The sequence below is a fragment of the Camponotus floridanus genome, unplaced genomic scaffold (genome assembly GCF_003227725.1).
Source record: "Camponotus floridanus strain SB8 unplaced genomic scaffold, Cflo_v7.5 scaffold170, whole genome shotgun sequence".
NCBI lineage: Eukaryota > Metazoa > Arthropoda > Insecta > Hymenoptera > Formicidae > Camponotus > Camponotus floridanus.
This window is the reverse complement of record NW_020229293.1, coordinates 254,234-326,322: the sequence shown is the minus strand read 5'-3', so window position 1 is coordinate 326,322 and position 72,089 is coordinate 254,234. Positions and strand designations below refer to the sequence as shown.

The window sequence follows — 72,089 nt, the reverse complement described above, 5'->3', positions numbered from 1 at the left end:
GCAGAAATTAATTGTTATCGTCCAAATACAACGTACGATTAATTAAAATTAAACGTTTTAAAAATGGCTGGCGACTTGTCGGAACGTGAAAGAATCACTATCCTCATGATGCGTGGATGGGGTGATAACGAAAGATCGTTCTCTGATGTCGTTCGATTATTTAATGACACGTATCCGAACCGTCGAATTAATAAGTCCACTGTGTTAAAAACAATAGAACGTTTTAGACAAACTGGTAGCGTAAGAAATCGCTCTAAGTCAGGAAGACCATTGTCTGCAACCAACGAAGAAAAACAACTTGATGTTCTGCAGACATTTATTGAAGATCCCAATTCTAGTGTTCAGAGAGTCGCTCAAACTCACGATATTGCTCCCATGTCGGTTTGGAGAATTTTAAAGAAGAACAAGTTCCATCCATATAAATTGCAATACGTTCAAGAATTGCAAAACGGAGATGAGGAGCGTCGTATACATTTCTGTGAAAGAATGATGGCACTAATAGATGTCCGGCCCATCTTCCCTTATCAAATTGTTTTCACAGACGAGGCAACTTTTACCTTAACGGGAGAAGTTAATAATCAAAATTTTCGTTTCTGGTCAGATGAGAATCCGAATTGGGTGCGGGAAACTCACACACAACATCCACAAAAAATAAATGTATGGTGCGGAATAATAGATGGCTATTTAATAGGGCCGTTTTTTTTTGAAGAATATTTGAACGCTCAAAGGTATGAGAGATTACTTGTTGATCAAATAATTCCAGCCATACAGAATACTTTTCCAAATAATTTCCAAGAAATATGGTTTCAGCATGATGGAGCTCCTGCTCATTTTGGTGCAGGACCACGTCGTATTTTAAATGAGACTTTTCCGCTACGGTGGATAGGAAGAAGGAACGGAAATGAGGGAGGAGAGGATTGGCCACCTCGGTCACCAGATCTAACTCCTCTTGATTATTATCTATGGGGATATCTGAAGAGTAAGGTTTACAGAACAAAACCTAAAACCATTCACGAATTGATACAGCGAATAAGGGATGAAATGGCTTTGATACCTTTTGAAACGAATCGTAAAGTCATTTCTACATTCTACCAAAGATTAGCATATTGTCAGGAAGTAAATGGCAGCCACTTTCAGCATTTACTTTAACACATTGAAACACATTTGCAATCGTTTGGTGCAACCTAACCTGATCTCTGTATACACGCACCGCACGCACGCACACGCACACATTTCGAACAATTATTATGATAAATGAGCATCCACAAATTTATTTACTGTTTACTATGTCGATTGCTTTCCAGGTCTTTAAATGCTTGATTGTAATTTGGTTGGGTCTTTGCTTTTGCTGACTGGATCCACGACCGATCTTGCCTTAGTTAGCTGGATCACACACACAACAGATGCAAATCCGAGCGAGTAACCTCCATGTAGTACACCTTGGATAATGTTAATACCGGCGCTACTCTATCATTCAACCCTCATAACTCGCAAAGTACTTAATAAAAATGAACATTATTATAGTGTTTTGGAAAGCTCTTGAATTAAGCTATAAGAATATGCAATCAAATGTAGGGGGTGTCATTTAAAAAAGTCAATGTGACCTTGACCTGACCTTGACGACGCCATCCAAGGTCAAACTGATAGAATCAGTATATAGATCTTCTTAAACCCTACAACTTTTGTTGGAAACACTTTTCTGTAAAACGTATATTTTCCGAGATATTTAGGGGTTTCCACACTTTTGGTAGACCCTGTATATATATATATATATATATATATATATATATATATTCTCTTTCTTCTAGCGCAAGATGCCTCTCTTATAAAAGAAAAATATTATAATCTATAATGAAAAGATAAATTTAAATTTACGTACTTTTCGTACACATTTGAGTATTTATTATATAGCGACAGTTTGTTCACTTGATTATTTTATCGCGTTACTTACAATAATAAATGAAGACTAAATCAAATGTAAATTTGAATGATAAAATGTAGTTTTTGAAAACTTTATTATATTAATAAAGATAATTTAATTAAATAAATAAGAATTTAATAAAATATAATAAAAATAAATTAAATATGGAGAAATTTTAAATTAAAAACATATCAAATTTAATTAATTTTTTATTAAATTTTATTTTAATTAAATTGCACGCAAAAGAAAATTTATCTTTTCATTAGATTGTAATATTTATCTTTTATAAGATAAGTATTTTACGTTAGAAGAAAGAGAAGAGAGAGAGAGAGAGAGAGAGAGAGAGAGAGAGAGAGAGAGAGAGAACGAATTATTATTTTTATTATTTGCAACGAGGCTACACCAATATGGCGATTATTATCGCCGAACACATGCAATCGCGTCTCTCATTGCGACTCGCGATTTAAAACAATCGAAAAGGCTCATCAGGAGGGGCGCACGTGTAAGGAACGTGTCGCATGAGCCTGCTTCTTTGTGTTGAGTGTCCAATACAGAAGCTGCGTTTTTATACATTCACGCTCTGAAAGGATAATTCTATCTTTCTTACTCATTGCAAGTTAAAAAAAGATAGAATGCTTATTTCGGCTCGTGAGCGCCTAAACCGAACAGAAGCATCGGCGCGAACACGACACGAATATTGCCGAATTTGGCCGATCCGTTCGCCGAGCCGGCTGATCTTCTTTTATTCCGTGGCACGTGGCATGTGAGAGTGTGCAGTTCTCCTGATCGTTCAAGAAAAGCTGCATTATCCTCTTGATTGAGTGCATAATAATTGCAATAACAATAGTTGCAATAACAGTAGTTACTGGAATCGTACATAGGTGTTCTCCTATCCTTTGGATCGTGACAGATCGTTGATAGATAGTGAATAGATCGCAGCAGCAAATTTATAGCAGCGCAAGTATGGCAAGACGTAAGTATATACATCACAGTTCGATTAAATAAATATAATTACATCTCTCTCTCTCTCTCTCTTGCTTTCTCTCTCTCCTCCCCTTCTCTTTCCGCACATATACATATACATAGAAAAAAATTAATATAAAAAAGAATAAAAGAGAATTCTCTCTCTCTCTATATGTATATATATATATATATATATATATATATAGAGAGAGAGAGAGAGAGAGAGAGAGAGAAATAATTAATATAAAAGAGAATAAATTAAATAAACAAAAAAGTAAATGGGAATAAATTACAACACATAACTTACGTTGAGTATTTCACATTAGAACTTCTACGCAGTGCCATCCTTGGTAATTTCTACAGCCTCAAGTTTTGTTATTATTTTTTATGTGGAAGGGCATGGAGGACAGGGCAAAGCCCTATGAACTTCCACCTATGCGTTCTATCTCTGCATAAAAAAAAGATTATGCATTTCAATTTATATATATATATATATATATATATATATATATATATTATATATATATATATATGAATAGAAATAAATTGAGATGCACAACCTTTTTTTTTATGCTGAGATAGAATGCATAGGTGAGAGTTCATAGGGCTTTGCCCTGTCCCCCATGCCCTTCGCCATAAAAAAGTTATAAAATTCTCTGTGAAATCTCCAACGTAAGTTATGTATTGCAATTTATTTCCATTAATTTTTTTATTTATTTAATTTATTCTTTTTTATATTAATATTTTTTCTATTTTCCTAAAAAGTATTTAAGCAAATGTAACTTCTCTAGGAAAATAGGCTAGTTTCATAAAATAATCATTTGCCTACACACACACACACACACACACACACACACACACACACACACACACACACACGCACGCACGCACGCACGCACGCGCGCACGCACGCACACATATAATTAAGTATATATATATATATATATTAAATTAAATATATATATGTATATATATATATATATTGTGACGTTGCCGTCACGACGGACGTCCACCCCCTAAAAAGGCTGCGTGACGCGAGCCGAGCGGCCGCGCCGGTCGAGAAATCGAGAGCCCCGCCGGGGATTTTCAGAGAGGCGAGCGCGTTGTTTATAAGCAAAAACCTTGTTACTAATCCTATTTGTCGAAATTATATTGTTCATGAGATTATAAATCTTCAACGAAGATCTACCTGGAAGTCTACAAGAAAAGCGGCCTTGCCGAATCATCACCGATCAAAACAATGGCCGTGAAAAACAAGGGTCGGCAATAATCGAGCAGCCTCGCACATTTTCGGTCCATCGGCCCAGCATCCCAGGGCCGGCCAGCAATGAAGGGCGCCGAAAGCACCCCGCGAAGAAGCTAAATCTCTTCGGCCAAGTCAGGAAGAGGCGCTATCCTCCGCTGGAGAGAGACGAAGGCCGCAAAGGACGGCCCGGACAGGAGAATTTACGAGCACCAGGCGGTGAAAAGCGCGCCGGAACGGCGGACCAGCGGAGGCGCATGATGCGCCCTTGCGCCGCGCTCGAAAATTCGAGCGCGCGGGAACGGGCCTATCACCCCTCTCGATGGGGTGCGGGGCGATTCCTTAAGAATAAATAGAGCGGTTCCGAGAGAAGAAGAGACTTGTTCTGCGAGAGTTTTCGAGGAAAGTAAGGAGAGAGTTTCGCGAACGCTCGGCACGAGAAAAGACGACGTGGCAGAAGCAACGAGAGACGGGTTCTACGGTGAGGTCACCCGGCTATCTAGAGTTATTTCAAAGATTTGTACGGCGTCCACCGGTACGGTTCGCGAGTCGACCCCTCTGGCCGGTCGCGATTAGAGTTTCGTTTGCGTAGATTTCGCGATAGTGAAAATAAGTCGAGTGCGACCGTAGTCAAGGGGCGACAGTGATCCGTCAATCGGTCTCACCCGATATACTCGTTCGCCTCTCCGTTATCCGTGCGACGCGTGCTACGTGCAGAAATTTGATCTCGAGGCTATCGCCGGTCGGAGTGGAGCGACTCCGACCGATTGTGAGTGCTGTCGACCGCCACTCCAGGGGAGACGTTTCGCGTCAGTTTGAGCGGCGAATGGGTGAGTACTTTAGAAATTGTGACAGCGGACCGGAAGTTGCGCGACCAAAACGGGCCTCGATTCTCGACCATTTCTCTCTACGTGCGTTTTCTTTGTTGGCGACCCGCAGTCCGCTCACCGCGGACGTGCGAATAATCGGCTGTCGGAGGCTTAAGCTGTCGACACCCGCCGGGCCGTGCGTGCATCGGCGGGAACGCCTTAGTGTTGCGAGACGCGAATTCCGCGTTCCGATCGATTAAAGATTGCCGTTCGTGCAGTAGCTTACATCGGCTTGGAGTTATCTCGGCGACTGCGATTAAATAAAAAAAAAAATTAAAGTATCGAAGGTTCATGTATGTTTTCGGTAATTCTGAGATCTCGTATTTCTTTCTGTTTTTCGCACGCGTAATCGCGCGCCTCGTTCGGTTCTCCGAAATCGTAAGCGCTCGCGCGCTTCTTTTCGTTCTTCGTAATTGCAAGCGCTCGCGCCTTTCTTTCAGTTCTCAGTACTTGTCATATTCAGGGCGCTTCTCTCTATTCTCCGTAATAATAGAGTTCGCGCATCCGAGCCTGTTTACCGTAATCATAAAGCCTTGCGCATTTGGCTCGGTTTACCACTGTTATACCGTCTTGGATTTCTTTTCGATTAATTATCTCGAGCGGAATTACCGTTGCGGTGAAGCACGGCCCATTATTCCGGTTATTTTCGATTATATTTTATACTCCATTTGGTCACCGTTAATCGCAGTATTGTGAGTCTTGACTCCATCGGACACGTCATTCGATTGGATTTTGTTCGTATATTTTTCTCTCATTTGTTATTCTTTTTTATTATCAATAAATCTGTTATATTGTCTAATTAAGTTCGCGTAATTTATTTGAATGTTCGTCCCCTGCGGTCCTAGATATCCGTTGGTGTGTCTCTCGCGCCTCGAATTAATTAATTGCCTCGCTCGAAGAACCCCCCCCCTCTGCCGTTAGGCGAGCCAGCCAGCCCGTGGCGAAGGAGGCGATCATCTGTCGCGCTGTTTAAAAAGTCCGGAGAAAAACTGATACGTGAAAGATCGTATCTGGCGCCCAACCGATCGAGCTATCGAACGGCCTCCGCTCCGCCGCGGTCCGCGCGAGCACCCTTCATCCCTGTTCCTCCGAGCGCGGAAATCGTATATTCCTTCTGTGTTTGACGGCGTTCTATCCGACCAAAAATTAGAACCAAGAGAGGAGAAAAAAACGTCGCAATATATATATGTATATGAAAGGGCAGTTTTCAGGACCACAAACAACCCCATAATTTTATTGTATAGATGTTGAATAACCATTAAATAGAAATGCATGCCGTTTGAAAATTTCAAAAATAATAAATATTTTTCGAAATATAAAGAATCATATATTGTAAGGCAGTTTCGAGGACTAATATATTTTTTCATAAATATAACAAAATAAATTATTTTTGGCAGTTATTTCTTTTAGATATGACATATATGGGTAATAAAACAACATATTTATGTTCTTCCAAAATAATATTTGTAAGAATTAAATCAATTTAGTACATGTCCAGAAAAACACCTTTTAGTAAATTTATATATTTGTAGAAAAGCATTTTTCAAGTCTCTTATAATTTTCCGTTTAAAACATTAATTATAACATATTTTACAGTTTCTCAGATTTAAATGGAGAGAAACGAAATTTGTGACATATTTGTTATCGTTATGCATTAATAAATAAATTAAAAACAGAATTAAACATAAAAATATCGTGACTTGAAAACTGCCATTCTTATAAATATATGTCACCACAAATAGGCAGTTTTCAGATCACAATATTTCTATAATTCTGTTCCTAATTTAGTTATCAACGAGTAATAACATAAATACACATATTGTATAAAATTTCATTTCTTCTTATTTAAATCTGAGTAACTATAAATATTTTATAATTTAATATTTTAAACGTATAATTATAAGTGACCTGATAAATGCCTTTTTACATATATATTAATTTACTAAATGGTTTGTTTCAGGACTCGCAAATTAATCTAATTTTTCACATTTCAATTTGAAAAGATATAAATATAATGCTTTATTACTTATACAGTTGTTTTTTTTAGAAATAAAAAAATAATTTATTTTATTACATATATAAAAATATATATTGATTCTTGAAACTACTTAACGAAATACTTTACTTTATTAGATGTCATTCTTTACATCTAAGAAAAGTACTTATTATATTTTTAAAACTTTTAAATGACGTTTCTTAAAGCATTTCTTAAAGCTTATTCGACATCTATATAATTTTGAGGAATAATTTTGTTTCTGGTCTTCTACTTTTGGTCATTTTTTAGATAAATAATAGATTTGATTATCAGTAACTATGTTTACACGGCATCCTGAATCGAGTTTAATAATATCCGTTCTAGACTGGACTAATCACAGTCATTCCATTCTTCAGAGAAATAGCCGAGTTTTAGAAGAAATAAATATTATTAAATCTAATTAAGAGTAATGTGTAGTGAAATGTAGTCATTGTTTAGTAACTTTTAATACGAAATGACAGATCTTTTATGGAAACGTGAATGTATGTACCATATGGGATATTGGAATAGCAGCGAGATGTATGACAAGAATAACGCAAGATGCAAGAATAGTGCAAATTGGAAAAAGAAAATAGCATTTGTAAGACTTCGAAAAAAAATAACGTGAGATATAACATAAGACGGCAAATATTCAACAAGGAAAGCACGGAAAGAAGAGGAAAGAAAAGAAGAGAATTGTATATAACAAAAAATAAAATATAAATATTTTCTTATTAATAAATTTTTATTTGATGTGTTTTTATACAAATGTGTGTGTGTGTGTGTGTGTGTGTGTGAGTGTGTGTGTGTGTGTGAGTGTGTGTGTGTGTGTGTGTGTGTGTGTGTGTGTGAGTGTGTGTGTGTGTGAGTGTGTGTGTGTGTGTGTGTGTGTATGTGTGTGAGTGTGTGTGTGTGTGAGTGTGTGTGTGTGTGTGAGTGTGTGTGTGTGTGTGAGTGTGTGTGAGTGTGTGTGTGTGAGTGTGTGTGTGTGTGTGTGTGTGTGTGTGTGTGTGTATGGTGTGCGCACGTGTGTGAAAAAATTTAATATTATAAGATGTAATATAATGTAAAATATTTATGTAAATAGAACAGTTTTCAAGTTACAATCTTCAAACTTTTGACAAAATTAATCTTAACATTAATCTTAAAATTAATCTTAATCTTAATTTAAAATTTTCTTATTAACCATAATAATTCTTAACATATTTTGAACAAAATATTTCATACAAAATGGTTAATATAAAAATTATTTAATACAAAATACTATATAAAATAGATTAGTAAATTTTATAAGTACTTTACATAAACTAATTATTTATAATTTTAATTCTTAAAAAGAATTTCAAGAAATAAAAAAAATCATAAAAATTATAGAGATGAAACATAATTGAAATTTCTTTATTATTCACTAAACAAATCATTGTACTGTTTATTATAACAAAAATTGAAATAATTATATATAAAGATAAAAACATTTATATCTCTAAAAAATAAATTATATTACGAAACTCTTATTATATAACAATAAAAAAAAATATATAATTTTGTTATTATTATAAATCACAGTAATAAACTATTTTTTTTAGTTAAAGAAGTCTTTCTTCTTCTTGTTTCAAATATTAAACGTTTACGTACAAAAATCTTTATAATTCATGGAAAATTATAATATAAAACTGTTGTATAAAACTAAATTTTTCTTTCATTTATTACATATTAAAAATTATTTATTACATAAAAATTATTTATTACATATTAAAAAAAAAATTTTATTACTAATGTTTCAACTGTGTAATTTATAAAAAAGTTAAAGGAAAAAGGTTTATTTTTTCCTAAAAAGAATATTTTGTCTCTTTTTTTTCCTTCTTTCTCTTTTTTTTTATATTTTTGTTTATTTTCTTTTTTTTTCTCTCTATTTCTCACTCTTAAACATTAATTCTACTATAATTTGTGTACTGTAAATTATAAAAAAATATTTAAAAAATAAAAGTTATTTTTCTCCATACATTACATTTTCTCTATGTTTCTTAAATTAAAATAATTTATTTCTCTTTCCTTTTTTTAAAAACTAATAAATTTTTCTGATATTATTGATTTTTTAAAACAGAACATTATATATTATAATTTATAATCAAATATAATAGAAACAAATAAAAGAAAACAAAATCTTCTTTTTGTAAGTATACTTACAATATCACATGTGTTTATATCATAACTTAATACAAAATAATTTAAATATATAGAATGTTTATCATTCAGACAAATATACATTAATTTGTTTTTTTTTTGCATATTTACGAATTCATATAACTAAATTTTATATACTGTTTGTTACGAAAGTATTTTAGACAATTAGACTTTGTACTTTCCAAATTAAATTTTTAGAGATAAATATTATTTACTTCCACTATCAAGATCTGAAACATAAAATGATTATCTTTAATGTTTGATCTATTATAAGAAAACGTAGTTATATTTGTAATTAATTGATTATTAATACTTTTAAGTATTATTAATATAATTACTTGATCAAAATTAAATATTAATTAAAAGTAACGTAAGAACGACAGAATTAAAAATAAAATTTTATTTAAAGATGCAATAAAAATTTTTTAATATTTAAATTGATCACATTTTGTATATGTATATTTTAAATTAAATTTTTGTTTTTATAAAACTATTATAATAAAGTAGATTTAAAAAAATATTAAATATAACTACGTTACATATAATAAAAAACTTCTTTTCAAAAAATATTACCGTTAATGTGATTTAGATTTTTTGGAAATTTGATTATGAATCTAGCTTCTAATTTTTGGGATAGAGCGACGGCTTAAACATTGGTTTTTCATTTTAATTTCTACCATTTGTTTTCCTGAAGGTAATCGTTGTTCTGTTATTTCTTGTTTAAATGCTGTAATTATTATATTACATTCCTCTTGTGTCCATCTTACGCGTTTTGTAGAACCATATGGTGATGCTGCATAAAATTAAAATATATAATAATGTATTAAATTAGAACTTTTGCGTATAAAAAGTATTAAAAAATTAAAGTTTTATTTTCTTAAACTTACTACTACATCTTTTTTTTGTATTTCTCATATCACAAACTGAATTTGTATCTGAATTGTCACTATTTATATCACTGTTTTTATTATTGTCTACTTGAGATGTTTCATTTATTGTAAAATTTTCATTTGTGTTAATTTGTGAATTATCTTGAATATTACTTTGCTCAATATCTTCACCTTGTGCTATTTTAAGTAACCGAGACATTTTAATTATTTCAAATTGTGGAATAGATTGACGATAATGTTGCATGTGAATATTTTTGTTATGACCTAGATGATTGGCTAATTCTGTTACATCGGGATCTGACAGGTTTAATGTAATGCATCTTGTTGCAATATGCTTGCGAAGTTTTGTACCTCGTAATCTAAGAGGCATGCTTGCTCCACATTCTAAAGAATATGTACGTAATAAATCACATGCTTTTATATATTTAAATCGTTTTTTATCATAACCTGGTAAAGCAAAAATATATGGATTTCCGTCAGGTATTTTTGCTTCCTTACGATGATGTAAAAGTAAATCTATACAACTTTTCATTTCACAATCTAAAAGAACAGGTACAGATCTTCCTAGTTTACCTCTAATGAGAAATCTTACGTATTTATTAGTTATCTGAAATATTAATTTTGTAATATTAGTAAATAGTAATTTTGAAATAAATCATTATTTTTTATTTTTATATAAGTATGTAAAAATTATTTATAATAGCTACAAATATTAAATTAAGATATTAAGTTAAAATATTAAATTAACAGTTTATTAATTTAAACCTTTTTTGTATTAATTAATATTATTGAAAAGTTTTATATTTAACTTTTTCTAGAATTATATTTAACTTATTCTTATTATTTTTTTATTTATAATCTTCATATCTTTGTAATTTATATATCTATATATGTATATATAAATGTATATAATATAATTTATATAATATAGTTTATATAATTATACACAAACATAATTGCATATATACCTTTTGCGCTTCAGGCGATAAAGATTCATATAAATCTGGATTCGTTCGCTCATTTATACCTTCTTGATGTTTGTAATCATCAATAAACATACGTTCTATTTCTCCGGCTCTTCGCCTATTAAATACTTGAACAGAAATCAGAGTAAATTGCGCTAGCTGTCGCCAATTATCATATGTAAATAAGTCATTGAATCGATGAAATGCCAAGCGTCTATTAATTTGTAGAAAATTGTGCAATAATTTTATATCTTCTAATGAAGGTAAATCTTGTAATTGATAGCGTTTAGCTTGTAATATAGATTCTTCAACAGTTTTATTAACAGACACGCTAAAATCTTCTTGTAGTAACTTTAAAAAATTTTCTATGTTTATTTTCTCTTGTAATTTATTTCGTTTTATGCATTCAGCAATACCTAGATTTCCTATTTGTTTTATGAGTGTGCCAATTCTTGATGCAACTGAAGGAGCTGCATAAACTTTCGTGCTTGTATTAAAACCCGCTACTTGATTTACAGCTGTAATACAATCATCATATATTGATGGATGATAAATACTATAGAAATCTGTTATATTTTTATTAATCTTTTTGATGGCTTGTAAAAATCTTCCTAATAATCTTAAACGGGATCTTATCATATCTTGCTGATGCTGATGTTTATATTTTAAACACAACTTATTGCCATAAATAATCAATAATTCATCATATCTAATTAATCTAATAATATCATCTTCTCTTAATACTGGAAATACAATATTTCTCAAAATAGAATTCGCACATTCATGAATTCGACCTTCAACTTTTCTTCCAAGTATTTTAATAGATCTGCCAACAGTTTTCTGCGTGCATTCTTTAAAATGATGACGTATATTATTTTTGGTAAAAAAGCCCTTACATCCAGCACAACATATAAAATCACGAGCAGTTTTCTTTCTTGATTCTGTCGGTCTTCTACAAACTATAATCTCTCCCTTATTATATGTAGGATCTGTATTGAATATATAATTGCCTTTTCGTCTTAAAAGTGCAATAATCTTTTGTCTTTCTTTATTACCTAATATAAAACATAAAATTTATATAGAAAAATATAAACACAATATGGTGAAATTAATAATATAATAAATGTATCAAATTTTTTATATAAATATAATTAACAGTTTTATATAGCATATCTAATAATAATACATATAATAGCATATATTTTTCAATTACTTTTTGTTTTATTTTAATATTTTAAATAAAAATACAAAGTGAATGCAAAATTTTCTATATGTTAAACTAATATTTTTAATTGTGTCTATATAGAGATATATGTATATGTATATATAAAATAATACCATAAATGTAATTAAAGTTAATAACTGATAGCAAAGATACTGATAGAATCATATATGAAAAAATTAATGAGTCACAATGAAACAAAAATATATATTTAAGAATAACTTATATTTAATATTTCACTTTCATATTTAATAATATTAATATTTATATACCTTTCGGTAATGCAGTAAATTTTGGCCTCTGTGAAGTTGGCACGGCTTTTTTCGATTTTCGAAAAAAAAGTACGAGTTCTAGTAGCACTTTTCCGAGTTCTAGAGTTCCTGATAGGTTTCGGAAATAGTTCTGTCAATTTGAAGTCAAAAAACGCATTTTTTAAATATGTTGTGCTAATTTCCCGTAGCACGATATTTTCGCAAAAAAATTTTTCTTTCGTGTATATCGATAGATTTCGACGAGATCTAGAGTTCCCTATAGATTTTAACAATAGTTCTGGCGAACTATGCATTCTACTAACTATAAAAGAAGCATAAAATTTAAATGATATTTTTAAAAAGTTTGTCTTGTGCTAATAGAAATATTCATTTCTAACAGCGCAATTGGCGAGTTCTAGCATAGTTCTGACCTCTAAAATAGTTTTTGACAATAGTTCTGTCGATTAAAAATAATTAAGTTAATTAATAAAATAATTGTAGCACGACATCGCGGGAAAGTGTCGTGCTGGTAGAAATATATACTTCTCAGGGCGCAATTTCCGAGTTCTAGGATAGTTCTGACCTCTAAAATACTTTTTGACAATAGTTCTGTCGATTTAAAATAATTAAGTTAATTAATAAAATAATTGTAGCACGACATCGCGGGAAAGTGTCGTGCTGGTAGAAATATATACTTCTCAGGGCGCAATTTCCGAGTTCTAGGATAGTTCTGACCTCTAAAATACTTTTTGACAATGGTTCTGCCGATTAAGGGTAATTGATTAATGAAATAATTATAGCACGACTCCGCGTAAAAGTATGTATTCATATATCCCTCTTTGTTGATTAATTTTATTATTATAATTTCTGAAAATTAATATAAGCCTTCTCACCCGGTACGAAACTATTTTAGTTATTTAATTTGTAATTTATTTTTTAATTGTACCTTCGTCACGATGGGGATATTTCGAGGTTTTTTTGTTTTTTTTTGTTTTTTTGTTTTTCTTTGTTTTTTTTGTTTTTTTTTTGTTTTTTTTTGTTTTTTTTTGTTTTTTTGTTTTTTTTTTTTCAATTTTTTTCAATGCTTTTTTGCGATTATATGTCTATATTTTATTATCACTAATTACTAAGAGAACGACTTTTTATTTACGGAAAACATTTATAATCTATTTATTGAACATTTATTATTTATGTGTTTAAAACGTAGGAAAGTATGTGCGGAGTAATTTCTGTTTGTGAAGTTACAGTCTGCCGCTTTTTCTTTAAATCGTCGTACAAGTACCAGTGTATTCCGGTTCGCGCGTATGCAGTATAATGCCCATCATCAAGACGGTTGCTGATCGGCTTGGCATAGTTAACGATGCCCGTCAGAGTGTACGTATTTGATTGCAATTGAATGGATGTTGCAATATTATGTAATTCGTGTTTTATTGCAGGTTTTGTCGCAATGTAAGTATCGTCTGTGAATATAGTGGTATCAATGAAGATGTGGAAACCATATTCTACTTTTATTGCAACATTCGACTTACATTTTCTGCACGTAGTGCCGATGTTTGACGCATCATCAATTGCCTCTTGCACGTATTGCAGTCCTTTGCAAAGAAGAATATCGATATTTACGTTAACCTCGGTTATTTGTTGGACTTTCTCGTTTCCGCAAATGCAACTTATTGTTTTTGTACAGCTTGGCATGTTGTTAAATAATTTGGAAAGCAGGTCTGCAGCATTACAGTTCGCGTTCAATTTTTTTATGCTGCGAGTGTACGTTATTGCATCATTAAATAATGGAAGATTAATGAGAATAATAGCGCGTTCGATGCAATGTCTTGCGTACATTTTTCCATCATGCAATACTGTTGCCGCTAGTTTCATAGCCATGTCATACGTCCGCTCGGCGCACGAACTCGAAATCGGCAACGCTAAGCTTGAGACTATCACTCCCTCCACACGTTCTATCCCTTCCACACGTTCTAGCAGCGCTCACTTGATGCGCGCGTCGTTGCTTCGTGCATTTGTTTCGTCTCGCGATTCTTTAATCTGCTGCATCTTCTCTGCAGATTTTCGGAAGCCAAACGCAACATTTTTTTCATCTTTTCTCTCATCTTTGCATTAATTTTCTGATTTTTATTGTCGTTTACGTTTAAACTTTCTGTCAGTTTTATATTTTATACTTTTATTTTAAATTTATGTTTTTTAAACGATTTTATTTTAAAATACAACATTAACTCTTGCCGCTTATTTGTGTATCTTTTTTTTTCTTTTCCAAAAACAATTTTCCGTTTTTCATCATGTATGATAAACAGAAATTACTGGAGATTTTATTACACGCCGACTTTCGTACTTTGGATGATAATGGAAAACCGTTTCCACCATCCGCCTGTGTATATACTTCCGTCTCCCAAAATATGAAGAAATTCGGATCCTCTATAGAACCAAAACACGTATATACCATTGTGAATCAAAATCGCAATGGTTATAAAGATGAGATCCTAAAAGCTTTTAAAATTCAAAATAATGAGGAACAAGAACAGGATATCTCGAATTATTCCATGAACACCACTTCGAGCACTAATCACGAAAATTCAAAAGAAGCTGAATCGAAAAATTTTCATATAATTTTATCACCTGAACAATGGGCCGTAATAAAGCCTCTTCGAAAATTATACGGACGTAGATTTAAATACACTATGCAATCGGGATGGACAGATATTATTGCCGAAAAATTATGGACTCAACACAAACTAAGCTGCGTAATATCGTTCAAGAAACACGACGTTTCTTGTTCTTCCTCAGCCCGTAATTTTATTTCAATTATAGGTCATTGTAAAGAGTGCGATGCTCTATTACACGGCACCATACAAAAAGAACCCCCGAACAACGTGGATGTAATCATTTATATTTCTATTAAACATATTCGGCAAGAGGAGCACTCAAATCGGAAGGCTAGACATTTGAGAGGAAAGCGTCGCGAAATGATTGCAGATGCTTTAATTAGAGAACGTAAAGATGCCATTACATACCGTCGAGAGGAGGCTAAAAGGCTCAAAGAATTCGGTGAACCAAATCCGCCTATTTTGCCAAGTTCTGCAATACTACGTAAAGCCAAAGAGCAGCGATTGCTACAGCAGCACAATCTAGTGTTTGCAAATCCTGCTTTAAATTTGTTAAATAATGCAAAATACGGAAAATATGCAGGATCTATTCACAACATAGCTCTGAATTTTCACAATAGCTCGGAATTTTCAGTTATTTATTGGAGCCCTGAGCAAGAGCTTTTATATAAAATGAAACATAAAAGTAGTCCAGGAGGATTTATGACAATCGATGCTTCAGGTGGATTTGTGAAAAAATCTTCGCCTCAAGAACCACCAATTTTTCTTTATCAATGCATGTTTGTTGATGATGACAACATTAGCATACCTGTTTTTCAAATGATCTCCGCAGATCACAAGGCAATGCATATTGCATATTTCCTAAGGAAAATCATTTCGAGAGGAATGGCCATCCCACATACTGTGGTAAGCGATTTCGGATGGGCAATTTTGATCGCGATGGCCGAAGTATTCGCGAAATGTTCTGACCTACGCGATTATTTGCAAATATGCTACGGAATTCTAGTGGGTAGAATGCACACACTGCCGTATTGTTATATAAGATTAGACGTCAGCCATATAATTGCGATGGTTGCAAAATGGTCTTGCTTAAAAGGGAAAGACAAAATATTGGTACGAAGGTACATCATGCGATGTGTAGGTCAAGTGTATCAAATGTCGTCCTTCAAACATTTAGAGTACACATTGGAATCTATTCTTATCCTTACACTTAGTGAATACGTCGGATCTGCTGAGAATGGCGAACCTCTTCCGTCAGAGATTCGTAGGCGCCAACTGGACGAGATTATAAAAGGTACTTCTCTTCCCAGTGAACTTGATTCTGGTGAAATTGATGATGCTGCAGATGAACAAACCGATAACGCAAATGACGTAGACGACTACCTTAACAGCAGCGACTCAGATTGGTCTAGCTGGAGCACAACGTTGTTACATACCGCTACTCAATTGGCTTCAGAATCTAGAAACGGATGTACTATAAATGCATGTTATAATCCGGAATTTGCGAAATTATTTAAAACGCGTTTGATTCCGTATGTTCCATTGTGGACTGGCGTGATGCGCGGGCACTTTCAGAGAGGCCAAGTAATCGCAACATCTTCTTCGGTTGAATCTAATTTCGCAGATCTGAAACAACGAGCATTTAAAGGTCAACTTCCGATGAGAGTTGATAAATTTGTTCAAAAGCACTTAGATTATCTCGATAGGTGCATAAAATTAACATCATCAAAAAAAGATACTGTAAAAACACCTGAGAACGTAGCCAACATTTCATCGGATATTGAGACAAGTTCAAGTACCTCGTCGGAGGAAATACGCAAAGAATCGCAAGAAAAATCCGATACACAAATTTCAGGAGACAAGATACTTCCGCATAATTATTCGAGAGAAGCCACAGAACCTCTAGAAGAACAATCGACGAACTCCGACAAAACTATTTGGAATAGTTACGAAAATTGGCGAGGTTTGGTAAAGCCAGAACCGGAAGAAAATGCAACGTCTTCAAGGAAAAGAAAAAAACCATCCTATTTAGATGAATGTGCAGAATGGGATTATCTTAAAACAGCACGATATCAGAATATTCCACTAATGCGGAATGGCAGTAAGTGTACAGCCGTTAAAATAAATAACAGTGAATTCACTGTTCAGCAGACTTGCGCGTTTGATGCAATATTTCATGTAATTGCAGTTGGTATTGCAACTATTAAAAATTACAAAGAAGTCGCGAATTCATCCGAAAATGCAACTATGAAACTAGCGGCAACAGTATTGCATGATGGAAAAATGTACGCAAGACATTACATCGAACGCGCTATTATTCTCATTAATCTTCCATTATTTAATGATGCAATAACGACGTACACTCGCAGCATAAAAAAATTGAACGCGAACTGTAATGCTGCAGACCTGCTTTCCAAATTATTTAACAACATGCCAAGCTGTACAAAAACAATAAGTTGCATTTGCGGAAACGAGAAAGTCCAACAAATAACCGAGGTTAACGTAAATATCGATATTCTTCTTTGCAAAGGACTGCAATACGTGCAAGAGGCAATTGATGATGCGTCAAACATCGGCACTACGTGCAGAAAATGTAAGTCGAATGTTGCAATAAAAGTAGAATATGGTTCCCACATCTTCATTGATACCACTATATTCACAGACGATACTTACATCGCGACAAAACCTGCAATAAAACACGAATTACATAATATTGCAACATCCATTCAATTGCAATTAAATACGTACACTCTGACGGGCATCGTTAACTATGCCAAGCCGATCAGCAACCGTCTTGATGATGGGCATTATACTGCATACGCGCGAACCGGAATACACTGGTACTTGTACGACGATTTAAAGAAAAAGCGGCAGACTGTAACTTCACAAACAGAAATTACTCCGCACATACTTTCCTACGTTTTAAACACATAAATAATAAATGTTCAATAAATAGATAAATGTTTTCCGTAAATAAAAAGTCGTTCTCTTAGTAATTAGTGATAATAAAATATAGACATATAATCGCAAAAAAGCATTGAAAAAAATTGAAAAAAAAAACAAAAAACAAAAAAAAACAAAAAAACCTCGAAATATCCCCATCGTGACGAAGGTACAATTAAAAAATAAATTACAAATTAAATAACTAAAATAGTTTCGTACCGGGTGAGAAGGCTTATATTAATTTTCAGAAATTATAATAATAAAATTAATCAACAAAGAGGGATATATGAATACATACTTTTACGCGGAGTCGTGCTATAATTATTTCATTAATCAATTACCCTTAATCGGCAGAACCATTGTCAAAAAGTATTTTAGAGGTCAGAACTATCCTAGAACTCGGAAATTGCGCCCTGAGAAGTATATATTTCTACCAGCACGACACTTTCCCGCGATGTCGTGCTACAATTATTTTATTAATTAACTTAATTATTTTAAATCGACAGAACTATTGTCAAAAAGTATTTTAGAGGTCAGAACTATCCTAGAACTCGGAAATTGCGCCCTGAGAAGTATATATTTCTACCAGCACGACACTTTCCCGCGATGTCGTGCTACAATTATTAATTAACTTAATTATTTTTAATCGACAGAACTATTGTCAAAAACTATTTTAGAGGTCAGAACTATGCTAGAACTCGCCAATTGCGCTGTTAGAAATGAATATTTCTATTAGCACAAGACAAACTTTTTAAAAATATCATTTAAATTTTATGCTTCTTTTATAGTTAGTAGAATGCATAGTTCGCCAGAACTATTGTTAAAATCTATAGGGAACTCTAGATCTCGTCGAAATCTATCGATATACACGAAAGAAAAATTTTTTTGCGAAAATGTCATGCTACGGGAAATTAGCACGACATATTTAAAAAATGCGTTTTTTGACCTCAAATTGACAGAACTATTTCCGAAACCTATCAGGAACTCTAGAACTCGGAAAAGTGCTACTAGAACTCGTACTTTTTTTTCGAAAATCGAAAAAAGCCGTGCCAACTTCACAGAGGCAAACTTTTGTACATCTTTTTCATTTTTATGCACTCGTTCTAAATGCCTACTTATTTTGGATTGCATTTTCTTGCAATAATAACAGAAATTTTGTTTATTTATACTTCTAGGTTTTGAATATTCAACATGTAACTTAGTGTTATCACAAACTTTCTGTCCAGAAATGTTTAATGATGTTTCCAAACTAGTGTCTCTATTACTGCTATTTCTTGATTCTGTTGGAGGTGTTAGTTTTGTATAATTTTCTATGTCTGAAGTTTCTGAATCTGCATTATAACAATAATCAGGGTCTTTGTTTGTATCATCACTGTTGTAATCACTATTATAAGCAGAATTATCTACATTCGGTATTTGATGATTGTTTTTGATTTGATCTTGTATTAATTCTACTGTATCAATACCATTATTATTTGTGTTATTTCCATCATCATCTTTATTAGCATTATTTGTATTAATATCCATATCATTATTGTTATTACTGTCAATAACATTATTATTTGTTTTATTTCTATTATTATTTGTATTAGCATCATCTCTGTTAGCATCCACATCATTATTGTAGCATTCAAAATAATTAACTACATTATTTTCGTCTTCATTATAATTTAAAATATTATTTGGAGATATGTCTAAATTATTTAATTCTTCAAATGAAAACGTAATTGTGTCATCGAAGTTAGAATCTAATGTAACATTATTGTCAATATTCGTTTCTGATTGATTCAATATATTTTTATATAAATTGCACTCTGACATGACGTTAGAAACAAATTTATTTTGTAGCTCTTTTGTATCGATGCTAACATTTCTATCTAATTTATCATTTTGTGTTCTCAACTTCTCTACAGTTACATTATTTGTATTAGTGGAAAATGTTTGTTGTAAACTATTTGTTGTATCAATAAAGTACTCAGACTCATTAATTGTATTATGAGAAACAATGTGTATATCAACGTTGCCACTAACTATAAAAAAGTAAAATAATTATGTACAATGTTTTATATCATAATATAATTAAAAATTAGATAATTAAATTCTTACTAGTATCTTTATTTAATTGTACAACTGGTACATATGAATTGCATTCTGGAAGTATGATATTAGAAGTAGATTTATTTTGCTGCGCAATAGTGACATTTTTATCTGCTCCATCATTTTGTGTCGTCAACTCTTTATTATTTATATCTTTTATATATTTAATAGGAAGTGTGCGAAAACTATTTGTCATTTCACTAACACATTCAGATTTATCACCTGTATCACAGGCAAAAATATGCATGTTTATATCATTATCTATAAAGTAATTTATAATTCTAATATAATCGTTGTAAAGTTTATATATTTTATATGTTCTTTATGTATTTTTAACAAGTAAAAATTCTTACCAGTGTCCTTATTTAACGTGTCCTTATTTAGTTGCACGATTGGTATTTTTAAATTTAGATTTTTAGCTATTATATTAAGCATTTCACGATTATCTAAAAATATTTTTATATTAATTAATAAATACAATTTGAAATAAAATTTTAATTGGAAAAGTTAGTAAATAAAATTAGTAAGTAAAAAAATTAGTAAATAAAATTTAAATTAGAAAAGACGTTTATCAGTTTTAATGTTGATTCAACAGAGAATCCTATTTACAAAATCTGTTTTACAAAATCAGACTTTATTTAACGTGTTATAAGAAATGTTTATACATTAGAATATTATAACATTAGGATTATAATATAGAATTTTTATATGTAATAATTATGAAAAAGTAAAATAATTTAAAATTATTTAATGAAATTATCAAACAAGGTTTTAAAAAGTTGAATATATATAATTGAATATATATAAAGTAGACAATATATAATTGAATATAAAGTAGACAATATTAGGTAAATTAAATATAAGTAAAAATTTCTTGATCAAGGATAAAAAATTAATTTTATCAAAGATAAAAAACTGATTTTCACAATAAATGTGACTTGTTTGCATTTTTTAAAAGATTAATATATTAAATTTTTTAAAAATTATCTTATAAATCCATTTTTCCAATCTTTATAAATATAAAATAAAAGTAATAAAATAACTAATAACATATATATAAAATAATATATAACATACATAATAAATTAAAACATTTTATAAAAAATATTTTATATTTAAGACATTTTTTTATATATATTCTCTCTCTTTCTTTCGAATGTTTTAGTGAAATACGAAGTATTTTATAAAATATTTATTTCCTGATCATATTTTAATGATATTCTTTTATGCAGAGAGCTACTTTAATGCAGAAGGAGAATAACAAATTAAATAAGCAAAATTAAATTATTATAAAAATATATATTTTTATGTAAAATACTAGGAAATCGTTATTATAAAAATATATATTTTTATGTAAAATACTAGGAAATCGAAATTATTATTTATGAATCAGTAAAAATTAGAACTTCTCTATAATTATTATAAAAAGAAATGATTTTAAGATACTACTTCATAACATTACTTAATATTAGAATAAAATACTTACCATTTAATACAATTAATTGTTTTCTTTTTCTTGTATTTTGAAATTGAACAAAATAATTTTTTCGATACTTATATATGCCATACATGTTGAAATTGAGTCTTATTACAGTATTGTCACTTGTATAAAATCTATATGAATGTTTCTAACACTGCATTATGTGCATAATATGCATTTGAGTCGAAAAATCCATCTACGTTATCTGAAATTTGAATATATATACAGGGTGATTCAAAATAACCCCTGTGTCCGTGAAATGACACATTGTTGAGTCAATTCTAAGACGATTTTTCCTTTTGCAAAATTTTGTCCGAAGCTTAGTTTTCGAATTATTAAAGAAAGTAGTTAACGCATGACGAGTCGGATACAAGAGGCAGGCAAGGGTGACGCGAGGCCCGTCAGACGCGGGCGCTTACGCGGGACGCCTGCTGCGATCAGCTGGTCGCTATACACATAAACATACATGCCAACACATACATTCTCTCTCTGTCTGCTGTCTGTCTGTCTGTCTGTCTGTCTCTCTCTCTCTCTCTCTTTCATTCGCTCACTCACCTGTATTTTTTTTTTTTTTTTTTTACGAGAGAGGGGAAAATGCATTTTATGCATATCCACCGGTCAATCCAGTGAGTTATGTCGGACTCGAGTACCAAGTCGAATTACCAACTCGGTATTCCCTACTCACTAAAAACCCCTCCCTTTTCACGAATTTTCTTTGATACACTGTCCCTTTATCCTTCTCGAGATCCGTTTTCGCATAATGTCAAAAAATAGTTATTATTACCTTATTCAATGACTTCTGATGTATTGCTGTAATTGCTTGAAGAAGAAATGAATTTTCCGATAGATCGTACGTTCTCAGATTTAACGTAGATATCACGTTGCACAAGAAATCCACACTAAATTATTAACTGAAAGTATTTCTTCTTTCATGAACTGCATTCTTTTATAAACTTTAACATAATCACATTTATTTACTCACTCGACGAGACGAGAAATTTAATAATGACTCTATCACTAATCATTATTAATCACTGTCGAATAATAACTGTTGACGATTAAAAATCACTCGATAAAAGAAACACGCACTTCTTCAATCGAACACATGATCGCGTTCGATAGCGCCAGTAGTACCTTAACCTACCGCAACCTACTATGACAAAAAACTGCTTGCAGTCGCCGAGTAATTATCGTCGCATTGTCGCGTCGTCGCGTCGTGTAGTAACGTGTCCGTGCGTGTTTCTTTTATCGAGTAATTTTTAATCGCCAACAGTTATTATTCGACAGTGATTAATAGTGATTAGTGATAGAGTCATTAGTAAATTTCTCGTCTCGTCGAGTGAGTAAATAAATGTGATTATGTTAAAGTTTATAAAAGAATGCAGTTCATGAAAGAAGAAAAACTTTCAGTTAATAATTTAGTGTGGATTTCTTGTGCAACGTGATATCTACGTTAAATCTGAGAACGTACGATCTATCGAAAAATTCATTTCTTCTTCAAGCAATTACAGCAATACATCAGAAGTCATTGAATAAGGTAATAATAACTATTTTTTGACATTATGCGAAAACGGATCTCGAGAAGGATAAAGGGACAGTGTATCAAAGAAAATTCGTGAAAAGGGAGGGGTTTTTAGTGAGTAGGGAATACCGAGTTGGTAATTCGACTTGGTACTCGAGTCCCACATAACTCACTGGATTGACCGGTAGGTATGCATAAAATGCATTTTCCCCTCTCTCGTAAAAAAAAAAAAAAAAAAATACAGGTGAGTGAGCGAATGAAAGAGAGAGAGAGAGAGACAGACAGACAGACAGACAGCAGACAGAGAAAGAATGTATGTGTTTGCATGTGTGTCTGTATGTGTATAGCGACCAGCTGATCGCAGCAGGCGCCCCGCGTAAGCGCCCGCGTCTGACGGGCCTCGCGTCACCCTTGCCTGCCTCTTGTATCCGACCCGTCATGCGTTAACTACTTTCTTTAATAATTCGAAAACTAAGCTTCGGACGAAATTTTGCAAAAGGAAAAATCGTCTTAGAATTGACTCAACAATGTGTCATTTCGCGGACACAGGGGTTATTTTGAATCACCCTGTATATGTACATAAAACATTATACATTGATTATATTTAATGCATTGATTATAGTAAAAAACCATTGAAAAAACACAATAAAGTATATACATAGGATTATTGAACAAATCTTGATACGCGCATGGCAAACTGTTTACCGCAAACGTTTCTTACTTTTCTTATTTTGCTTTATTGAATAATGTAAGAACTTGATTAGTCGTGCCTGATTATAGCAAGAAATTGATCCGCGATAATCAGAATGAATGCGAAAATAAGAAAGAAAAATGGAAGGAAAAAACAGAAAAAAACATTACAACATAAGCTGCATTCCAAAATTCACTGCTAATATTAAAAATATATAATTCACGTAACGTGAACTATAAATTTCCAATGTTAATAATGAATTTTAGAATGCAATAGAAGAATAATTAACTTACCTAACCTAACCTAACTTACATTTAGTGAAGTCTGGATAATAGACACATTATATCATCTTATGGATTATAATAATCGCGTACACATGATGTGAGCGACAATTCATAATAATCCGTAAACTGATATGACCATGTATGGCAACAAAGACGAATGCATTAATACTCGAAATATTACTTGAGTTGAACAACAGTTACATTGGCAGAGAACTAATACTCGCGATTATACGGGAATCGAATAAGGCACATTAGGGAGAGAAAACAACAGAAAGCGAAAACGACACAAAGCAAAAATACTACAAAAACGACATAAGCAAAACTACAAACGACATTTCGGCTAAAACATTTCTGGCGAACGTGATCTCGACCGTTTCGAGACCCGATCCCGGTATCACAAGTTGCGCAATATTCTGCGGCTAATAGCAGCATGCCAGGTCATTGCAACGTCACAGAAAGCCCTTGCACGTACAACAATTTTAGTCGTAATCGTAAGATCATAAAGAAACTCATTAATCATAATCGAGTATTCATCCTGCGATAAAAAAATAATCAACTGTGATTGATTTTCTTACGATCTTACGGTTGCGACTAAAATTTTTGTACATGCAAAGGCCTTTATTTATGGACTATGTTCTAAAATTTCTTGTCTAAATAAATCTATAATTCATGTTACATATATTATAGATTTACGTACTAGTAGAATTTCGGAAACACAATCTACCTTACACCAGCGTTTTATTATAATTTTGTCAAAGTTCAGTCCTTACAATAGAAAACAATTAAAAAAGCAGACTTTAATAGCGTAAACTTGGTCATCTATATGGCGCTAATTCATTCTAAAGGATGAAGGCATATATATACATAATTATCTAAATGCAATGACATTATATAATATGATAATATAAAATAATATAAATATTTTAACAATGAAATAATTTCCCCTCCCTCCTCACTCTTTTCTCTTTCTCTTTCACAGTACAAATTTTATATATTTTCGTAAAATACATATATGATCTCATATAGTAAATTGTACAATATATAGATTATAGATAATGTCCAAGAGATAGTAAAAAACACTAATAACATAATAAAGCTAACAGGATTGAACAAGTCCTGACACTTATGGCAAACCGTTTGCTACGTTTCTTATTTTCCGTTGTTTATTAAATAATGTAAGAGCTTGATGACTTTATTAAATAATGTAAGAGCATGAAAACCATTCATGCAAAATATATAATTCTTTTCAAAATAAATATAACATTGAATATATAGAAGACTCGAGTTCTAAACTAAAATTTTTATATTTCTTAATTTATCTTATTGAACGTAATTTTAGAGTTAAGGAAATTTTTGTTAAATTTTGATTAAAATCACATTAAACTCTACATTTTATTCGAATAATTTTCAATTAAATAATTTTCTTAGTTATCTAATAATAAATAAAAATTATCCAAATTATATCGTATTTGATGTCCCTTTAATCGCAAAAATCTCATTAATTTATTGAGATTACTTTTTCAAACCGATTAAATGCCAAATAAAAGTTTGAGTTTTTATTTAATATATATAAGATATTTATATTCTCTTAAATATTCTCTATATTATAGATAAGAAAAAGTTTGTTGTCGAAATAAAAGTCGTCGAAAACGAGAATGAGAACGAGAACGAGAATGAAAGCGAGAATTAATAAGGAATAAGCGAGAAGCTGTATGATCGTAGAGTTTCTTACGAGAGATTTTATTTTTCTATAGTAGTTCACGAATATCATCTTATTTTATTATAGAAAATAAAACTTTTATCCATTTAAAAATAATTACAATTTTACACACAACATATGTATGCTCGCGTATGCGCGCGCATAAATTAATTTATGATCGGAAATCAAAAATAAAATTCATATAAAGGACACGTGGGAGAACGCATCTGAATGCACGCGGCTGCTTCTAGACGCACGTCTGGACATGTCTGCTCCATGCATAACGATGGATTAGTATATTGTACGTAAAAAATATAAACATACAAATTAATAGAGAATTTTTCTACATTGTGTAAGCGCCTAAAAGTATAATATATATATATATATATATATATATATACAGGGTCTACCAAAAGTGTGGAAACCCCTAAATATCTCGGAAAATATACGTTTTACAGAAAAGTGTTTCCAACAAAAGTTGTAGGGTTTAAGAAGATCTATATACTGATTCTATCAGTTTGACCTTGGATGGCGTCGTCAAGGTCAGGTCAAGGTCACATTGACTTTTTTAAATGACACCCCCTACATTTGATTGCATATTCTTATAGCTTAATTCAAGAGCTTTCCAAAACACTATAATAATGTTCATTTTTATTAAGTACTTTGCGAGTTATGAGGGTTGAAATAATTTCTTAATTTTACATAAACCATAAAATATCTAGTAAACCATTCATTTTTCGATTATCTTACCTTCATACTTTTATGTACAAATTAATGAGAGGAATCAATTGGTATAAAGAAAACACATAGTTGTTTCTAAGAAAAAATATGTAATTTGCAATTAACAATTCCATATTTTTTCTTAAAAACAACTGTATGTTTTCTTTACACCAATTGATTCCTTTCATTATTTTGTACATAAAAGTATGAAGGTAAGATAATCGAAAAATGAATGGTTTACTAGATATTTTATGGTTTATGTAAAATTAAGAAATTATTTCAACCCTCATAACTCGCAAAGTACTTAATAAAAATGAACATTATTATAGTGTTTTGGAAAGCTCTTGAATTAAGCTATAAGAATATGCAATCAAATGTAGGGGGTGTCATTTAAAAAAGTCAATGTGACCTTGACCTGACCTTGACGACGCCATCCAAGGTCAAACTGATAGAATCAGTATATAGATCTTCTTAAACCCTACAACTTTTGTTGGAAACACTTTTCTGTAAAACGTATATTTTCCGAGATATTTAGGGGTTTCCACACTTTTGGTAGACCCTGTATATATATATATATATATATACATAGTTTAAGGAATGTGTGCCTTACGCTATCCCTATGATAGCTCAGCACCATCTGTTGCGATAAGCGAAAAGACTTGATTTTGGAAGTTGGAGCAAGCAGTTAGCGAAGTATTGTCGAGGACTGTGCATACGTTTTGGCGAAGGAATGCCAGAGAACGTTCGCGAAGGTAGAATGTATCGAGTATTTGAGTATTATTTGTACTGTGTTAAAGAGAAGTCAATGTTGTCGTTCAAATAAATGTTAAGTTAGTGCAAAAAATTGCCGGTGAACATTTATTAAAAAAATAAAAAATAAACCTTACAGTTAAGACTCTTTTTCTCTCAGAAGCGGGATTCACCTATGTTAAACGTTGCTAAGAAGTAACTCCAGACTGAGGTTTTTTTTTCTTTGTGAATAGTTTGCGTGTAATAACCGCATCAAATTGCCTTTACGGTACATATTAATTGGTCATATCGAGAACATCGAAAAGAAAAGTAAAGTGAGCACGTGTCATCAGAGAAAGTTCTCGAACCGGAAGTGCGTCTTATAGAACATTCTAGATCTTGCTCCGAAATAGCTGACTCAGCCATCTTACCGGTAGGCGAAAATTTTGGAGAGCCATCTCTATTTCGAGAGTGATATTGATTCCATATCACTATCCTTTTCGGGTATTGACGTCTTGTCAAGTTCTGAAGATAACAAGGGATTACCATAATTATCGATACTTTCACTCGCGAAACTTATTTATTGGTGCCATCTGTGAACGTTCAACATGAATCGAGAAAAATTGGAATCATTATCGATAAACGATTTGAGAGCTCTTGCAGCACGTTTAAAAATTGATACAAAAGGAACACGTTCTAATATTTTTGAATCTCTCATAAATTATTATGAACGAGAAGGATGGTCGGAACAATCGCATGGACAGTCATCTACAGAAAGCACTCATGAACCTAACAGGGATCCATCTACTATATCATCAGGCAGTGAACCACACGTAGAAAAACCGGAGATGTCAATACTCCAGCCACCCTGTATGTTACATACAGCGGGTTTGTCATCAGGTGTGAGAACACAAAATCCGACAAATATCAGCTCTTTACCTGATATTCAATTTATTGTGGAGTCGGTTGTACAAGCGTTGCAACAAGCCTTTTCCTCTTCATCTGCTAATGTGCCTCATCAAAATACGTGTGATACGCGTGAAGCAAATGGAAATTCGTCTAACATTTGGCAGCGTGTAAAGTGTGCTGAAAAACTGATCCCTACTTTTTCGGGAAAAGAAGATGAAAATGTTATTCGATGGCTTGAAAGAATTGCAAATATCGCACAGACATATCATTTCGGTAGTGATGTTTTGCTTTTGGCTGCTATAAGTCAACTAAAAGAGCGTGCTCTAAATTGGTATAATCGTCAACCACTCGAATCTGTATCTACTTGGGAGGAATTTAAATTCCAGGTGAGACGATATTTTGAAAGGAAAGAATCTTACACCGCAACTTTGGCACGAATTAGCACTCGCTTTTGGAAATCCCACACAGAAAAATTTATTGATTACGCGGAAGCAAAATTAAATTTAATGCAGTCCCTAAAGCTCTCTGAAAAGGAAAAAATAGAACTCTTAGCGGACGGAGTGAAAGATTTTAATCTTCGAAGAATGGTGCTGAATACTTGGATTGACGTGCCTGACTTTATTGAACACGTGCGCAAAATTACAGAAGATAGCATAATTGTACGAAAGGGAGAATCTAAACACCCAATGAAAAAAACGGGAGAGACTACATCATCAACCGAGAAGACTTGTTTTACGTGCAAGAAACCCGGACACTTATCCAAGGACTGCCGAATCGCAAAAGCAACGTGTTTTAAGTGCGGTCAAACGGGTCATCTAAGCAACACCTGTCCTAAGAAGGAAGCCAATCGCAGCACGTCTTTGAATCATGTGGAGAAGGATGCGTCGCCGCCGTCAACTTCGTCCACGGAAATCACATCTCTATCGGACAGCGTATTGCAGATCGGTACAAACAGCGAAACAAGGCTATGTACTATGATTCGTAGATTACATAATAAAAATGTAGCAATCCCTGCCTTGGTAGATACTGGTAGTCCAGTCAATTTAATTAAAAAGTCGATACATGAAAAATTCTTTGATAATAGAGACTTATTTAACGTTAGAAAAGGAAATAGTTACAAAGGAATTAATGAATCTCCGTTATTAGTGTATGGAAAGATATATGATCAAATTATTTTAGAAAATTTAAATGATTCATGGTTCGATATTACTTTCCTGGTTGTGAATGATAAAACAATGCGTTATGATATTATTATCGGTCGTGAATTTATTAATAATGCAAATTTAAGATTTATATTTTTTCAAGATGAATATACTTTTGAAAAAGTTGCTGATTGTGAAGAAATAGCTCATGATCTTTTAACTATAAATGTAGTCGAAACAAATGAGATATATGATCCAATAATTGAAAGTTTAGATAAAGATTTAAACTTTCAGAATCGGTGTGACTTATTAAATACATTTGCTGATGTAGAAAATTTAGAGATTGAAAAAGTAAATGATAATTATTGCGTCCAAGTATATTTAAAAGATAAGTCTTTGTTCAGATATGCTCCGAGGCGAATGTCTATTGTAGAGAAAAATGAGCTTCAAAAAATTACAGACGATTTATTGGATCGAAATATTATTCGACCTAGTATTTCACCGTATTGTGCTCGAGTTATTTTGGTAACGCGCAGAAACGGAAAAAAAAGAATGTGTGTAGATTTGAGACCGCTTAATCAAAGGATTTATCCACAAAAATATCCTTTTCCTATAATAGAAGATCATTTAAATAAATTAAGAGATACACGGATTTTTACTAAATTAGATTTAAAAGATGGTTTCCATCAAATTGCAATTCATCCGGAACATACTAAATATTTTGCTTTTGCAACTCCTTCTGGGCAATATAAATTTCTTAAAACGCCATTCGGTTATTCTGAGGCTCCGGCCGAATTTCAAAAGAGAATCTTGCAAGTTTTTGATCCGCTATTGCGCGCAAATAAAATCTTGATATATATAGACGATATATTAATACCTACGATTACTATTGACGAAAATTTAAAAATCTTAAAAGAAGTGCTAATCTATTTAAAGAAATATGGCTTAGAACTGAATTTATCAAAGTGTACATTTTTAAAAAAGGAAATTGAATATCTAGGTTATCTAATTACGGCAAACGGCATTACCATGTGTAAACGCCATATACAAGCTATCATCGACTTTCCACAACCACGAAATGTAAGAGAATTACAAAGTTTTCTAGGCTTAACAAATTATTTTCGAAGATTCATTAAAGATTACGCTTTTAAAATTAGTTGTCTACAAGCTTTAGTTAAAAAGAATACTAAATTTACATTTGATGATCAATGCGTACAAACATTTGAACATTTGAAAGCCGAATTGACTACACCATCAGTGTTATGTATATATAATCCATCAGCCGAAACAGAATTACACACGGATGCGAGTAGTCACGGTTTTGGCGCAATATTGTTACAAAAACAAATCAAATAATTGTATGGCGCCCATAGCTTATTTTAGCCGCGCGACTAGTAACGCCGAAAAAAATTACCATAGTTACGAATTAGAAACGTTAGCTATTGTTAAAGCAGTCGAACGTTTTCACGTTTATTTACAAGATATAAACTTTAAAATTATCACGGATTGTAATTCATTGGTATTAGCAATGAAAAAAATTAATATTAATTAAGAATAGCGCGATGGAGTTTAATTCTCCAAAATTATAAATTTAAGTTAATACACAGAGCATCAGGTAAAATGGCTCACGTAGATTGTCTTAGTCGTTGCGTTATGAATGTAAATTTAATTACAGTAGAAGATGAATTAATGTATAAGCAATTAGCTGATCCAAAAATTAAAGAATTAGCAGAAGACTTGGAAACCAGAGATCATAAATACTTTGTACTTATAGAAGGTCTCGTCTTTCGTAAATACGCGGATAAAAACTTATTTGTTGTTCCTGAGAATATGATTAATAGTATAATACGGATTTATCACGACGAAACGGGACATGTTGGCATAGATAAAACTGTACACGGTCTTCTGAGTCACTACTGGTTCCCATGTCTTAAATTACGCGTAAAACAATATATAGAAAACTGTGTAAAATGCTTAAGTTTTTCTTTAATTGGGGGAAAACCCGAAGGCGAATTAGAAATTTTTGAAAAAATAGCTTTACCCCTTCACACGCTACATATTGACCATTTTGGACCATTAGAAATTACAACAGACGGCTATAAATATATTTTAGTTATCGTGGATGCTTTTACAAAATTTACTTGGCTTTTTTCCACTAAATCTACTACAACTGATGAAGTCATAAAATATTTAAATATTCTTTTTGATTTATTTGGACTTCCTGAACGAATAATTAGTGATCGTGGAACAGCTTTTTCTTCAAGAAATTTTGCTCAATTTTTAAAGGAAAGAAAAATAAAGCATGTAATGACTGCAGTCGCTTCACCTTGGGCTAATGGTCAAGTTGAAAGAGTAAATCGTTTCTTAAAGTCGACCTTATCGAAAATAAGCGATAATATTGCAGATTGGAAAAATGTACTAGGCAATGTTCAATTTGTAATTAACAATACTTTGCATAAGTCGATTAATACCACGCCGAGTAAAATATTGTTAGGATATGATCAGCGTCAAAATTCCGATAACGAATTAAGAAAACTAATTGATCATCTGGCGCAAATCGATCTAGATATCGAGCAAGAAAGAACAGAATTACGAGATTCAGCTCAAATCGTGAATCGCGCCGTTCAAGAATATAATAAAATAAAATACGATAAAAAGCATAAGAAACCTACACGGTATAAAGAAGGAGATCTGGTACTTGTCAAAATTTTACAGCCTAAAACCGGTACCAATCAAAAATTATTGCCGAAATATAAAGGACCATATCAAATCAAAGCTGTACTTAAGAAAAATAGATTCGTAGTGACAGACATTCCAGGATATAATCTAACTCAAAAACCATTTAACACTATTCTTTCATCCGATAAAATTAAACCTTGGATTAAAATAAACGAAAATTATTCCACTAGTAAAGATAAAATTTAGCTTTTGAATAAATAAATTGGAATACTATAAGAAAAATATATATATGTAATGTAATGTGTGATAATACGTGAAGTCTCCACAGAATAAGATATTTTTTTTATTGTTTATTTAGTATATAATCGTAATAGTTCGAGGACGAACTAAAGGGTCAGAATGGCCGAATCTGTAAGCGCCTAAAAGTATAATATATATATATATATACATAGTTTAAGGAATGTGTGCCTTACGCTATCCCTATGATAGCTCAGCATCATCTGTTGCGATAAGCGAAAAGACTTGATTTTGGAAGTTGGAGCAAGCAGTTAGCGAAGTATTGTCGAGGACTGTGCATACGTTTTGGCGAAGGAATGCCAAAGAACGTTCGCGAAGGTAGAATGTATCGAGTATTTGAGTATTATTTGTACTGTGTTAAAGAGAAGTCAATGTTGTCGTTCAAATAAATGTTAAGTTAGTGCAAAAAATTGCCGGTGAACATTTATTAAAAAAATAAAAAATAAACCCTACAATTGCCTATTGCATGCATAATAGATATCTCAAGTTTGCGTATGATTCATTGACTCTGTGATAAAATATGTAACATTAACGCAAAATACCAATAATAGATAAAGTCGTTACAAATCTGGACTGTGTGCACATCATGTGAAAATTGATCCATAGGCTGCATTCAACAGAAAAAGCTGCTCTGCAACTATTATAAAATTCGTGAATCTGATTGGCGTATGCTCTTTTTTAAATTCAGCCAATATTAAGAGCACACGCCAAAAAAATATGATTCACAATTTTCAAAATTGCAAAGCAGCTTTTTCTGCCCCATGCTTGCGACGATGCTTTATCTATTAATAGTATTTCACGTTAATGTGACATATATTTCATCACAGAGTTAGGCTAATATTACATTTGTCGTACGACAAATTTTTTGAATATATTGATTGGCTGCAGAATAGAAAGTTTTTAAAAATTCAAAAAATTACTATCCCGTAGCCAATTAATATGCTTAAAAAATTTGACGTACGACAAATGTAATACCGGCTTTAGGGCCATCGCACACGAAATTGCATAGTTGCATATGCATAGCATAAAATCGTATGGACCAATGAGCATCCAGTATTAAACCATATTGATTTACATAACATAATACTCGATGTTCATTGGTCCATATGGCCTTATGCATATGTAACTAAGCAGTCGTGTGCGATAGGCCTTATCCTATTTTTCGATTTATGCATGATGCACATGAAATGACATAAAATCTATAATAATGCATTACGAGACGTCTTGTGCGGAGGCCCTAATGCAACCTACAGATTTTTTGTTGCTTTATGCGCATCATGCGTGAATCGGAAAGTACCTTCAGTGATATATACAGGTGTCCTGAATTTAAATGTCATAACTTCGGGAGCGTGTAGGGGATCGATAAACTAAAAGAAAAAGTGGTATAGAGATATGCTCGTTTTTGCTTCGTTTTGGAGAAAATCGCAAAAAACATAAAACGTAGTTTTTATTTCTGTACTTATTTATTACTTTTTAATTCATAAAAAAAAAATTAAAAAAATATAAAAAAATAAAAAAAATAAATATGAATTAAAAAGTAGTAAATAAGTACAGAAATAAAAACTACGTTTTATGTTTTTTGCGATTTTCTCCAAAACAAAGCAAAAACGAGCATATCTCTATACCACTTTTTCTTTTAGTTTATTGATCCCCTACACGCTCCCGAAGTTATGACATTTAAATTCGGGACACCCTGTATAAAGTTAGGATATCGCGCTTACAGTAGGCAATGTAGAAAAACGCCCTGTATATTTATGTTTTTCACATATACTGATCTATATGATAGCACAATATATTGATCCATTATCATGCGTGGCCGGATGTGTCCAGACCTGTCTAGACGTATACAGATACATCCACATGCGTTCAGATGCGTTCTCCCGCGTGTTCCTTATATGAATTTTATTTTTGATTTTTGATCATGTTTTACTTCCTAAACTTGTTTTAAAACTCAATTACCAGTTGATGGCTAAATGATGTTTCATTGTTAAATAATTTTATTAATAATTGCACCGTACTTTTAATCCTTAAAATCTTATATATGTTATGGTACCGTTTACTTAAAAATAAGTATTTATAAAATCGAGTGTAATAGAATTATTAATTGTTTAAGGAAAACATGTTATATGTAAAACCCATCGACATATAAACTGGACTGAGCATTGCGATAAGCAAACGCGCACTCGCTATAGAAATAGAGATATTACATAGGAGGCCTATTTTGTCTCTCTTGTTAACATTTCATTGGTAGATTTTTCGATTAAACGATAAAAATTACCAATGAGATGCTAGCAAGAGAGACAAAATAGACCTCCTATGTAGTACCTCTCTTTCTACAGCGAGTGCGCGTTTGCTTATTGCAATGCTCAGTCCAAGGGGACAAAATATTTGTCAAATATTGAATTCGTCAATGAAACTTTTCATTTTTTACGAATTTACATTAGGTGAAAAGATTCATGATCGACCCCCAGTTTATATGTCGATGATAAAACCAAAAGTCATTTAAAAAATAAATATAATAATAAAAAACTGATGTGCAAAAGATGACACCGAACTATGTTATTGTTATCGAGAAAAGCCGTTATAACCGATTAGAGCTCGGTGAAACGTATACTCCCTCCGTCTTTTTACCAACCGTAGGTTGGCAGCAGTCGGGAGTAAAAAATATTCTAACAGAGCTATTTTTCTACATTACCTACTGCACATATATCACATATTTTAACTTCGCGTATTTTATTATCTTTTTATGTCATTATCATATTTATCGTGTTAAACAGATTTGTAAGATTTTTACCAAATTTTTAGTTCTTACAAAGGACATGAGTAAGCATTCGTTGAGTGAAAGAGCTTAAGGGCCTCCGCACAAGCTGTTTCGTAACGCATTACATTACGTTAAGTATTGAGCGTAGATCTTAATTCCGTACGTAAATTTAAACTTCGGTCAACGCACAGAGAAAGTCGTAACCTAAAAACAGTAACCATTCACTGTCTCTACGTTACGATTTTCTCTGTGCGTTGACTGAAGTTTAAGTACCGAATTAATACTTAACATAACGTAATGCGTTACGAAACAGCTTGTGCGGAGGCCCTAAGTACTTTGACAATGTAGGGCACATCCTTGGATATATATATATAATAAAACATATTGTAATTAGTAATGAATATTTTTGTTATAATTTCATAAAATATAATAAAAAGTACGTAACATAAATAATATAAATTTAAATTTAATAAGTCAATTTATTAATCAATCTTTTTCATTTGCAAGATTTTTTCATTTATAGGATTTTACACAGGAATTGATGCATTTTTGTGTCTGCGCAACTCATGTTAGTGTTATAACTGTGCAACTACAATATGATGTTGTATCCTATCTTAAAAAGTGCATGTTAAGTCGATAACTCGAATATATCGAAATGTTGAAGCCTCCTTTTCTGCGATGCTGATAGGATGGTGCGTTCCGATATATTCGCGGTTAGGTTAAGTTAGGTAGCGTAGCGCTCGAGCGCTTCGTCATCCATAATCTATTTGTTACTCTTTCGTATTACATAGTAGTGTGTTAAGAAAGAAGTAAAAAGAAGTAAAGAAGAAAAAAGAGAAAGAGAGAAAGAAGAAAAATCGAATAAAGAAGGTATGTAAATATGTGTATAAATGTTGTTTTTTAAAAGAAAGTATGAAAAACTTTGATCCGGAAAAGGTCATATTACTTGTACATATTTATATTGATAATTATATTTACAATATGTATAAAATATATAAACTATATTGTATATATATGTATGTACATATACATACATATATATAATATATATACATTACATATACATATGTACACATATATGTTAATATGTAAAATAATGTAATAATTATAATTATAATTATTTTTGTTTGTAGTGAAATTACACTAATAATTTTAAATCCTCTCTGCATTACTGTATTTGCTCTTAATAAAACATTAATATATATGCAAGATAATATATGGAAGCTATTTGTAGATATGTATTATATTGGGTTGGGGAGAAAGTTTCTTCGTATTTTATTGCAAAAATGAAACAAATTTTATTCATATTTGAAATGAAGCTTATGAAATTAAATATGTGCCGTTTTGTTCGACCACCTTTTGCCATCTTTGAGGTAAAACCATAATCCCGTCACTGTAGAACTTGTGTGATTTCTGGGCGAAAAACTGTGACAAGTGATTTTCACAGGCCTCTCTTGAAGCCAACTTCGTACCATTAAGAGAGTTCTGTAGAGATCGAAATAAATGGTAGTCTGATGGTGCAAGGTCAGGACTATAAGGTGGGTGCATCAAAACTTCCCAGCCAAGTTCTCTTAATTTTTGACGAGTCGCTATAGATACATGAGGTCTCGCGTTGTCGTGATGAAAGACGACGCCTTTCCTATTGATCAATTCTGGTCGCGTTTTCTCAATTGCCTGGCGTAATCTTTCCAGTTGTTGACAGTAAAGGTTAGAATCAATTGTTTGACCGGACGGCAGCAGCTCGTAGTGAACGATTCCTTTGTAATTCCACCACACACTCAGCATCACTTTTCTTGGCGTCAATTTTGGCTTTGCCACAGTTTGCGGAACTTCATTTCGCTTTGTCCACGATCTTTTTCATACATTATTGTCATACGTGATCCATTTTTCATCGCCTATTATGAGCCGTTTCAAAAATGGTTCGATGTCGTTTCGTTTTAACAATGATTCGCAGATAGAAAATCGATCCATTAAATTTTTGACTGTTAAATCATGTGGCACCCAAACATCGAGCTTTTTTTTGTATCCAGCTTTCTGCAAATGGTTTAAAACTGTTTTGTGGTCGATGTTCAGTTGCTTACCGATTTCGTGACTGCTAATATGCCGGTCTTGTTCAATTATTTCCATAATTTCATCGACTTTTTCAGTGATCGGTCGACCAGAGCGAGGTGTATCTTTGACGTTAAAATTTCCAGATTGAAAACGCTTGAACCAGATTTGTGCAACACGTATTGATACAGCATCATGTCCATAAACATCACAAATTTTTTTAGCTGCCTGAGTTGCATTCTTCCCTTTTTTAAAATAAAATTTTAAAATGTATCGAATTTCTTCTTTCTCTTCACTCATTTTCAAGATGCAATAACTTTTAACTGAATAGATAAATATCACTACTTTTTTGCTACTTTTTCTTTATGATATGTCACCTTTCAAACGCACACAAAGTATTGACAGATCCGATTAATATTATCAAGGTTATGCGATTCTAATTCCATCTGCCGGAAAATACGAAGAAACTTTTTCCCCAACCCAATATGTTCTATGTTATCTTATATATTATGCGCAGTAATGGTTTAAGAGTATATGTACTAATGCGAATAACATTCATTATTATTAATCTAATTTCAATATTGCTGGAAGAGTTTGCTTATAAAGAAGCTTGTTATCTAGGAAATCTTATATACTATGCGTAGTAATGATTTAAGAGTATATGTACTAATGCGAATAGCATTCATTATTACTAATATAATTTCAATTAATTTTAAATCCTCTTTGCATTATTGTATGTGCTCTTAATAAAACATTAATACATATGCAAGATAATATATGGAAGTTATTTGTAAATATGCATTATATGTTCTACATTATCTTATATACTATGCGTAATAATGATTTAAGAATATATGTACTAATGCGAATAGCATTCATTATTACTAATCTAATTTCAATATTACTAGAAGACTTTGCTTATAAAGAAGTTTGTACAACAGGCTTGTTATCTAGGAAATCTTATATATTATGCATAGTAATGATTTAAGAGTATGTACTAATGCGAATAGCATTTATTATTACTAATCTAATTTCAATATTGCTGGAAGAGTTTGCTTATAAAGAAGCTTGTACAACAAGCTTGTTATCTAGGAAATATATAGCTATTCCTTAATATAAGTTTTTGTATAAGTAAACTCTTCCTGTAATATTTAAATTTGATTAATACATAATGTTGAATTCTATTTAAGTTAGTACGTATATTCTTAAATCACTACAATATGTTATTTATAAAAATACATGTATTACACTTTATCTTATATATACCATAATAATGTACTATTGTAGATAGATTTAAGTTTATTATTTATTAATTTAATTTAAATATTGTAAGAAGTGTTTGTTTATAAAGAAGCTTGTGTAAAGAAGTGCCTATACATTTTTTAGAATATTAAGAATATTAATACAAGAATTTTAGAATATTAATAGAAGATAACTTATATATGTAATACATATATTTTTTTTAAATAATTTAGTTTATTGAAAAACAGTAATAAGAATTGCATATAGGTTATATTCAAAAAATATTTAAAAAAATATTCAAAATTTGTTAAATATATTCATAAATTTCTATCAATAAAACAAACCATGTATGTTTTATAAATATTTCCTATATATAATTCTTTAGTTTTCAAAGGATCAAGTTATTTTTAAAGTTTTACATATTATACTAATTATCTTGCACAAAACAATAATAATCCAGAAAATGTATAATCACTTCTTTATACAAACTTTTTTTATTAGCAATTTTTCTTGCAATATTTAGATTAATAATGTTGAACTCTATTTACATTATAGTAAGTATATTCTTAAATAATTATTATTGTATACAGGGTGTCCCATTTAACTTGACACATCGAAATATTTCGTAAAATCTAAAAGATACGAAAAAATGTTTCAGACAGAAGTTGTATGGTTTTAAAGGGGACATAAGATGGTGTCATTAGTTTGAGCTTGAAGAGTCACATGAAGGTCACATGAAGGTCACCACCAACTTTTTAAATGGGATACCTTATATGCTTTTGCATATTCTTGTAGCTTATCTCGAGAGCTTTCCAAAACACTATAATTACGTACCTTTTCGTTAAATACTTCTTGAGTTATAAGGCTTGAAATCATTTCTTAATTTTACATAAACCATAAAATATCTTGTAAAATATTCATTTTTCGATTATTTTACCTTAATACTTTTATGCATAAAATAATGAGAGGATTCAATTGGTGTAAAGAAAACACATAGTTGTTACTAAGAAATAATATGTAATTTGCAATTAACAATTCTATATTTTTTTTATAAACAACTGTATGTTTTCTTTATACCAATTGATTCCTCTCATTATTTTGTATATAAAAGGATTAAAGTAAGATAATCAAAAAATGAATATTTTACTAGATATTTTATGGTTTATGTAAAATTAAGAAATAATTTCAAGCCTTATAACTCAAGAAGTATTTAACGAAAAGGTACTTAATTATAGTGTTTTGGAAGGCTCTCGAGATAAGCAACAAGAATATGCAAAAGCATATAGGGTGTCCCATTTAAAAAGTTGGTGGTGACCTTCATGTGACCTTCAGGTGACTCTTCAAGCTCAAACTAATGACACCATCTTATGTCTCCCTTAGAATCATACAACTTTTGTCTGAAACATTTTTTCGTATTTTTTAGATTTTACGAGATATTTCGAAGTGTCAAGTTAAATAGGACACTCTGTATATATAAGATAAAGTATAATTAAAGATAATACATATATATTTATAAATAATTTAGCTGAAAATAGCAAGAATTATAGTAGAAAATATTTATGAAGTATTTATTATTTATTATTTTAATAAAAATTTAATGAAAAATCTTGCACATTAACTGATTAAGAAGTATATATATATATATATATATATATATATATATATATATATATATAATAATGCAAGGAGAGAAAGTTTAAAATTATTAATGTAATTTAACTATAAATAAAAATAATATAATATATATTATAATATATATATATATATATATATTTAATTATATATATACATATATGAGTATATATATATATATATATATATATATATATATATGCATAATTAAATACACTACAATATAGCTTATATTCTATATACGTTGTAAATATAATTGTAAATATAAACATGATACAAGTGGTATGATCTTTTCCTTACTTAGAGTTCAATCATAAATTTTTTTCTCTAGCATGAACTCGTGAATAGTAAAAAATTTTATTGATATAAATATTGAATATGTGTTAATTTTTTCTAAGTTTACGTTACAAGAAAAAATTTATGATTAAGATTTTATTAATATGATATTAATAATAAAATCTATAACACTATTTTTATATAAAATTATATATTAATATAATACAATTTAAATGTATACATATATATATATATATATATATATATATATATATATATATATAATTTATATATAGGGTGAGTTTTTTATCTTGAGACATCGAAATATCTCTCTCGTAAAGTCTAAAAGATACGAAAAAAATGTTTCAAACAAAAGTTATATGGTTTTAAGAGGAACATAAGGTAGTGTTATTAGTTTGACCTTGAGGAGTCACCTGAAAGTTACGTGAAAGTCACCTCCAATTTTTTAAATAAGACATCCTGTATATTTTGTATATTTTTGTAGCTCATTTCGAGAGTTTTCCAAAACACTATAATTAAATTAGTTTTTATTAAGTACTTTCTGAGGCATAAAATCATTTTCTTAATTTTATATAAATTGTAAAATATCTTGTACAGTATTTATTTTTCGATTATCTTATTTTAATACTTTTATGTACAAAATAATGTGAGGAATTAATTGGTGTAAGAAAAACATATAATTGCTTCGAAAAAAAATGTAATTGTTAATTGCAAATTGCATTTTGTTTTCGAAACAATTGTGTTTCCTGTACACCAATTGATTCCTCTCATTATTTTGTATGTACATAAGAGAATTAAGATAAGATAATGAAAAAATTAATATTTTACAAAATATTTTACGGTTTATGTAAAATTAATAAATAACTTCAAGTCTCATAATTCGGAAAGTACTTAATGAAAACTAACTTAATTATAGTGTTTTGGAAAGCTCTCTAGATGAGCTACGAGAATATGCAAAAACATACAGGATGTCTTATTTAAAAGATTGGAGATGATCTTCACATAATTTTTAGGTGACTCTTCAAGGTCAAACGAATGACATCATTTTATGTCTCCCTTGAAACACATTGAATTACAATTTTTGTCTGAAACATTTTTTCGTATCTTTTAGCTTTTACGAGATATTTCGATATCTTAAGATAAAAAAACTCACTCTGCATATATATATATATATATGCATAAATTATACGTATGTATGTATGTATGTATTATTTGTATAATTTCTTATATATTATTTTTTTAAATAAATGTAAATTATTATTTATTTCTTTTGTTTCAGGAAAGGCGAGAAAGTTATAAAATTGACATTGATAATAAATAGTAGAAAAAGAAGAAAAGAAGAGTGAAGAGAGAAAATTATTTGAGAAAACTTTTTATATTATAAGTTATTTTAATTTATTTACAATTAATATATTATATTTAATTATATTTTAATTTTATTGTATTATAATATATTTTATTATATTATATTTATTATATTTATTATATTGTATATATTTATTATATTGTATTATATATTATATTATATTTATTATATTGTATTATATTATATTTATTATATTTATTTTATTGTATTATATATTATATTATATATATTATATTATATTTATTATATTGTATTATGTAATATATTATATTATATTTATTATATTTATTATATTGTATTATAATATATTTTATTATATTATATTTACAAAAATTTAATTAATATTTAATTTTATTACAGTAGTATTATTAATTATTATATATATTATTAATATTTATTAAATTATTATATATTATTAATAATTATAATTTATTTTATTTTTTATGTATGTAATTAATAAATAAATCATATTATTTAAAAGTATTGATATTATTATTAATAATAATTATGATATTGATAGGTTAAATGAAATTGTGTAGTCGACCAAACTAGCCAGAAATATAATTTATTCAATACGACGTATTCAAAAAGACATTTACGTACGCGAATAAAAGAACACTGTAACAACATAAAATTACATGAAACTAATCATTCAGTAATTAGCAAGCATAGATTAGAATCTGGTCATGATTTTGATTGGTTAAAACCGAACATCCTACACAACGAAAAGTATGTTCGTAAAAGAGAAATTGCTGAGATGTTTTTCATAAAGAGATGTGATAACCTAATCAACTTACAAAAAGACACAGAAAATTTAAACAACATTTATGACAAAATAATAAAGGTCATGTAGTTCCGTTTTACTTATGATCGCGTTTAGTCTTTGACGAGGTCCCACACGGACTCATTGTTCTTAAAATTGAATTTTCAAAATAAAGTTTTGCAAATGTGACTTGTGCTTGCACAAGATTATTATCTATGCCGACACTCTGATTACTACTACTTCGGCTAATTTTGTATGTATATTTAAAATATCTCACGTTGAAACTAAATTAATTGTGCGTATTACGGTTCAAACCGAAAATTAGATGTAAATAATAATAATTTTTTGCAACTTATATATCTATTTCAGTGTATACTTGATAAGGACCACAACGATATGGTCGAAACGTCGTATTGAATAAATTATATTTCTGGCTAGTTTGGTCGACTACACAATTTCATTTAACCTTTGAAAATTCGACTAGCGATATTAAACTTCTACAAAAAATATTAAACTTCTACAAATTTCTATGATATTGATGATAATCGATGATATGAATAATATATAAATGATGACACTGATGATATAAACTATTATATAATATTGATGATAACAACAATGATAATGATAATAATGACAATGAAGATGATGATAATGATGATAACAAAATAATAATTTTAACAATAACTATAGTTCAATAACTATAATAATTAACTTATTTATGTAAGTTAATTTATTTATAAGTGAAAAAAACAGCAACAATTTTATTAATTTTTTGAGCGTTGTATCGACATCGATCCATATATATTACTAAAAGTAAATGACAATTGTAACACCAACAATAGTTCGTCAAATTCCATTCCTAAAGAGAATATTAATTTTTATCTTAATTAAATTTAATCTAATAATAATAATAATAATTTATAAATAATAATATTTAAATAATATATAAATAATAATAATAATAACTTATTCATATAGTAATAGTATGTAGATTATTTAATAGTTATAATATAAAAATAGTGTAACAGATATTTCAATAGTAAAAAGTTTCTTGTATAAATTATTTTCTTTTTATTAATATTTATTAATAATATTACGTGTATATCTTTAAGATTTTATATAGTATATTAATATAGAAAATTCTTATAAAATGACGAGACGTAAAATTGTACGTACTTTAGAAGAAAAAGAAGAATTTTTACAACGACATCGAGAAAAAAGAAGGGAGAATCAACGACGTCGTCATGAAAATAAGAAATTAATTGAAAATTCTTTAAAAAAGTCAAAACAACAAACTATTTGTATTGCTGGTACATCAAATGATAATCGTGTAATAGAATTAGATAGGGAAAATGAAGAAAATCCTTTAAGTGTTAGATCAACATTACAATCATCTGTAGAATATCAAACTCGTTATCGATCACGGCAAAAAAAACGATCTTGTTTGAATAATATTAGTACACTATCATTTACTGATGTAATTGAATATTATATTGGTCCTATGGATGTGTATTGTATTCATTGTAATGCAAAACACTTTGCAGCTGAAAAAGTTTCTAATAGAGGATATTCATTTCATAATTGTTGTAATCATGGTGCAGTATATGTGCAACCATTACCTGAATTTCCTCAATTCATTCGTAGTTTATTTGATGGTAGTCACATAAAATCTAATAATTTTTTTCAAAATATTCGTAGTTATAACAGTTCATTTTCATTTGCTTCATTTAATGCTAATTTAATTAACTTTCAAAATAGACGACCTGGTCCATATTGTTTTAAAATACAAGGACAGATTTATTATCAAATTAATAAAGCATTATATGCTGCACAAAACGAAAATCCTACTTATGGCCAACTTTTTATCGTAGATTCAAATGAGCAATAAATCATCGTCTGAATCAAAATTCATACATAGATTTTGAAATTGTACAAAACCTTGAACAAATAATGCGGAAATTTAATGTATTTGCTCAGTCTTATCAAATGATGGGTGAAGAATTAGAAAAGCAACGACGTTTAGAAATGGAATCTGGTGAATTATTACCGGAGTTACAATTGGTATTTACTTCAAGACCAGATATGGATCGACGTCGATATAATACTCAAAGAACCAATGAAGTTGCTGCTGTATTCTCTACAACAGCTGATGGAGAAATTCCAGAATCATATGTTACAATACGTAATAAAAATACTAAAACTTTACAAAAAGTTAGTATTATGGATCCAAATGTAGAACCATGGATATATCCATTATTTTATCCATATGGTACTCAAGGATGGCATCGTGATTTAAAAAAATTAAATAGTGATAGACGAATAACTAGAGGACAGTATATTAAATATCGTATAGCTATTCGTGATGAATTTAATGTTTTTTTTATTAGGACGTCGCTTATTTCAACAATGGCTTGTAGACAGCTACGTAAAAATGGAAAAAGATAGAATTGATTATTGTAAAAATCATCAAAAAGAATTACGTAGTGAAACATATCAAGGTTTAAGAGATTATTTACAAACTACGGCTAATAATTTAAATGGGCGTATTGGAAAAATGGTTGTACTTCCTTCTACATTTACTGGATCGCTACGCAATATGTTACAAAATTATCAAGATGCAATGGCAATAGTTAGTAAATTTGGTAAACCAGATCTTTTCATTACTATGACTTGTAATCCAAAATGGCGTGAAATTGAAGAAAATCTTTTATCTGGTCAACAAGCTTCGGATAGACCTGATATTTGTGCTCGTGTTTTTAATATAAAAAAAGATTATTTAATTGATTTAATTGTTAAACAAAAATTTTTTGGTGAAATAGCAGCATTTGTATATGTTATTGAATTTCAAAAACGCGGTTTGCCACATGTTCATATGTTAATTACTTTAAAATACAATTATAAAATCACAACTCCGCAAATTGTTGATAAATATATTTCTGCTGAAATTCCTGATCCATGTGAGAATCGTATTCTACATGATGTAGTTATGAAACATATGATTCATGAACCTTGTGGTGATTGGTGTTTGGTAGATGGACGTTGTTCAAAACATTATCCGAAACCTTTTCTTGAAGAAACTAAAATGGATGAAGATGCTTATCCTTATTATCGTCGACGAAATAATGGAACAACTTTTGAACGTCCTGGTGGATATATAGTTGATAATCGTTATGTTGTTCCATATTGTCCTACTTTATCAATTATATTTAATAGTCATATAAATGTTGAAGTAGTTTCAAGTATTAAATCAGTTAAATATCTATATAAATATATTTATAAAGGACATGATGTTGCTGCTATAACTATTGAATCAACAGAAAGTGTTGTTATTGATCATGATGAGATACATAATTACATCGAAGCTTGTTATGTTGGACCTGTTGAAGCTAGCTGGCGTATTCTTAGTAAAAAACTACAAGATAAAAGTCACGCTATAACACGTTTATCAGTGCATCTTCCTAATGAGCAAAATATTATAATTGAAAATGAAAACATTGACGATGTAATGACTTCTGCTTTAGATCAAGTTACTATGTTAATAGATTATTTTTCATTAAACTTACGTGATGAAGAAGCGAAACAGTATTTATATATAGAAATTCCAAGTTATTATACATTTAAAAAAGAGAAAGTTAACGGTAAAAATGTATCACGTTGGGTCAAACGTAAAAGTCATTATAATTGTATAGGACGAATGTATTCCGTTAGTCCAACACAAATAGAATTATTTCATTTACGATTATTGTTACTCACAATAAAAGGGGCTACAAGTTTTAATGATTTAAGAACTGTAAATGGAGAATTTTGTCAATCATTTTCAGCCGCATGTTTAGCTTTAGGTTTGATCGAAGATGATGATGAATGGAAAAAAGCTATGAATGAAGCTGTTGGATGGATGATGCCACGACAACTTCGTAGATTATTTGTACGTATATTATTACATTGTCAATCATTATATCCTGAAGAATTGTGGGAAAATTTTAAAATAGCAATGTCTGAAGATTATATTCAACATTTTGGTATATTACAAGGACAAATAAAGCATATGTACAAATTAATAGTATGCTTCGTGCTGAAGGTAAAAGTTTTGTAGATTTTCCACAAATGAAAACAATTAACAGAAAATGATGAAGAAGAGAATTGCATGATATTTGAAGAGCTATGGAAATAGGCACTAAACAATATAAACAATTAAATGATAAGCAGAAAGAGATCGTTGATCTTATATTAAATGAATTAAATAATAATATTACCTCAAAATAATTGTTTTTATATTGATGGTCCAGGTGGATCAGGTAAAACATATATATACACAACTATCTATTATTTAGCTAGAATTAGAAATAAACGTGTATGTACAATGGCATTTACGGGTATTGCAGCTACATTATTACCTTTTGGAAAAACAGTTCATAAGATATTTGGATTACCAGTTCCTTTATTTGCTGATTCATCATCAACTATTAAAATCCAATCAAAAGAAGCTCAATATTTAAAGAAACTTCAAATTCTAAAAATATAAAACTTTACCTATAAAAAGTTAAAATTTTTACTTATAAGAAATAACTATGAATCACATAATTAGCATCTGCTTCAAAATCCATCTCAAATTTTTTTATATGTAGATAATTTTTCATATAACATATTATATAATTTTTTACAAATTTAATAACTCAAGTATATACATAACATGAGAAATATATAAATCAATAGGATCCGTCATACTTATAGTACATTCAATAAATAGGAAGACATTACATAATGAAGAATGGAAATTCTAGACATTTCAATCTATATATTTTTAATAAATAAAATTGTGAAAAAAGTACTTATCAATACTTTTAGATTTGGTATTGTGCAACCAAATATTGATTATGATAGCGCCTGTACTATATAATTGTGTAATATAATAAAAATGGAAAATAATAATAATTGAAAAGTAAATAATAATGAAAAAATAATATAATAAAAAAATCTATTAGTATTGATTAAGTAAGCACAATAGACACAAAAATAAAAAANTCAGATATTTGAGTAATTTGTGATTAAATAGTTGAAAAATTTAACTATAAATTACTGTTTTCAAGAAAAAATATGTAATTTGCAATTAACAATTACATATTTCTTTTTAATAACAACTATGTTTTTTCTTTACACCAATTGATTTCTTTCATTATTTGTAAAAGTATTAAAAGTATTAAAGTATGATAATCGAAAAATGAATATTTCACAACATATTTTACAGTTTATGTAAAATTAAGAAATGAATTTCATGAATGAAGAAGAAATTTCAAGTTTCATAACTCAAAAAGTACTCCAATAAAAATTAACTTAATTATAGTGTTTTGGAAAGCTTTCGAGATAAGCTATAAGAATATGTAATGATAGAGTAGGTTCCATTTAAAAAAATTGAAGGTGACATTCACGTAATCTTCGAACGACTTTTTGTGGTCAAATCAATGACATCATCTCTGGCCCCCTTCAAGCCATACAACTTTTGTCTGAAACATTTTCTTCTAACTCTAAGTAAAATCGAGATATTTGACTGACAAAAATAAAATGGGACATCCTATATATAATATAAGGAAATGTTTGAAAATTTTTATCTTTGATCTTTGAATTCTCTGTATATGTATATCTTGATAGAATAACACAAAATAAGAAACATAACATTTTTTGTACGTGTCAATTGTAGGATCTTTAAGAAGCTAACTTAATAATTATCGTACAAAATATGTGAGAGATATGTGAGAAAATGTTTTAAACAAAGATTTTATAGTATTTACAATCATTCTACATTTACGCTTTTCAAAATTATATTTCTTGAACTACCTTTCCTTTCTTTCCTCCTCTCCTTCCCATTAATATCTGATTTAATTAGTAAATTAGTTACTTGACAACAGTTTAGTACTACAAAGTTATATGTTCCTCTTTCCTAAAATATTTTCCATAATATTTTTACAGTGTTCCTAGAATTGCGATCCAAAAGCTTCCGTATAATTTCTCGATGACCGACCGGCACACTTGATCATTCCTAATAACATGAATATACTGAATACTTTGGTTAATTTATGCATCCAATACAATCTGAAATACATTAATAATCGATTTATTTTTTCCTGCGCAACGTTTATCTTGCAAGCTCGAAAATGTAAATAAGAATATGAAATTGGAAGACTTACTTCGATAAACGATTTCGGGCATTATTTAACGTATCTGAATTGTCTTTCAAAATATATTTTCTAATTCCTAATATGTATTGATGTAAGTACGTATCCCAATCTAAACTTTTGATATCTACGTTGAAATCGTCACAATCACCCGACGCTCTTACAAATTTCACTAACTTCGTCATGTTATCAGCACAGAATTTCCATTCGTTCATCGTGAAGAACTCTCCAGTTTTAGCGGCGCGCTCGAAACGTTTGGCGATTTTCATCATTCTGAAAAAAAAAGAAAAAAAGTAAGAGAAAAGAGAAAAAAATCGTCACTCAAAATTAATTTATTATTATAATTTATTATTATAAATATCATTTAGAATTTATTATTATATTAGAATTTATTATTATAATTTAGAATTTATTATAATTTTTATTATAATAAATTTATTATTAGAATTTATTATAATTTATTATAATTTAGAATTTATTATTATAAATATAATTGGTTAGAACAAGAGAAAGAAAGCACTTACATAGGTTTATAACCTTGGACCCTTAATATAAGATCTACGATGAATGCAGGTAAGAAGTGCAACATAGCTACCATGATAGTGTGAATGAATTTGTTTGTTCTAAACGTAAAGTCTGGATACCACATGACGTATTTCGATGGAGATTCTATAGCGTGCTTCCTCGTAAGATGTCCGAATTCACGCCATCTGCAAAATCACACATTTTTTTTTTATAGTGTCTCTCACTATGTTCTTAAATATCATATAAACATCATACTTTTATTTATTGCTTCATTACGTTATATTATACTATATTATACTATATACCAGTTTTTCATATACGCACGTGATTGGATGCAATGAGCTGCTGGTACAATTATAAATCTTTATCGTATCGGAACGTTGCGTAGCGTTATACCAAGACGCGCATATTAATGTATCGACAACAAAATCGACAGGTACAACGTCTACTACTAAATTTGCGTTGCATATGATGCTCCTAATAGTACCTCTACCTATCTCTGTCATTATACCTAATCAAATAATGGAATATAGTATATTTGTACACAGAAAAAAAGGACATTCTTGTTTTGAAAATATATTTAGTTTTAATATGGAAATCTTGAAATGAGATTATATTGCGTTAATTAAAGAAAAATATAATTGCTTGAATAATTGCTTACTTGAATGAAGCCATTTTATATAATTAAATCAAGAAAAATATATTCTTATGCAAAAATAAACAAATTAACATTAAAGGACCGCGCCGCGAGACAATACGAGCAAATTAATAAGATAGAAATAAAAATAAATAAAACAATTAATTATAAGTTCGTTTAATTAAAAAATGTTTAAATATCATACAGAAGAAGACTAAGTTAAGTCGAAACGTTTGCGATCTTGTAATTAAACGAACTTATAATTAATTGTTTTATTTATTTTTATTTCTATCTTATTAATTTGCTCGTATTGTCGCGCGCGGCCCTTTAATGTTAATCTGTTTATTTTTGCATTGCAATACACGAGCCTTTTAATTGTTATTATATTTATTATTTTTATATTCTTATGATTTAAGATTTAATTTTCTTGAATGGAAAAGAAACAATGCTGGATAATAACATTTTTAAATCGAAGATTATAATTTTCTTAAAGTGAAATTAAATAATTATATATTCTTGAGGTGACAATTACAATATTAAAATAAAAATATAATATTGTTAAAATTTAAAATTATTAAATTCTTCTAAGAAGATTATAGATTGTTGCGTATATACGAAACAATAAACGCGTTAGTTTAAGTTTTTGATTTGACACTTGTTTTTTTCTGTATACACGTCTATATAATTAATAGAAGAAAATTAATTTATTAGAAATGTTCGGTTCATTTTATACAATTTAAACTTTTAATATTTTTATTCTTCATTATATAATAATTCGTTTTTAATAAAATTCTTCAAGCTAATGTCACGAACATGTTATATGAGCGATTAATTATATATAGGGTGACCCATTTTAATTTCCCCAGTCAAATATTTCGGAAAATAATGAAAAATCGAAAAAATGTTTCAGACAAAAGTTGTATGGTTTCTAGGGGGACATAAGATGGCACCATTGGTTTGATCTTGAAGAGTTATTTGAAGGTCACATGAAGGTCACCTTCAATTTCTTAAATGGAACTTACATTTTCTCATTACATATTCTTGTAGCTTATCTCGAGAGCTTTCCAAAACACTATAATAAAATATTTTTTTATTGAGTACTTTTCGAGTTATGAGGCTTGAAATCATTTCTTAATTTAACATAAACCGTAATATATCTAGTAAAATATTCATTTTTCGATTATCTTGCCTTAATACCTTTATGTACAAAATAATGAGAGAAATCAATTGGTGTAAAAAAAACACATAGTTGTTTCAAAGAAAAAATATGTAATTGTTAATTGCAAATTACATATTTTTTCTTAAAAATAACTATTTTCTTTACACCAATTGATTCCTCTCATTATTTTGTACATAAAAGTATTAAGGTAAGATAATCGAAAAATGAATATTTTACAAGATATTTTATGATTTATGCAAAATTCAGAAATAATTTCAAGCCTCATAATTCGGAAAGTACTTAATGAAAACTAACTTAATTATAGTGTTTTGGAAAGCTCTCGAGATAAGCTACAAGAATATTTAATGAGAAAATGTAGGTTCCATTTAAGAAATTGAAGGTGACCTTCATGTGACCTTCAAATAACTCTTCAAGGTCAAACCAATGGTGTCATCTTATGTCCCCCTGAAAACCATACAACTTTTGTCTGAAACATTTTTTCGATTTTTCATTATTTTCTGAAATATTTGGCTGGGGAAATTAAAATGGGTCACCCTGTATATCGTGCTTATTCTTTTCCATATTTTTAATAACTTTTTATAAAAAAGCAATAGGCTTAAAAATTATATAAAATACAATGAGCAATTTAGGCTTATAAATATAATATTTTATAATATTATATAAAATAAATTATATATAAATATAATAAAATATCCAACTAAAGAAACGAGAAAAAATTATTCTTACATATAATCAAACATAAATATACAGAGTGTTTCAGACCATCCGTACACCCCTTTTAAAATGAAAATAAGTGACTTTTCGCCATCGCGAACAATTTTTAAGTACATCGGGTACGGTCTATCAAATGGTGATATTTTCAACTTTTGATTCCGATCGGAAATATGCCATCCGGATCGGAAGTTGAATTTTTTTGAGGATACATGGTACTTCTTATTACAGATTCGAATTATACGTGAAGAAATAAGAAACTTTTGTATCAAACGTTTTTCTGAAAGTGCCTCTGTCAAAAAAATTGATCTTTATTATTTCATCACAGTTATTTTCAAGGTCAATTTTAAAACTGACAGAGGCACTTTCAGAAAAAACGTTTAATACAAAAGTTTCTTATTTTTTCATGTACAATTCGAATCTGTAACAGAAAGTACCATATTCCCCTAAAAAAATTCAACTTTCAATCCGGATGGCATATTTCGGATGGGAATCAAAAGTTCAAAATATCATCATTTGATATATCGTATCCGATTTACTTAAAAATTGTTCGCGATTTTTGAGAAAAGCCATTTATTTTCATTTTAAAAGGGGTGGTCTAAGACACCCTGTATATTAAAATTAATCTCCTCTAATTTATTCTCAATTATTTTTCTGATTCTTTTTTATATATAAATAGAATTTATTATACAAGAGAAAAAACATACATGGATATATTTTATATGATTTATTATTTATATTTGATTTTACGTATATGTGTGAACTTTTTTCCCCAGTAGGTTTCCTGTCAAAATTTCAATCAATTTTCAATCACTTTTTCAATATAGATTGTACCTGTAATACCGTAAACATTATCTACCCATCCTGGAAATGGTTCTTGATACGCTGCGCAAACTATACTCGGTCGTACGATCGCGATTGGTAAATCGCTTCCCTTGGACAGCACAATCTGCTCTGCCAAACCTTTGGTCAACGTATAAGTATTTGGATGATTACCGATTAATCTCTTCTCTATTATTCCTATCGTTTCGTCATCCAAATTTTCGCACATATCGATTACTGTGTACGGCTTTATCTCCGTGCTGTAATATTGGCAATGTGTATCGTTATAAGGATATTTTTCTACAGCATATGCTTTATTAAATATATATTTATTATCGCGCCTCGAAAAACGAATTTAATTTTGCAGAGTCTGGTTCGTATCATGTATAAAAAAATAAAATAGAAAAATATACAATATAAATGTATAAAAATGAATAACCTAATAAATACTGTTTGTGTTGTAATAATATAATTTTGGAATAATTTAATAATTTAATAAAATTTAATAATGTAATAATATAAAAATATAATGTAATAATATAAAAATAAAAATAATAATAATAATAATATAATGTAATATTAAAATAATAATATAATGTAATAATATAAAAATAAAAATTTAATAATGCAATAATATAAATTTGGAATAATTTAATAATTTAATAATTTAATAAATAATTTAATAATAGTTAATAAATAGTTTTATTAAAATTCTTATTTGTGAAATATTTGTACTTTTTTTTAACTATAATTGAAAGCTTACATATATATCGATTCCTCAATTTCTTGTCGATCGGCGTTACTGTAGGCCGTGCTAACGTGAATGACGCTAATAAGGTTCGTCATGTGCCTACACAAGTCTAGCATACGTTCAGTGCCTCTTGTGTTTAGATTAACGGCCACTTTCAACGGCTCATTAAAACGCACGGTGGCTGCACTATGAAAAACAATGTTAACTCGCTGTATTAACATATCCTTGTCTTCGGGCTGAAGTCCCAGTTCCGGCATGCCCACGTCGCCCTTAACGGGGAAGATCTTATTTAAGGCGCCAGGAATTTCCGATCGTATTCTATCGAAAACCTGCGACAGAGAAGAGAACCGTTGTTTCGCAAAAAATGCGCATCTTTCAACTTATAAATCTGCAGTTTGTAACAATAAAAAATAATAAAAAATAAAAATTATAGAATAAAAAATATCTACTGATAGACTGTTTGAAGGTTTAATTTTTTTAGAATTTTAAAATTTTTTACGTGTGTTTTTTCCCCTATGACATACATTTAAATGGTAGTCTAATTCTATCAACTTTCACTTTCGGTATATTTCTTACTTTATATGTATTGTTATTTTACATGTACTGAAAAATATTTGTGGCGCGATTTTTTTATCGACTTTTCTCGATACGTATCAACAGACATAGCTTCATTAGATAATAATTAGGGGAAATAGTCGTGAGAATGGTAACAATCGCGATCTTTCGTTTTGATGACCGTATTTGAGACTTCCTTCAAGTATAAGCATGCTACAGATAAAATATTTGAATCACCCCCTCTATAGACGAAGTTATACAGTCAAAATCAATATTAGCATTAATTTTTAATATGTGCGCATACTATTACGTCTATAAGGAATATCAACCTGCGAATACAGCAAAATTAATTTATGAAAAAATTAAAGAAAGGAAGTAAAATGAAGCTTTGTAAGATTTCTGTAAATTCGATAATGTAGGATTATTCGAAAGAGAGAATATATCTCTATTTTTCAAAAGAGCTTAATTTTGGCATCTTTCAAAAATAATAGACTGTCTGAGACTTTAATTTTTTTAGAATTTAAAAATTTGCAATCTATGTGTGTTTTTTTTTCATAATGTATATTTAAACGACAGTCTAATTCTGTTAACTTTCTTAATTTCGATGTATCCTTTGTTACTATTTTTATTAGTTTTTTATTCAGCTTAATGAAACTGGAGCACTTCGATATTTTCTTTTCGAATGATTTTGCGATATGATAAGCGATATAATAAGCGATATAATATATCTATACAAACAGGATTTTCCAGTAGTTCCCTGAAGCGTTCTTCGATAGACTGACTTCTTTTTGGACGGATTAAAACGAAAATTGTAGCCACACGAGGACACGAGCGCAGCAGCTTCTCCAGGAGGGCTTTCCCTAAGAAACCAGTGGCACCCGTTACAAAGATCACCGTTTCGGCGAAGAATGTGTCGATTGAACTTCCTCTCGAGTGAGTCTCATCGTGTGCGTGTCCCGAATTGGTTTGTGCGTTCGTTGTTCCCATTTTGATATGTGTTTCAAATTTTACGCAGTACCTATGAAAAAAAATATATTAACATTAGAAAATAAATCGATCAAGTCATATATAAAGATGTAAAAAAGTTGTTTTCTTAATAGGAAGAAACGTTGAAAAAAAATAAATTTAGTTTTTTCCATTATTCTTTTTAAATGTAACATTATTTTTCTTTCTATTTTTTTATTAATATAAAGAAAAACTTTAACATGCTTATATGTTTTTATCTTTTTTCCGACAGTAATTTTAATTGGATTAATGAGACTTTTGTGACAAATTATAATTAAAAAAAAGAAAGACGAATCATTGGAGTCTAGGATGGAATAAATGTAATAATTAAAATTTTATAAACGTGTTAAAAAATAATTGAACAAATGTTTCGATTCTTTGTGTATCTTTTACAAAAGAATGTCAAATTAAATTAAAAAAAGAAAAAAAACTTAAATAAATTATTGATCGATATAAATAAAATAAAGGTTATATAATTGATCGCACATAAACATAATTAGAATAAAAATAGATTTTAAATAGATATTAAATAGATTTTAAAAATAGATTTTAAATAGATATTAAATAAAATTTATTTTTATAAATTAACCGCTCATTGAAATGCATATAAAATGCATGGATAATATACTTCATATAGGAAGCATTACAATGTTGACAATAGATTACGTTGACTTATAGACAACGTTACAATAATTTATTCTTAATAGAGACATAATTAAATCTCCTTGAGGTATAATTATTCTATTTAACTAGATTTGTATACAATTTAGTTGAGTTTTAAATAAATCTTATTTCGGAATCCTTCTCAGGAGTTTCGTGTCACTTTTCGTCGCCTCTTCCTTCGTTCCATTAGACTTTAAGTGTTATAGTCGCGCTGACTAGTAACTAGTCCAGATTCGCACTCTTTATTAATTGATTTTTAATTAACGACTCACGGTTTTTAATACCTCGTTTTTAGGATAATTTTGGTCACAGAAGATTTTCGTGGCGGTCAAGTACGAGAAAACTACCAGGTTACACACGCTGCGTCACAATCAGCGGCGGCACAATTTGTATCCACACTATTTTCGCGAATTAAGGCATAAGTTCTCATTCGTGTACGCGCGACGTTTGACTATTTTTGATAGGTTCGGTTACCTTCGGTTATCCTTGATAAAGAAAACCGGTTAGATTAGCTTCTATCTCCTCCTCTTTTGAGAAGGATCTATTCCCAGTAAGAAACATTTGATCAACATTCTAAAATGTTGATTTTATATAAATTTTCTAAACATTATGATATAATGTTTTATAAATATTTTTAAAATATTCTAATAAACATATTAATAACATTTAAAAAATATTTTAATTTATGTTTTATAAATATTTTAAAAATGTTATTTAATAACATCCCTCTTAAAATATTAATAAAATATTTTAGAAACATTAGTCAAAATGTTTTTTTTATGTTATTAATATGTTTATTATAAATAAAAATATAACATCTAGTTACAAGTTCGCGTTGTTATTAAACGTCGTATTATTTATTTCATACATATCTTTAGACTATTTTTTTTCATAATATATCTTAATTTCTTTCTCGAGAAGGCCTTGACGACACCTAATACGTTATTGAGAAGGAACATTCCGTGGGATATGCGTATACGCACTATTGCGTATGCGTGATTTATTCTTTTGACTTTGGAACACTTGTGTCGGCTGCCAGCGTGCCACCTGTTCTTACACGATCTTGCATAATAAGTAAGTTAATGTTTTTGCGACTTAAAGTGCTGCACGAAAGAAGAGGAAAGTGTTTCTTCCAGTGTGTTATAATATCTTGTAAGTTATTTTTAGAGATATGTTTAAATATTCGTTCTCAGATTTTTCAGTGAAAGTTCTAAAAGTAGTTCTTAAATTAATGTTAGAATTAATATTATTGTGATATTAATATTAAGTTATGTAGATGTTGATACTAATGTTATTTTATTATTGATTTAATTTTATGAGTGTACGCTCGTGTACGCTGTTGTTTTAACATACTGATAATGTTTCTCATAAAATTAAATCAATAATAAAATAACATTAGTATCAACATCTACATAATTTAATATTAATATCACAATAATATTAATTCTAACATTAATTTAAGAACTACTTTTAGAACTTTCATTGAAAAATCTGAGAACGAATATTTAGACATATCTCTAAAAATAACTTACAAGATGTTATAACACACTGGAAGAAACACTTTCCTCTTCTTTCGTACAGCACTATAACTCGCAAAAACATTGTAACTTACTTATTATGCGAGATCGTGCAAGAACATGTCGCACGCTGGCAACCGGCACGAGTGTTCCGAAGTCAAAGAACAAAAGAATAAATCACGCATACGCAATAGAGTGTATACGCATATGCCACCGAATGTTGTTTCTCAGTAACATATTAGGTGTCGTCATGCCTATCATGAGAAAGAAATTAAGATATATTATAAAAAAAAAATAGTCTAAAAATATGTATGAAATAAATAATACGACGTTTAATAACAACGCGAACGAACTTTTAACTGAATGTTATATTTTTATTTATAATAAACATATTAATAACATATAAAAAACATTTTGACTAATGTTTCTAAAATATTTTATTAATATTTTAAGAGGGATGTTATTAAATAACATTTTTAAAATATTTATAAAACGTAAATTAAAATATTTTTTAAATGTTATTAATATGTTTATTAGAATATTTTAAAAATATTTATAAAATTATATCATTACACATTAAAAATATTTATAAAACATAATGTTTAGAAAATTTATATAAAATCAACATTTTAGAATGTTGATCAAATGTTTCTTGCTTACTGGGTACTTATTATCACACATAATATTTTCCTATTGACTTTTTTTTATAAAAGTTTATATATTGTTTAAAAAAGAGAATATAACATATACAAAAACAAATTTTATATATTTTTATCTAAATTTTTATCTAACATTTTTATCTCAATTTTTCCACCCTTGGCCAATATGTACGTTTTTTTTATTAAAAATAATTGTAATAAAATAATATTTAAATATATTAGAATTTTTTTTAATAGAATTGTATTTTGTTATTATTATTTTGTATTAATGTACATCTGACGTACATCTTATTGTTCAACGGAAACCGTGAGAAGGTGGTAGTCTCTTATGTTAAAAAGGAAATATAAAAAATTTAATAAATGAATAATAATAAAAATAAAATAAAAATAAAATAATAAATAAGAATAAAAAATAAAATTATAATAAAATAATAAAATATAATCAATTTTTTAATTGATAAAAGGTCAAAATATTATTTACATATTTCCTTACACACATACACACACACACATATACACACACACATAATATATACAGGGTAATTCGAAATAACCATATTGTCCATGAAATAACACATTTTTGAGTCAATTCTAACACGATTTTTCCTTTGGCGAAATTTCGTCCGACGCTGAGTTTTTGAATTATTAAAGGAAGTAATTAACTTATGACGGATACAAGAGGCAGGCAAGAGTGGCGCGATCACTGTCAGACGTGGGGCGCTTGCTGCAATCAGCTGATCGCTACATAACACACATGCGAATACATGATTCTTATTCTTTCTCTCTCTCTCTCGCATTTGCTTACTTACTTGACGTTATTATTATTCTTACTTAAATTATTATTTACTTTTTATTATTATATATTTTAACTTTAATTATTATTATTTTTTTATATTGTACCGTTTTTTTTAGAGAGAAGGGAAAATGCATTTTATGCATACTCACCGGGCGAACCGGTGAGTTATGTGATACTGGAATACCAAGTCAAACTACTAACTCCGTACTCCCTACTAAAAACCATCTCTTTCGCGAATTTTCTCTAACACTGTTTATTTGACATCCCGAAATCTGTTTTCATACAACATCAAAGAATAGTTATTATTACTTTGTTCGATGTATTGCTGTAATTTCTTGAGAAATGAATTTTCCGATAGTTCATACTTTCATTCAAATTGAACGTAGATATCACGTTCTAAAAGACAGAGATAAACTGTATTCTTTTATAAACTTCAACATACATTCATTCATTCATTCGATAAGATGAAAAATTTATCAATGATTCTATCACTAATCACTATCAATCACTGTCAAATAATCACTGTTGGCAATTAAAAACCATTCGATTAAAGAAAGACACGCGCACATGTGTTATTACACGACGCGACAACGCGACGATATTTAACCGGCGACTGCAAACAGTTTTTGGTTAATATCGAACAATTCTAACTATGTTTATATAACCTTTCAACGTAATTTAACTAATTGCGAGCAAACATCTAATGTCTCCGGATCAACGTATCGGACAAAAAAAGTCATTCATTTATTATTAGTAAGATCACACAGTAAAAAATTTTGTGTTAAATTTAACATATTTCACATGTCCCAATTTATCCACTCTAATTTTAATTGTTAATTTAACAAAAGGCAAGTATGTAAATAAATAACACAAGTAATATGTTTAAAAATTAACACAAAAGTGTAGCACTTAAACTTTATCTGGAAATAAAGTTTATGTTAAATTAACATATTTATAATGTTAAATTTAATTAAAAGAAAATGTTATTTTTACATTTGTATGATAAATAACAGAAGAGATATGTCGATTTAACATATAGAAACTGTTATAGAGAGAAAAATAACACAACTTATCTGTTCATTTTAACATATGTATAATATATTTCATCAAAAATTCGTGCATTTACATATTAATTGTGTTGTTTTAACTCTTAGAAACGGTAAATATTAACTCAACGCAGAAATGTCAAAATAACGCAACGATAATATGTTACATTAACATAAGAGTATGTTAAAAATTTAACACGAATATTTTTACACGAGAAAATTTTAACAGAAATACAAAATGTTTTTTACCGTGCAGATGTTTCATCGAAAATTTTCGAAAATATCGAAAATTTTGTGTTTTGAATAATATTGACAACACGATTAGTCTCAACCGGGCAGACAACGTTTGTAATAATATTTGTACATTTTGTTCGGCCCATACTCATACTATTCAACACATTAGGATCTTTTCTTATATGTTGGAAAAAATTAAGAATTTCTTTTGCCGTTTGATAAGGAATATTTTTATCAGCAATTAATACTGTATATCTTATTTTCGCTGATTTCTTACGCTTATCAAAAGATAAAAGTAATTCTTTAATTTGTATATTTGAATCCTCATTCGAAACTCCTGTTTCAATATAATTTTTTTCTTTATTTATATGAACATTAGATTCTGCGTGATGATAGATTTGCCATAAAACCGCCAGCGATAGATTCATATCACAAATCGAACAAAAAAATAAGTTTGCATCATGTGGCACTTCACGTAACCAACATTTAAATCGCTGAATTTCTAACAATTTTTGTTGAAATTTTGATTTACGCAATTTTTTTATTGGCAAATCAATATTATTATTATTATCAGTTAACGTATTTACCTTAATATTATTTTTAGATCTGCATGTCTTGATAGTGTTGAATTTAAATGAATAATTATTATTGCATATACTACAATAATAAAGACTATCGTCGGATATACTTTGCGTATCCAAGATTTATATCGATCAGTAAGCCAAGCTTCTAAAAAATTTCGCTTACATTTTTTAGTTAATTGATCACACATTTTGATTGTCTATTATTAACTTAATTTACTTTCTCGTCGGCACAATATCATCAATCTTTTGTCGATTGCTTTGAACTATCTTTTGACTGGGTTACGAATGTATTTGCAAGACGAGCACAGTCAACAATTAGTCGATAACAGTCGACATGAGTCGAGAAAAAAATAATGTCAAACACATATAATATTTTGAATATATATTTGAAAATACAGGGTGTCCCAGACCACCCGTACATCTCTTTTAAAATGAAAATAAATGGCTTTTATCAAAAATCGCGAACAATAAATCGGGTACGCTTTATTAAATGATATTTTCGACTTCAGATTTCGACCGGAAATAAGCCATTCGCATCGGAAGTTGAATTTTTTCAGAGGAACATTGTTTTTTAGAGGAACACTTTTTATTACAGATTTGAATTGTACATAAAAAATAAGAAACTTTTGTATTAAACGTTTTTTTCTGAAAGTGCCTCTGTCAGTTTTAAAATTGACCTTGAAAATAACTGTGATGAAATAATAAAGATCAATTTTAGGATTGACAGAGGCACTTTCAGAAAAACGTTTGATACAAAAGTTTCTTATTTCTTCACGTATAATTCGAATCTGTAATAAGAAGTACCATGTTTCCTCAAAAAAATTCAACTTCCGATCCGGATGGCATATTTCCGATCGGAATCAAAAGTTGAAAATATCACCATTTGATAGACTGTACCCGATTTACTTAAAAATTGTTCGCGATGGCGAAAAGTCACTTATTTTCATTTTAAAAGGGGTGTACGGATGGTCTGAAACACTCTGTATATTTATGTTTGATTATATGTAAGAATAATTTTTTCTCGTTTCTTTAGTTGGATATTTTATTATATTTATATATAATTTATTTTATATAATATTATAAAATATTATATTTATAAGTCTGAATTGCTCATTTTATTTTATATAATTTTTAAGCCTATTGAAAATATCACCATTTGATAGACCGTACCCGATTTACTTAAAAATTGTTCGCGATTTTTAATAAAAGCCATTTATTTTCATTTTAAAAAGGGTGTATGAGTAGTCTAAGATACCCTGTATATTTCATTTTTATACCTCTATTTTTGTAATATAACATTTATCTTTTTATGTAAATTTATGTAAAATTTATTTATTAATTATTATTTCTTAATGTTATACATTTTTTATACAATATATAAAGTTTAAAAAAAAAGAATTAATGGGGAAAGATTATATAAATGTAGAAAGATATAATCGCTAGTCGAATAATCAAAGGATTATTGAAAAAATTATATTTGACCAAACTAGCCAGAAATTTCCTTTATTTAATACGACGTTTCGACCATATGGTTGTGGTCCTTATCAAGTATATACTGGAAGGATTTAAAATACATTAAATTAACGGTTTGAATACATAAAAAGCACAAAACAGAATAAAGAGTAAACAAATTTACCGATGAAATATAATAATCAGGAGGCAAACATAGCACTTGTAAAAACCATCACAGTCACAAATGAAAAACGTTATATAATTAAATTCAAAAAACGAGAGAGACAGATGCGTCCATGTGAGACTTCGTCGAAAAACTAAACGAATCTCGAGGGAGAAACACAACTAAGTGACCTTTATTATTTTGTCATAAATATTATTTAGATTATCTGTATCTGTCTGTAAGTTGATGAGATTATCAGAATCTTAATAAAAAACATCTCAGCAATCTCTCTTTTCCGAACATACGTTTCGCTATGTAAGATGTCGGGTTTCAACCAATCAAAATCGTGTCCAGAATCCAATCTGTGTTTGGTAATTACGGAGTGATTAGAATCATGTAACTTTATATTATTACAATGTTCCTTCACTCGTGTACGTAGATGTCTTTTTGTTTGATCTATGTATGATATGTTGCAATCTTTGCAATTTAATTTATATACAACGCTTGTCTTGTCGTTATTATGTAATCTGTCTTTACCGCGTCTAATTAAATTATTTAGTTTTTTTGTTATTGTGTAAACAACGCTAAAACCGTTATTTCGCAAAAGGCGGTGCAGATCATGGCTCGTATTCTCTATGTATGGTATTGTAATAATTTGAGCCTTATCTACACGAGTAAGATTGTCGTTAGTATTGTCATTACGGTCACAATTATTTAGAAAATTGATTCTCTTTCGAATGTGTCTATATATGATGTGTTTAGGAAAACAATTATTAATTAAAGTGTTAATTAAAGTGTCATAAACTAGTTTGATATTTTCTTGCTTAAAGCAATCGTCAGATAATAAAATAGCATGGTCGACTAAATTGTAAATCGTATTAATTTTATACTTAAGCGGGCGATTCGAATAAAAGTTAATATATCTACCAGACCATGTAGGTTTCCTAAACCAATTAGTGATAAGTTTATTGCCTGACCTAATGACTTTTACATTAAGAAAGTTGATCGATGAATCAATTTCAATCTCGTGTGTGAAACGTAAACGTTCATGGTAATTATTGAAAATCGTTAGAATCTCGTCGACTTTTGTACGTGGCAAGATTGCGAAAACGTCATCTACATATCTATAATAAATAGGCACCGCAAAACTAAGTGAATTTAAACATTGCGTCTCCAGATCGTCCATCACCATATCTGCTAAAATAGGTGATAGTGGGGAATCCATAGGAGTGCCGAAGATCTGTTCATAAAAACGTCCGTTGAAAGAAAAGCAAGTTGAGTTCAATATCAGTTCTATAGTACGTAAAAACTGTGACAAATTAAATTTTGTATTTTTAGAGATGTCCACCCAACGCTTTCTTATGGCATTCTCAACTAATTCTTTTGGAACGTTGGTGAATAGAGAAGCAACATCCAATGAAATCATTATGTTATCTTCTTCAATGCAAGTGTTCTTAATGCTGTCAACAAAGGACCATCCATCTTTAATATGTGAGTTAGGTTTCTTAATCGATTTGTGAAGAATGTTATGAATATATGTAGAAATATTATAAACCGGACTTCCCAAAGCGGATACAATAATTCTCAACGGGAAACCATCTTTATGGATCTTCGGCAGACCGTAGCAACGCGGTAAATTACCGTTCGTACAAATTAGATTTCTGTATGTTAATTCACCTATCAAATTATTTTTCTTCCAAGACTTGACCAAATCGTTGATCTTATTGGTCAATTTGTTTAACGGATCCTTATTCAAAACTTTGTAAGTGGCTTGATCACCCAGCAGCAGATCCATCTTATTAAAATAATCTTTCTTTTCCATGACGACGGTAATTTGGCCCTTGTCAGCGCGTGTGGCAATGTTTTAATTCACTTAGTTTTGCGGCGCCTATTTATTATAGATATGTAGATGACGTTTTCGCAATCGTGCCGCGTACAAAAGTCGACGAGATTCTAACGATTTTCAATAATTACCATGATGAACGTTTACGTTTCACACACGATTGAAATTGATTCGTCGATCAACTTTCTTAATGTAAAAGTCATTAGGTCAGGCAATAAACTTATCACTAATTGGTTTAGGAAACCTACATGGTCTGGTAGATATATTAACTTTTATTCGAATCACCCGCTTAAGTATAAAATTAATACGATTTACAATTTAGTCGACCATGCTATTTTATTATCTGACGATTGCTTTAAGCAAGAAAATATCAAACTAGTTTATGACACTTTAATTAACACTTTAATTAATAATTGTTTTCCTAAACACATCATATATAGACACATTCGAAAGAGAATCAATTTTCTAAATAATTGTGACCGTAATGACAATACTGACGACAATCTTACTCGTGTAGGTAAGGCTCAAATTATTACAATACCATACGTAGAGAATACGAGCCATGATCTGCACCGCCTTTTGCGAAATAACGGTTTTAGCGTTGTTTACACAATAACAAAAAAACTAAATAATTTAATTAGACGCGGTAAAAACAGATTACATAATAACGACAAGACAAGCGTTGTATATAAATTAAATTGCAAAGATTGCAACATATCATACATAGGTCAAACAAAAAGACATCTACGTACACGAGTGAAGGAACATTGTAATAATATAAAGTTACATGATTCTAATCACTCCGTAATTACCAAACACAGATTGGATTCTGGACACGATTTTGATTGGTTGAAACCCGACATCTTACATAGCGAAACGTATGTTCGGAAAAGAGAGATTGCTGAGATGATTTTTATTAAGAGATCTGATAATCTCATCAACTTACAGACAGATACAGATAATCTAAATAATATTTATGACAAAATAATAAAGGTCACTTAGTTGTGTTTCTCCCTCGAGATTCGTTTAGTTTTTCGACGAAGTCTCACATGGACGCATCTGTCTCTCTCGTTTTTTGAATTTAATTATATAACGTTTTTCATTTGTGACTGTGATGGTTTTTACAAGTGCTATGTTTGCCTCCTGATTAATTATATTTCATCGGTAAATTTGTTTACTCTTTATTCTATTTTGTGCTTTTTATGTATTCAAACCTTTAATTTAATGTATTTTAAATCCTTCCAGTATATACTTGATAAGGACCACAACCATATGGTCGAAACGTCGTATTAAAAATAAAGAAAGATTATATGATAATAAACGTCACACATGTTACATCCCCAACTCGACAGCTCGAGATTTCGAGGATCACAGCTATTGCATTTAGAGAGATGGGTAAGGTACAATAGACCTCTCAGGAGAGAAAGGAACAAAAGCTAATCTATCTGTCTTCCTCTGTAAACCGAAGATAATCAAAAGTGACCGAATGTCAAGCGTACACGGATAAGAGCTCATGCTTTAATGTGCCAAAGTGATGGCGATACGAATCGAGCCGCTGGGCGCAGCGTGTGAAAGTCCAAGTGCGAGCGAAGGAGATTCAAAATTCGAATCCCTTTTTTGGCATTTTTGCATTTCCGGCGAACTCGTGTGTAGTTCGCTGAGGTAGCGGTTTTACGCAATTCGCAAACATTCCATCGCATTTTAATTATATAGAATTGATTAACAGTAAAATAAAATAAAGTTATAGTCCTTCGCTATAACATATTTAGCTTGTCAATGCATAGATAAGCTGTAGATTTTTCAGAATCTTTAATCAACGAGACATTCAGTAAATCTAAACAGGACTAGTGAAGTAAGGACTAGTGAAGTAAGGAAGAGAGAGGAACCAGGTAGAGAATAATTCTTTTTTCTGTGTCAAAAATATAAATGGATAATTATTCTTAAAAAAAAATAGTTATCGATTGATATCAATCTCAAATACGAAATAAAAATTGAAAGGCTACCGTGGCGCAAGGTGTTAGAGCGTAAAAAATAAAAGTAATAATAAAAGACTCTAACAATAAGTAAGAGGCATGATATATTAATAATCAATTAGATATAAAATATGTACGTTTCGATCTATTCAAGATCTTTTTCAATCAAGAAGTCGTTAGAATAGAAACAAAATTAAATTTAAATAATAAACAGAGCGCGATCAAACAAGGACAGACGCGATAGGAAGCAACATAAACATTATGTACAATATAATAACGGTCGCAAGAGTTTTGAAAACGTTAACAAGATGTGACGAAAGCGCATAGACAGTTAACAAACTAAAAAACTATTAATGTTTGATTGTAAGGTGAATTTTCCGAAAGAAGGCCAACGCTCACCTCTCCATCAGAAAAAAGACGCAGTAATCGAATACATGGGGAATAGTATCACGACATTGTACTGTGCGACGATCCCCCGATGAAAAAAATTCCAACATTTTTCCAGCTCCAAGAAAGCCATGAAGTCGAAAGGATACAATTAAACTCTATAAAAAATCCACGAGACTGTGCAGGTAGAAAATCCATAAAGGAGACAGCAGATATCATTTGAATTTCTTAAACGATGAGCGAGGCAGATGTCTATATAAAAAATATAAAAAAAAGAAAACAAAGAAACACATGTGAAGCATAAAAATAATGGAAAGTTAGCAAAATTCATCTTTCTTTTATATTTTTTATATAGGCATCTGCCTTATAGATTCTCTTGGTTTGAGACTTCTATAACACCCTCTTTACTCCCCTGAAGAGATGTAGACAGGAAAAATATCGGAGCGAAATAGCTGAACCGGGAATCAAACCCGAGTCTTTCGCTTGCCGGGCGACTGCTCTTACCACTGAGCTATTCAGCCCCACACTGACACTTCCCCTGTCCGTTTTTATTAATCTATGGAAATAACGTGAACACGATCTTTTTAGCTCGGCTCTCGCAGATCCTGCTCGATTTCTGTTGTCATATCATGACGGCATACTGTGCTTCATTTCTGCCATCACATCATATTGGCACATCGTGTTGGGAAAAAAGAAATTTAAAGAGGACACAGCTGAGCGATATCTGCTGCAAATTCATGATTGAATCTGCTGTTATACTGATGGCATACTGCTAGCATTTTGCTATCTGGGCATACACCCTAACAACACACATGTCCAAAAGATGTCCAGAAGTCATCGAGAGGGCATCCAGAGGACATAAAATATCCTTTGGCTATTCTCTAGATATTCTATGGACGTCTTTTGGACATGTGTGTTGTTAAGGCATGTACCCGATTTACTTAAAAATTGTTCGCGATTTTTGATAAAAGCCATTTATTTTCATTTTAAAAGGGGTGGTCATGTCAGTGGGACTCCCTGTATATTAAAATTATCTGCTCTAATTTATTCTCAATTATTCTTCTTATTCTTTTTTATATATAAATAGAATTTATTATACAAGAGAAAAAACATAATAATTAGTCATATGTGGAACTATTACGAATTAATTTGACATTATATGAAATATTTTACATTATTGTTCGAGTGTTGCTGTACGACTGATATCAAGACAATGACATATAAATATTAGCGTATTGTTTACACCGGCAAGACCGAGCATTGTGTTACTATCCGTTCGTCGCATCGAAATATTTTATGCATTTTAATATACAAATACGCGAAATATTAAAGTATAATATATAAATATTTTATAGATTACATTTTTTACATATTAATTATTTTACATATTAATTAATTAAAGCATCACGAAGCTCTTTTATGCTTATTTAGATCTATGCTTCTGTTTGTTATTACTGCGCGATTTCAATCCGAATTACATTTAAATGATCGAAAAATAGAATAAAGCATCGCGGCCGGGTTAGATGACTCGAAATATCATTTAAAAAATAATTTTTGCTCGTAAAGATTTACCGATTTTGCAACGATAATTCATTATGTTTTCTGTTACTACGATTTTTACTTGATTGAATGAGTAAATTACGCAAAATATGTGTTTGAAGAATCTTTATTGTGATATATATATATATATATATATATATATATATATATATATAATTATCGTGATATGGATAATTAGTTTTTTTATTTATAAAAATTATAAGTACGCATCTTATTATTATAGATATAAAATAATTTTTTGATATTGATCGCGCCATCGTGTCTGAAAAAGGAATTAAACGAAACGTCATTATATTATGCTATATTAAAAAATATTAAATAACGTGTGAAATTATAATAAATATAATTATAATACTAATAAATATAATTATAATAAATATAATTATAATAATAATAAATATAATTATAATAAATATAAATATAATTATAATTATATGTATGAAAAGAGCGCAGAATCTAGTGAGCCATTTTCTGCTGATTATTATTTAAAATATTAAAGTTTAATTTCCGTGCGTGATAGCTTTCTAAATCTTTAATTTTACTCAAAGCTACGAATTTATCATATTAGTACACTGTAATATAATTTTTAGATTATAGAATTGTTCGGGAAACGTGAACCAGATTACTACGAAATACAGCATTGTAGTATCTATATGTCATATACTCCTTAAATTTATAATAATAAATATAAAGTTTCTAAGTATTTTTTTTCTTCATTTTCATAATTAAACAATTATCTTCTCTAATTTCATAATAATAATAAAATATAAATCTTTTATAAATCATTATTAAATATAATTTAAATTTTTATCAAATTAAATTAAATCTAAAATAAGTCTTTATTAAATTTAATTAAGCAAACTTTTGTAAAAAATACAAAATCAACGAGAATTGCTTAAATTGCTGACAATGATAAAAAAACTGATATTTTTCAATATTCTGTTCCAAAGAGACTCTATCTCTGTTAAATGTATGTGTGCACTGTATTTTAAACTAATTTCAAGTTGATTTGTTTTAATAATAAAATAAAAAAAAAAATATATATATATATATGCATATATATATATATATATATATATATATATATATATATATTGCATTATTCTTCTAATTATATCTTCTATAAATAAAACCAATAATATAATTGACATAAATATTTAATAGAAATAAATGAGAGAATTATTTAAATATCATTTCACTCTTTGCTCTCGATTGGGAAATATCTCATCAAGGCTTCCTTGTTGACCATCTACTACTTACCGAGAATAAAATTGAAATGAAAGAAATGAGGAACTCGAGAAAGCCTGAAGTTTGCATTGACAGGACATCGCGATTAATCTTGGGAGCTTCTCTAAAGGATATGGAATTAGAGAGAAGCTTTTGCATAGAATGTCTACAAAGGACATTAAATGTGTACGGAAGAAATTTAAAAAGAATTGTTTCGTGATGGATTAAAGATAAAAGATGCTTTCTATTAGAACTCGAGATTGCAAGAATTTTCGAAAAAAGCTCATTATATCTAGAATAAAGTCAAGAGTACGAATGGTTTCATTGAGATCTCTATTTCTACAGAAGGATTTAGAAAGATTAGATTTTACAGTCAGTCTAAACAAGATTAATTCTGTGAGCTGGAAGGAAAATTGTGAGATTCTAAGAAATTCGAACGGGTTTTTAAAGATACATTTAATAAAATGATATAATATCCGATCTTTGAAGAGAATAATTTCTTTACTTTTGGAGGAAATATTGGTATAAAATTGCTGAGAGACTTGAAGCTAATATTATCTAATCCAATAGAAAAAAAATCAAACAAATCAAAATTTTTAAGATAAATAAGTTGAAAAGATAAAATCACATTTTCCTAGCTTTTTTCAGAAGGAGCTGAAACAAATGGTGAATTTCTTACGCGTTTTGCACCAAGTTCTTTATTGACAACATATTCTAAATTTTTGATGATATATATTGTATATACGAATATTTATAATCGAAGAAGTCAGATATTAATTACAAACATCATTTATCTAATTACAAGTCTTACACAAGTTTGTTATATGGCAAAAGTGTACAATATTACACATTTATGTATATCAAAACATTGTCATGATATGGCTTAATGATATATTAATAATATATTTCATTAATTTATCGAAACGTATTTACGCAATACATTGTTACGCGCGAAGAAAGCAATTTTGATGGTTAAAGACTTACGCTCAGGAACATATTTGATGCATCAGATGTTTCGTATTTATATTGAGAATAAGAAAAACCATAAAATCGTAACGTTACACATTTCTGTCATGTTTTATGAATAATCAAACAGATCAATTCTTTTTTTAATTTCAATAGTGATTTATCTAATAACGTATTACGATCATATTTCTGTTATATACATCAAATCTCAAAGTTTAAGTATAGCAAGATCACAAAAAGAGAATTACGAAAGTTTAAAATCGAAAAGTATTATATTTTGAAATATAAATCTGTATATATCTCATAATATTTAAATAAAATTGTGTGTATATATCTCATAATATTTAAATATATACACATAAATACATGTTCATTATTTTGTTCATCATATTACAGATATACATACAATTTTTCGAATTTTTAAAGAGATCTTTTATCCTCATGTATAGATCACTTCCAATATAATTTATAGACGCACGCACAAACTATAACAACTATAACTTTTTGCGTTTGATCGTTTTATATCACAGCCGCCTATAGTCCCTTTAGTTCATTTAGTTTCAAAAAGAGACAACGCAAAAGTGTCGAAAGACATTTTGCCTTAAAAATGCTTTTCAATAAATTTATTTGTTTCTGCAAGCGTAATGTGTGATAAAATTGATTGATTCAATTATAATTGTTTAATTATATGATTATAGAAGTGTTTGAATTATAGCAAAAATAATTTTATTTTAATATTGATAACACAGGCCTGCGAAATTTTATTTAGGTTTGGTTAGTTGCGAAAAAGCAGAGTAGGTGAATCTGATTAGAAAACAAATCTGGCCGCAGAATTTCTTCGGTACGTCAGATTTTTGAGTAATTTGTGCTTAAATAGTTGAAAAATTTAACTATAAATTACTCGAAAATCTGAAGTGCTGCGTCCAAATTCGTTATCAGCGTCAAAAAATCTATCATATCCTATTCTGCTATTTGTAACTGATCTTCGCAGGCCTGTGTAATTATTATTAAGGCAATACAGTATAGGTCCCCTATGTATATCTCTGTATGCGTATGTGTTTATATTTTTAAAATATATAATTAAAGTCAGTCTTTGCGAATATAATATTGTATATTAAAAAATTCCGGTTATTCATATATTGTACTATGTAAAAGTTTAATTTACGTATACCATATGTGAAATAATGTACGCCTAATATAAATGGTCTGAGAGCGCTCGATATAATTTCAAACTTTTATATTTTATATTACAAATGTAGGATGTTGGATTTGGCGGTCGGTTGTCGCGCGTGCGGCATCGATTTTTAGTTTCGACCAATAATAACTAAACACGCGTGATACATGCGAGCAAGGAGAGTATAAGGAGAGACGCGCGAGCGAGAATGTACAGAGTGTATCGAGTATTGAGTGTGCGAGAGGTAAAGACAGATAAAGACAGTTTGATAAATATTGAGCGTGAGAGAGTTCTACAGATTTCGTTCTCGTCTCGTATAGCCTGTTATATATATATTTTATATCGAATCTTAATTTAATAAAACATCATCCTACACAAAGCTCAAAGCAAGAAAGAATTCAATCACAATCATAATAGTTTCATTAAGACAAAATATACAGGGATTAGTATAGAAATTAAGTTTTGATTTTTTTTGACACATCAATCAATCATTTTGTATCTGTGTATATGGTTCAATATAATACGCATATTATTTGTTTACGATGTTGCGATAATATGATAATTATTGAAAAGAAATCGACATATACAGGGTGCCCCATTTTATTTTTGTCAGTCAAATATCTCGATATTACTTAGAGTTAGAAAAAAATGTTTCAAACAAAAAGTTGTGAAAGTTACCCTCAATTTTTTAAATGGAACCCCCTATTTTTTATTACTTATTCTTATAGCTTATCTCGAGAGGTTTTCAAAACACTATAATAAAGTATTTCTTCATTGAGTACTTTTCAAGTTATGAGGTTTGAAATAATTTTTTAATTTTACATAAATCATAATATATCTTGTAAAATATTCATTTTTCGATTATCTTACCTTAATACTTTTATGTACAAAATAATAAGAGGAATCAATAGATGTAAAGAAAAAACATAATTGTTTTCAAGAAAAAATATGTAATTTGCAATTAACAATTACATATTTCTTTTTAATAACAACTATGTTTTTTCTTTACACCAATTGATTCCTTTCATTATTTTGTAAAAGTATTAAAAG

General features: G+C 29.7%; 2 protein-coding genes across 4 annotated transcripts; both read right to left on the bottom strand.

Annotated features, from left to right (window-relative positions):
• Positions 1 to 36,407: 36,407 nt before the first annotated feature.
• Positions 36,408 to 37,214, bottom strand: LOC112637497 (histone-lysine N-methyltransferase SETMAR-like). Its single transcript, XM_025407370.1, has 2 exons — positions 36,951 to 37,214; positions 36,408 to 36,896 (listed from the first exon to the last, which is right to left on the bottom strand). The coding sequence occupies exons 1-2, from the start codon at positions 37,212 to 37,214 to the stop codon at positions 36,408 to 36,410; spliced, it is 753 nt and encodes a 250-aa protein (XP_025263155.1).
• A 10,850-nt stretch (positions 37,215 to 48,064) lies between these two features.
• Positions 48,065 to 62,067, bottom strand: LOC112637499 (putative fatty acyl-CoA reductase CG5065). 3 transcript variants are annotated; one of them, XM_025407378.1, is made up of 8 exons: positions 61,931 to 62,067; positions 54,529 to 54,808; positions 53,248 to 53,564; positions 52,497 to 52,744; positions 49,459 to 49,645; positions 49,134 to 49,319; positions 48,622 to 48,882; positions 48,065 to 48,526 (listed from the first exon to the last, which is right to left on the bottom strand). In XM_025407378.1, the coding sequence occupies exons 2-8, from the start codon at positions 54,775 to 54,777 to the stop codon at positions 48,409 to 48,411; spliced, it is 1,566 nt and encodes a 521-aa protein (XP_025263163.1). In that variant the 5' UTR covers positions 54,778 to 54,808; positions 61,931 to 62,067; the 3' UTR covers positions 48,065 to 48,408. The 3 variants fall into 3 exon arrangements, with proteins under 3 accessions (XP_025263163.1, XP_025263162.1, XP_025263164.1); XM_025407377.1 differs by lacking the exon at positions 61,931 to 62,067 and adding an exon at positions 55,743 to 55,893; XM_025407379.1 differs by lacking the exon at positions 61,931 to 62,067 and adding an exon at positions 55,743 to 55,893 and having other exon boundaries at positions 52,506 to 52,744.
• Positions 62,068 to 72,089: the final 10,022 nt, after the last annotated feature.

Coding starts and splice junctions, on each gene's coding strand:
- LOC112637497 (XM_025407370.1), bottom strand. CDS start 37,214: ATGGAAATAATTGAACAAGACCGGCATATTAGCAGTCACGAAATCGGT. Junction 36,897..36,950: donor GGATCACGTATGACAATAAT/GTATGAAAAAGA, acceptor ACTGTGGCAAAG/CCAAAATTGACGCCAAGAAA.
- LOC112637499 (XM_025407378.1), bottom strand. CDS start 54,777: ATGGGAACAACGAACGCACAAACCAATTCGGGACACGCACACGATGAG. Junction 53,565..54,528: donor GGGAACTACTGGAAAATCCT/GTTTGTATAGAT, acceptor TCTCTGTCGCAG/GTTTTCGATAGAATACGATC. Junction 52,745..53,247: donor ATTGAGGAATCGATATATAT/GTAAGCTTTCAA, acceptor CCAATATTACAG/CACGGAGATAAAGCCGTACA.